General features: G+C 41.2%; 1 long non-coding RNA gene across 1 annotated transcript; it reads right to left on the reverse strand.

Moving 5' to 3' along the window:
- Window positions 1-21,179: 21,179 nt before the first annotated feature.
- LOC148146131 (uncharacterized) lies at window positions 21,180-58,247 on the reverse strand. Its single transcript, XR_015760784.1, has 3 exons — window positions 58,123-58,247; window positions 22,919-23,096; window positions 21,180-21,244 (listed from the first exon to the last, which is right to left on the reverse strand). It is a non-coding gene; the product is annotated as an uncharacterized LOC148146131 (long non-coding RNA).
- Between the last annotated feature and the right edge of the window lie 9,780 nt (window positions 58,248-68,027).

Genomic DNA, 68,027 nt, shown 5'->3' on the forward strand with positions numbered 1-68,027 from the left:
CTTGGCCCATATCCCTCCAAACCCTTCCTATTCATATACCCACCCAGATGCCTTTTAAATGTTGCAATTGTACCAGCCTCCACCACTTCCTCTGGCAGCCCATTCCATACACGCACCACCCTCTGCGTGAAAAAGTTGCCCCTTAGATCACTTATATGTTTCTCCTCTCACCTTAAACCTATGCCCTCTAGTTCTGGACTCCCCCACCCCAGGGAAAAGACTTTGCCTATTTATCCTATCCATATCCCTCATGATTTTATAAACCCCTATGAGGTCACTCCTCAGCCTTCGAAGCTCCAGGGAAAACAGCCCCAGCCTGTTCAGCCTCTCCCTGTAGCTCAAATCCTCCAACCTTGGCAATATCCTTGTAAATCTTTTCTGACCACTTTCAAGTTGCACAACATCCTTCCGATAGGAAGGAGACCAGAATTGTACGCAATATTCCAAAAGTGGCCTCACCAATGTCATGTACAGCCACAACATGACCTCCCAACTCCTGTACTCAATGCTCTAACCAATAAAGGAAAGCATACCAAATGCCATCTTCACTATCCTATCGACCTGCAACTCTACTTTCAAGGAGCTATGAACCAGCACTCCAAGGTCTCTTTGTTCAGCAATACTCCCTTGGACCTTACCATTAAGTGCATAAGTCCTGCTAAGATTTGCTTTCCCAAAATGTAGCACTTCACACTTATCTAAATTATCTCCTTTACCTCTCCTCAGTCCATTGGCCCATCTGATCAAGATCCTATTGTAACCCTCTTCACTGTCCACAATTTTGGTGTCATCTGCAAATTTACTAACTATACCTCCTATGTTCATATCCAAATCATTTATATAAATGACAAAAGTAGTGGATCCAGCACCGATCCTTGTGACACTCCATTGGTCACAGGCCGCCAGTCTGAAAAACAACCCTTCACAATCAGCCTCTGTTTTCTACCTTCAAGCCAGTTCTGTATCCAAATGGCTAGTTCTCCCTGTATTCCATGAGACCTAACTTTGCTCATCAGTGTCCCCTGGGGAACTTTGTTAACGCCTTCCTGAGGTCCATATAGATCATGTCCACCATTCTGCCTTCATCAATCCTCTTTGTTACTTCTTCAAAAAACTCAATCAAGTTCATTAGACATGATTTCCCCCACACACAGCCATGTTGACTATCCCTAATCAGCTCTTGCCTTTCCAAATATGTGTAAATCCTGTCCCTCAGGATTCCCTCCAACAACTTGCCCACCACCGACATCAGGCTCACTAGTCTATAGTTCCCTGGCTCATCCTTACCACCTTTCTTAGATAGTAGTACCACATTAGCTAACCTCCAGTCTTCCAGCACCTCACTTGTGACTATTGATGATACAAATATCTCAGCAGGGGCCCAGCAATCACTTCCCTAGCTTGGAGAGAAAGTCTTATGAGTAAAGGCTGAGGGACTTGGGTCTGTTCTTGTTGGAGAGAAGAAGGCAAAGAGAGTATTTACTAGAGACATACAAGATGATCAGAGAATGAGATAGGGTGGACAGTGAGAGTCTTTGTCCGAGGATGATGGAGTCAGCTTGTACGAGGGGGCATAGCTGCAAATTGAGAGGAGATAGATTTAAGACAGATGTCAGAGGCAAGTTCTCTACTCAGAGTCGTAAGGGTGTGGAATGCTCTGCCTGCCAATGTAGTTCAGAGGCACTTAAACAGTCCTTGGATAAGCATTTGGACGATAATGGGATAGTGTCAGTGGATGGGCTTAGATTAGTTCACTGATTGGCGCAACATCAAGGGCCGAAGGGCCTGTTCTGCACTGTATGTTTGATGTTCCCACAGAGTTCACGCCTGATCAGGTCCTGGGGATTTATCCACCTTTATGTATTTCAAGACATCCAGCACTTCCTCCTCTATAACATGGACATTTTTCAAGATCTATTTCTATAGCTTCCATGTCCTTTTACACAGTAAACACTATTGCAAAATACTCATTTAGTATCTCCCCAAGTCCTGTGGCTCCACACAAAGGCTGCTTTGCTGAACTTTGAGGGGCCCTATTTGCTCCCTTATCACCCTTTTGTCCTTAATGCATTTGTAAAAACCCTTTGGATTCTCCTTAACCCTACTTGTCAAAGCTATCTCATGTCTCCATTTTGCCCTCCTGATTTCCCTCCTAAGTATACACTAAGGATTCACTTGATGTCTCATGTCTATATTCGACACATGCTTCCTTCTTTTTCTTAACCAAACCTTCAACTTCTCCAGTCATCCAACATTCCCTACGCCTACCAGCCTTTCCTTTTACCCTAACAGGAGAATACTGTCTCTGGATTTTCGTTATCTCATTTCTGAAGGCTTCCTGTTTTCCAGCTATCCCTTTACCTTGAACATCTGCCCTCAATCAGTTTTTGAAAGTTCATGCCTAATACCATCAAAATTAGCCTTTCTCCAATTTAGAACTTCAACTGTTAGATCCGGTCTATCGTTTTCCATCACTATCTTAAAACTAATAGAATTATGGTCGCTGGCCCCAAAGTGCTCCCCCACTGACATCTCAGTCACCTGCCCTGCCTCATTTCCCAAGAGTAGGTCAAGTTTTGCACCTTCTCTAGTAGATACATCGACATACTGAATCAGAAATTTTCTTGGACAAATTTAATTTCCCCTCCATCTAACCCCTTAACACTATGGCAGTCCCAGACTACGTTTGGAAAGTTAAAATCTCCTACCATATTATTCTTACAGTAACTGAAATTTCCTTAGAAATTTGTTTGTCAATTTCCTGCTGACTATTAGGATGTCTATAAACAATCCCAATAAGGTGATCATCGCTTTCTTATTTCTCAGTTCCACCTAAATAACTTCCCTGGATGTATTTCCGGGAATATCCTCCCTGAGTACAGCTGTAATGTTATCCCTTATCAAAAATGCTACTCCCCCTCCTCTCTTGCCGCCCTTTCTATTGTTCCTTTAACATTTGTATCCTGGGACATTAAGCTGCCAGTCCTGCCCATCCCTGAGCCATGTTTCTGTAATTGCTATGATATCCCAGTCCCATGTTCCTAACCAAGCCCTGAGTTTATCTGCCTTACCTGTTAGGCTCCTTGCATTGAAGTAAATGCAGTTTAATTTATCTGTCCTACCTTGCTCTCTGCTTTGCTCCTGCCTGTCCTGACTGTTTGAGTCACTTCTTTTCTCAATTGTACCAGTCTCAGATTGATCTCTATCCTCACTTTCTCCCTGGGATGCGCCACCCCCCCCCCCCCCCCCGCCCACCTTAATAGTTTAAATCCCCTCGAGAAGTTCGAGCAAATCTCGCTGCCAGTAAATTAGTCCCTTTCCAATTCATGTGCAATTCGTCCTTCTTGCACAGGTCACTTCTACCCCAGAAGAGATTTCAATGATCCAAATATGTGAATCCTTCTCCCATACACCAGTTCCTCAGTCATGCATTCATCTGTTCTATCCTCCTAATCCTGTCCACACTAGCTCATAACACCAGGAGTAATCCAGATATTACTTTCCTTGAGGATCTCTTTTGAAATTCCTGCCAAACTTTCTATATTCTCCCTTCAGAATCTCTACCTTTTCCCTTTGAATGTCATTGCTATCAATGTGTACAATGAACTCCTGCTGGTCCCTCTCCCCTTTGAAAACATTTTGCACCCTCTCTGAGACATCCTTGATCTTGGCACCAGGGAGGCAACACACCATTCTGATTTTTCGCTGCTGGCCGCAGAAACATCTGTCTGTGCAGCTGACTAGAGAGTCACCTATCACAATCGATCGCTTGGAACCTGACGTACCCTTTGTTACGTTAGAACCTGCCTTAATACCAGAAACATGGCTGTTCATGCTACATTCCCCTGAAAGTCCATCATCCCATACATTTTCCAAAGTAGCATACTTATTTGAAATGGAGATAGCCACAAAAGACTACTACCTGTCTACCTGTCCTACCTTTCTTGGAGTTAACCTATCTACCTGACTGTATCTGCAGCTTTCCTCCTTCCAATCAACAGACCCAGAAAATAACACCGTCTTATTGCTCTACAAAACACTGCTCTTGGTTAACTTAATATGTATGGCTTATATTTTTAAAATTTAATCACGAGACAGATCCCAATAAAAACATATAACCAAGAAAGAACCCACTCTCCTCACTATTGTAGATTTACAGCAAGGCTATACTTAAAACTATTCACTTGTCTGTTTCTGTGTTATGACCTCTCCCAGATTCCTCCAAGAAGAGTTGTGAATTTCACTGTTTGTTCATTTTTCCTCGACACACTCCAATGTCCAGCGATACATGAATTCAAACAGCAAAGGCAGTAATTATGCAGATTCACTGCTGTGTCAGTTGGCAGTGTAGATTTCTTTCTCTCTCTCCCTTACAGACCATGTGCTTACTGCCTTTGTCTGTCTTTCTCCCTTTTAAAAGTGCTGTTATTTTGACTTTTTGTTCCTCCAAAGTTCTAAAACAATACAACAGCATATAAAACAGTAATTGCTGCTCTTGGAATTTGAGGAAATCACCTCAGAAAAGGAAAACCTGTTACAGCTAAAAGTTTTCCCGTTATCCATCTTGGATTACCCAGAATCCTTCATTCATTCTCTCATTCCACTGGTTTGATCACTGCCTGAAATTTTCCATTTACCTGACACACAGGACATGTCTGGCAAAATTCAATCACATTCATATGCAGTCCAGGCCAATAAAAATGTTTTTGTAAATTGTTTTAGCCAGTCCCAATATGGATGATGTTTTCTCTATATTAAACCATAAATTAAAAGAACATCAACTGGATTTCCTTAATAAACAGAAAATAATTGATATATTCATAAAGAAAACTTATTCAATGACAATGTGAAGCTGATTAACTCACTAAGTTTAATATAAAAACATAAATTCTTATCCCATTAAAAATTTCAAGTGTGTACATGCACGTGCACACAGTGAAAAGGGGAAAAATGTGTGTCCGAGCAGAGATTCACTTCAGGGAAAGAAGGAAACATTCTTGGCTAATAATTCTGAGCTATTGAAAGCAATCATAAGGTGAGGAATGCTCAAAAAGCTGCCTTTCTGACTGGCTGGATTCGCAAAGACAGATGTCCCCAAAACAGAAGCAAATGTATGTGGGATCCTCACCAAAGCAGCATGTTCAGAAGATGTAGTATTGAGAATTCTTCTAGGGGCTCTTTAGGAGGAGAAGCACAGTTCAGACTAGACCAGAGATCTAAGTACCACACTGGACAAACCACAGGAATTCAGGAACAGGAGAGCTGGGCTGGAACTTTTTCAATCCTTACCCCAAACTGGTCATCTATTGGATATCCAAATGATGTCCACAGCAGAAGCTGCAAAGTGACAAACATAAAGCCAGACATGAGTCCAGAGTGAACAGTTAACACAAAATGTCTGATTCTAATAAAAAAGTGCTTGTTAAGAAACAGGGGCTCTTTAGGAGGAGAAGCACAGTTCAGACTAGACCAGAGATCTAAGTACCACACTGGACAAACAACAGAAAGTTTTTATTTCAGGAACAGGAGAGCTGGGCTGGAACTTTTTCAATCCTTACCCCAAACTGGTCATCTATTGGATATCCAAATGATGTCCACAGCAGAAGCTGCAAAGTGACAAACATAAAGCCAGACATGAGTCCAGAGTGAACAGTTAACACAAAATGTCTGATTCTAATAAAAAAGTGCTTGTTAAGAAACAGTTGGACCCTGGTGCTGTGAGGCTAACCACTGAGCCACCGTGCCACCCATAAATTGAATCAAAGGATAAAGCAGTCAATCAATGTCATAATGATTATGCTGGCTCTGGCACACATGAATCTGGCTGCCTACATGGAAAGAGGTTGACAAAAGACATGATAAGCTTGGACCAGCACATTCAGTGTCTGCTGGCTATCTGATGCATTCCATCACTGTAGACATGGGTGAAAGGGCAATGAGAGACCTCACCTCACTCTAGCTGTCACTTTCTCTGTTGGAGTTCAGATAGTGTTAGCAGGCACTCAAAAGGAAGACAAGCCCCACATACACAATTTTCCTGTAGGAATATTTCAGAGGGGCCCTAGCCCTTACACCTTTCTCTGAATGTGATCCCAAAGCCTGCAAATGTTCAAGTTGCATCTGGACAGACACTCTGTCTAGACCTGTCTAGATCCTCTCAGTCCATACATTCCTGGGATACCCACTTTCTAGGGCAACATGACTAACTACAATGCCAGCTCCCTCCACACCAGCTGCACAAGACAGAACTGAACTTTTACAGTGGAAGGGAAAGGATGCAGATAGCATGTTGAGGATGCATGGGTGACATTTCATTTCCCATATCTTTACAAAATTGTAAAGAATAACTTGCACCATGTGATAGTTGCGCAGCCTCTGCTGGGTTGTTAAGGATTGGCTAACCATGATCTTTCTCTCACAAACCATCAACTCCTTGGCTGGTGGTACTTCGAGCCCTGGTCCATTCTGAACCATGCTTGTCGTCCGAAAGAATCCTCAATACCAGACCTCCTACGTAAGCTTCCTTGGTAAGGGTCGCAAACATATCTGCTTCTGTTTTGGGAACATCTGTCTTTGAGGGATCAGCAGGTCAGAAAGGCAGCTTTCTGAGCATTCCACACCTTCTTATTGCTTTCATGAACTCAGAATTATTTGCCAAACGTGTTTTTTTTCTTTCCCCAAAACGAATCTCTGGAGGGAAACATACATTTTTCTCCTGCTGCTAGAGTCAGACTAATATCGACACCTACCATCAAGGCTCTACACCTTAATGCAGACAACACTGGGATTAAATCAAATCTGAGGGGGTAAAACCATTAACATTTGAATGATATATGCTGGCCTGACTCATTTAGTATTTTACAAAAATGTAGCACAAGTACATCCCATACATTAATTTACCGTCTTTTTAAAAAATTGTATTTGTCCCTCTGAAATATTCAGAATTATGCTAGCGTCTAGCCTACACATATCTTCTATACTCACACCCATGCACTGAGCTCCGATCTGCATACAGTGATGATCCCACGCATCCTTGGAGGCAAATGTTCATTCTAACTGGCAACTTTTCAAGTGTATGTGAGGTGTGCAAAGGGTAGGTCACCTTTCTGCTCTTCGTCATAGAGCAGTGGGCTTCTAAGAGAAGCTGCAAAAAGCTCTGTTCTCTGCACATTCAATGCTGAAGTGAATACTCAAACATCTCAGGGCAATTTAGCAGTCTATGTGTACTCTTGAAATGCTGAAGGCTAACCGATGGTGGAAGGGCAAAAAGGAAGTTCCTCAGGATTCCTCTCAATCTCCTGCCTATTCTGAGAGACTTCATTGCATAACATTTAGGTGTTAAATGCTGACTGAAGCCTTAAAAATTAGTTATCCTTTGTACATTGCAATATTAGTGCTCTGTTACACTGATCCTTGCATTTCCTGAACAGTAAATAGGATGTGCAATGTGTAGACACATGTAAGGGAGAATGACCCTGAAGTTACAAAGTTCCCTCAAGTTCAGATGGGATTGTAAACTGAGCTGCAAAATCTAGAAGCTGGCAGCCTCTAACCCCAAACTACCCTAAAATGCAGTACAGGCCACAGAACCTCCAAGAAAACACAAATTGAGTGAATGCTAAGAACGAAGCTAATAGCTGTAAGATGCATGTGCATCCCTGATGTCTGGAGCAACCTGGCTAAGAACGTTTACGATCAGTGCTCCTAAGCTCCAAAACGATGATTGAAAAGGTTGATGTCCATCAGCAGGCATGGTGATGTGCTGAGGTTCATATTTTGCTACTGCCAACTTGTACGAAGAAAGTGTGGAGGGGGATAGTGCCAACGGAACATGCAGGAACGTTGCATCAAATACAGAGTTGTCTAGAGGCCCAGAGACATAGCAGCACTGCTAGGTAATTATGTTGACTCTCATATTGACAATACACACATCCAGTATCACTGAGAAGCTAAGAAAAATTGGAAGTCACATTTAAATTAGATGAGTAGGAATAATAATGAGATACAATTGCATGGAAATAAAATAGTTTCTGCTTAATAATGAAGTTCTGAAATTGTCATTTAAATCTGAAAGAGAAAATTGAGCAATTGTTTTGTGACTTTGAGATTTTGATTTTTCATTTTGATTGTATATTTTTCCCAACATTGTTGGCATTGCCCACTCCATTCTCCAATCTGTCCTATGCTTCTGATCACAACAGGAAGTTCAACTTTTAGCTCATACTGGGTAAAATACTGCAACCTACATTCTACGTGTCAGTCAGTCCTAAGATATTGAAACAACATTCATTGTAACATCTGTAACAATGTAAGGAAGCTGCACCTTATGACTTCAGTCAAACTGCTAATAACTCCCAACTTCTTAACATGGAGTGAAATTTCTTCAAAAGTGACAAAAAGCTGCAGCCAAAATCTTAGATTATCACTTTGCCCACAGACTATGACTGAATTGTTTTACTCTTCCAGCATTTTCTGCATGTGTTTTAGATTGCACTGGAAATCTATTTTGCTTTCTGTCCTTTAGTTATTTTAAATAAATTTTCCAAATGTACCTGGGATGATTAGGATTTGTCAAAATCTCTTTGGTTGTACAAGTAATTATGTTGAGTAATTAGCTATTGAGTGCTGTGTGGACTGGTAAACTACAGACAGGCAGGCTAACCTATTCTGACATGACTCCATATGTACATATCTTCGAACAAAAGTCGACATAAGTAGGAAGCCTAAATAGCATTTTCTCCCCCTGTAAATTTGGGACCTGAGCTAATTACAGTATTCTAGCTGAGATCAGAAAGAGGATTCAAGCAGGGAATCTGTCTGGCTGTGTATCACACCAAACCTATTATTACTACTTCCATAATTAACAAAAACATACAACTGTGTTGATCGAAAACAGCTTCATTCCTGCTGGGAATGACAGAATTTCTGTTCAATTGCACAGACTCTTCCTTCTCTTCCAGGAGAATCCGAAATAGTCTCTAATGCCCTGACACATGGCAATCTAACTACTCTGTTAAAATAATAACACACAGAGATGGTAAAATTTTCTGTTTGTCTGTCTGTCAAGTTTGGTGTGAGTGGTGGGTGTTAAATATTGATGACAGTGCCTGGTCTTCATTAGCGAAGAAATGAGATGTATTTCAGGTTTCCATTTCATTTATTATATTAATCAGTGGGGGGAAAAAAAAACCAAACATTCAGTAAGTCAAGACTTTACTAATGATTGCAGTTGAGCTGAAGATCCAAGTAAAATTCAGTTCTCGCTTGTAGCTTCAGTATGGTTCTTTCATGAAACAATATTTCAGTGTCTCCAAGGACTAGATCCAGGAGTCAGGAATATTTAAAGTTTGTTGCTCCATATCCAAGAAGAGTAGACTTGGTGGTCCTCTCTCTTGAAAAAAACATTTAGGTCTAGATCTCACGTGATCAACTTAGAATAATACACACTAAATATATTAACTACAATCCACTGAGTGAGGGACAGAAATAATGACAGCATTAACTTGCACATTCCTTTATTATATTGGGGCTGTGTAACATAGCCTAATTCATTTGAATTATCATGTTTTCCAGCACATTGTTGCATAATGTATGTTTTGCATTATTCAATGCAAAGCATATTTAATTTGTGAAGTAAGTTATTTTCATTTTGCAATATCTCATTTTCATTGTCTGTTTTTCAAAGAAAAATTTGTTAATATAGCTTGTTTCATTTGAACATTTTTATTGATGCAGGAATGCAGTATAATATAAATTAATAATACCTTGCTTTAAGCTCCTTATAAAATAATAATCTGTTTCCTGCTTCTATCCTTTTCTGTTGTCCTTGAGCTCAAAAACATCCACAGAAAATTATCTGGGTACTTTTGATATCAAATCTAATAAAAAGTGAAAGAAAATTGGTTCTGTGCAAAATGAAAAGTGCAAGGCTGGAGTTTATTTCGAAGTTTGCTTGTTACCATAACCTTTGATACCATTCATTTGCATCTTCTTGAGATGTTTATATTTCAGATTTTATGAAAAAATTATAGAGGAAGTGAGAGTAGGAAAGATAATTAAAATTGTATGTAACACCTCTAGATTTGCATGCAAAACCATTTGTGTTCGAAAGAGGATTTATAAAAGAATCACAGTAAATCAGTTGGGATGGAATGATCAACTATGTGAAAAGTGAATGGCATCAAAGCCCAGGCAGAAGTCCAAAGCTCAGACAAGTTTAGAAGTGCCAATGTAGTTCTGATAAACCTGCTGGAAGCTCTTAACTTTGGTTCAATTCTTCAGTGCAAGAGAAAACAGATGTTCGTGCCTATGCCTGGCCAGATGGTTCTGTACATTCTTCAAGTCAGACACATGCAGTGTTTCGGTACGGACAGTGCTGTGGTAGCTGAGAGCCTGGTTTCCTAACAATCAGAAGCACATTTCACAGCACAACCCATGATGGTCTCCTCTCAAAGCACAGCTTCCAAATTTATTAAAATAAAATCCTATCATTGATTAATGGATTACACTAACCAGCTTTATTTCAAGCATCTGTTGGAAATGCAGTGGCCAATATAATTGAACTGTATATCACACTGTTTATGCTTTGTTTCAAATGCCACAAGAGGAGTTTTTGGAGATTGTAATGTAACAGTGTGGTAATCTTGAGACACGGTTTAATCAGCTTATTATCATTTTTGTTTACATCATCAAAATGAATGTTTTGCTGTTTGTGTTAGTGCTGAGAAAGAAATATACAATGGGAGCAATACTACTGGAAAGAAGGCATGAACTCCACCCATTTGCCTGATATTGTACCTCTAGACTTAAAAAATGTGATAGAAATTAATATAAAGAAGAAAAATAATGTGTTGCGTGTTAATTGTCAACCATGAAAAACCTGTGCATATTTAAGCCTGTTATTTCATCTGAACCATTTTCTCACATTATCATTACGTTTAGATGATAGCTGATAAAGAGCAGAAGGACCAGCTTAATCTTGTTGTGGTTTTTTTCAGTTGTGGTATTCTCTCTCTAACCATTTCACTGTTCTTGCCACCTTGAAATGCTCATTAATACATATAGAGTCATAGAATCATAGAAATATACAGCATGGAATCAGATCCGTCGGTCCAACTTGACCATGCCGACAAGATACCCCAACCTAATCCAATCCCACTTGCCAGCACTTGGCCCATATCTCTCAAAACCCTTCTTATTCATACATCCATCCAGATGCCTTTTAAATGTTGCTATTGTACCAGCCTCCACCACATTCTCTGGCAACTCATTCCAAACATGCACTGACCTCTGCGTGAAAAGGTTGCCCCTTAAGTCTCTTTTATATCTTTTCCCTCTTACCCTAAACCTATGCCCTCTAGTTCTGGACTCCCCCAACCCCAAGGTAAAAAAAAACCTTGTCTATTTACCCTATCCATGTCCCTCATGATTTTGTAAACCTCTATGGAGGTCACCCTTCAGCCTCCAATGCTCCAAGTAAAACAGCCCCAGCATATTCAACCTTTGTGGGCAGCAGAGTGGCTCAGTGGTTAGCACTGCTATCTCACAGCACCAGGGATCTGGGTTGGATTTTCGCCTCGGGCGACTATCTGTGTGGAGTTTGCACATTCACCCTGTATCTGTGTAGGTTTCCTCCGGGTGCTCTGCTTTCATCCCACAATCCCAAGATGTGCAGGTCAGGTGAATTGGCCATGCTAAATTGCCCATATTATTAGGTGTGTTAGTCAGGGGTATATATAGGGTGGGGGAATGGGTCTGGGTGGGTTACTCTTCAGAGGGTCAGTGCAGACTTGTTGGGCTGAAAGGCCTGTTTCCATACTGTAGGGAATCTAATCTAATCTCCCTATAGCTCAACTGCTCCAACCCTGGCAACATCCTTGTAAATCTTTTCTGAACCCTTTCAAGTTGCACACAATATTCCAAAAGTGACCTCACCAACGTCCTGTAAAGCCACAATGTGACCTCCCAACTCCTATAGTCAATGCTCTGACCAATAAAGTAAAGTATACCAAAAACCTTCTTCACTATCCTATCTACCTGCAACTCCACTTTCAAGGTGCTATGAACCTGCACTCCAGGATCTCTTTGTTCAGCAACACTCCCTAGGACCTTACCATTAAGTGTATAAGTCCTGCTAAGATTTGCTTTCCCAAAATGCAACACCTCACAGTTTTTAAATTAAACTCCACCTGCCACTCCTCAGCCTATTGGCCCATCTGATCAAAAGATTTTAGTCACCCAGTCTCATCGAAAAATGAATACTTGAAACAAATAAATGTTCAAGACTCCAGGAATAAAGCAAAGAAACAAGGTAGATGATATTGCAAGAATTGATTGACAGGCACTCTGACTTTCTTCTGTGCTATTATGACTCCCCAATACCCAACAATTTATCCTTTTGTTCAGTGCCACACCTGTGAAATGCCTGGAAATATTTTAATACTTTGTCAGCTCCGTATTATTGAAAATTGTTGTGAACTTTGTTATCCTTGCTCATGTTACTACTAGACCGGTCAGATCCCAGACTGAAGTCTGACATGATTGGTCATTTATTTTTTGCTTTTGATGAAGTGATCTTTTATAGAAACAGAAATGTACAAATCTGCAGATTTGCTTTAACAATAAAAGAAAAAGCTATTAATAAAGAAATGAAGATAATGTCAAATAAACTGACCTATTTACAAAGAACTGGTTTAAAGCTTTACAGACACTCCATAAAATACGATACCATTAATCCCTTAGCTGCTCCTTTGCAGTACTCATACCAAAGCAAATTCCCTTCCTTTTTTCCCACCAAAGGGGGCTTAATTTAGATTAGATTCCCTACAGTGTGGAAACAGACCCTTCTGTCCAACAGGTCCACACCGACCCTCCAAAGAGTAACCCAACTAGACCCATTTCCCTCTGACGAATGCACCTAGCACTATGGGCAATTTACCATGGCCAATTCACCTCACCTGCACATCTTTGGACTGTGGGAGGAAACCCATGCAGACACGGGAAGAATGTGCAAACTCCACACACACACAGTCTCCCGAGGCAGGAATCAAACCCAGGTCCCTGCCGCTGTGAGGCAGCAGTGCTAACCACTGAAGCATCGTGCAATCCATAACTGTGGTTATGACTTCATGTGTTGAGAATCCAATAGCTCTACCCTTGAATCTTTGTCCAACTGAGCCTAGGCTTTCTCAGCTTCAAATAACTCCTTAAAAAATTTAAACCAAACACAGCTGGTCTGAAACTTTGTATCTCTACTCTTTACAATATCATAGTATATTTCTTAACTGTTCTCAACTTTTTTTTAGAAGCAACTGTTATATACATCCAGTTTTAGCCTTAGCAACTGGAAGTGCCAACCTGAAACCGAATGGCCTTTTCCCAAGCTATTGGGTGTGCCTTTACAAAAAACAAACTTTGATCTTCTGAACTAAGGCTCATGCACGACCTTTTCCTAATTTTGCTGTAAATAATCTTGCAAAGGACGATCATTAACAAGGAATTGGACAATTCCACTGCATGAGTTACCAATGAAACTAGATGCCACAAGTTGATGCTGGTACATAACAGTATTAAGATCATTTTTATTAAAGGATATATACAATTAGATTACCTACACTGTGGAAACAGGCCCTTCAGCCCAACAAGTCCACACCAACCCTCTGAAGAGCAACCCACCCTGACTCATTTCCCTCTGACTAATGCACCTAACACTATGGGCAATTTAGCATGGCCAATTCACCTGATCTACACATCTTCAGACTGTGGGAAGAAACCAGAGCACCCAGAGGAAACCCACGTGGCGAATGTGCAAACTCCACACAGACAGTCGCCAAGGCTGGAATTGAACCGAGGAACCTGGTGCTGTGAGGCAGCAGTGCTAACCACTGAACCACCAAACCACCATGCTGCCCCATTACTGCAAACCATCAAACCTTTGCCATTGAATCTATGGAGCCCATATCTACAGGTAATAAATTGTTCTCAGAGATAGTCCAGATAAAAGTGGGCGAAATTTGACATGGCAGTCAAAACACGATATGTATCTGTAACAATTGCTTCTACTGCATGCTAACTACATGCTAAATGCTAACATGCATGACAACACTGTTTGAAGCATCATATCCATATCTCAGCTTGCACACGCTTCCATTTAAGCCGCATCATCTAAAGATTGCACTACATTCAAAGATGCTGTTCACTCTTTCTTGCAGCACAGTTTGGTTCACAACTAAAGGTGACAAAGATAACCAAAGGGCAGCAGGCAGAGCTGCATACCCTTCCTTGTATGGACAATACTGTGCAGCCTTCTCTGGCGAGGCCCTCTCTGAAATTGATAAGAAGTTGGCTGAAACCATCAAATATGGTCAACATTTTCTTTCTAACCCACACCCCTTCAATTTATCGAAAGGAATTCATCCTTGTACCTTTCTCAGGTAATCAAAAGCTCGGCTGCATAACACATAGTTGAACAAGACGACAAGGTAGGAAGACCAACACTGGATCTGACGCAGCTACAAACTCAGAAGCTGGTATTGTAAGAACTTGAGGACATTTTGAGCTGAAATCTGTAGGAGTCCATGCTGGACACAGGTGGTCTGCAGCCAGAGCAGGGGAGGGATTGCCAACTTGTCAGAGAGGGAAATTACATTCAAAATCAGTGGCAAAGGGCTCAGGTGAACATTTCAATTGGATTCTCTACAAGAAAAACATTAAAAACTATGCACAATGGATTTTCTTTTCCTTTGAAGGCATGCCATAAAACTTTTATTGAAGTCCTCACGTCGAACACACTGCTGTGTTGTACACTTAAAACTAGGTGTCAGAATAGATACGAGTGTCCAAAGCTGAAATGAAAAAAAAAACATAGCTGAAGAGCTGTGCGCTACCAGTAACAAAACAAAGATCACAATGTAGACACTGCTTAAGAGAAAATAGCTGCAGTTTTTTCTCTCCCCCCGACCAGCAACTGTTCAAGTGACTGGGGATCAGAAAGAATGAGAAATTATTCCATCAACAATGATAGAATTATTCAACAGCTGTAGATTTGTTGAACAAACCAGAACAACAACAAGTTGATATACTTTTATCACTGTTGGCAAGAGACTGTTTCAAAATATAGTTTACCTTAAATCTCTACGAAGAGCACAAGAAACACAGGGCAGAATTTTTTTTACATTTTTAAGTCACAGTTTCAGCCCCAAGTGAATGTCACTTCCAAAAGATATGCATTCAATACAAGGGAACAAAGTGAAAGAAAGCCTTGAGTGATGCATAAGATAATTAACTGCCCTAGCAGAAACCTCTGAATTTGTGGAGTTAAAGGACGGGTTAGTTAGAGATAAGACTGTCTTAGGAAGAAGGATCTAAAAAGTTACTGAGACAAGGAAAACTTTCACCCAGGAGAATGATTGTACTATATAGATGTGCCAAAGCTGTCAATCAACAATTAGAACACATAGATGGCAGAACAGATGAGATCCTGTATTATGCTGACAAGTATTCCAAGCACATAGGGCAAAACAATCACCAACAAAAGGTCAGGATGCAAATACTTCGAATGCAACATGCAAAAGAGAAGGCACGCCCAGCATGGGGAAACCAGAGTTCTCACTGCAAGAAGCAGAATGATTTTGCATATACGCGTATGGCTAAAATGAAGCGCAGCAAGCAGGCACAAAGATCCCCTGGAAAGATAACATCTGAAGAGTCTCATGAATTGCTCTACACCATACAAAAAATGTAAGTGAGGCATCATTTGTGACTGTTAGAATGAGGTCTGCAGAAGGAGAACATCAGGTCAACATAAAATGTCAGATAGCCGCTGGTATGTCACATATTGTGGTGACCATTACAGACCTGTATCAAGTGGTTTAACATGTGATCCAAAAATGAAACCCTCAAAAGTAAACCCTCAATGGTAGAATTATGTAACAGCTATACATTTGTCTCCCTCATCCCACCTTAAAAATGTGCCCTCTCCTCTTGAAATTCCCCATCTTAGGGAAAAGATAACTACCATCAACTCTATCTATGCTTCTCATTATCTTATATAATTCTATCAAGTCACCTCTTAACCTCCTATGGTCCATGAAAAAGGTCCCAGCCTATCCAGCCTTCCTTTATGACTCAAACCTTCCATACCTGGCAACATCTTATGCTGGACTTTTGTTTATTATTCTTTCAACCTTGTGCCAAGTACTGAAGTATCAGCAACTGAGTATCTTATACCTAAGATGGTGCAATTGCAAACTTTTTACTGGACCATTTAACGTGGACGTGACAATAAAGCCAATTCAGAAATTCATTCATACATTTGGTAACTCTTCAAATGCATCCAAAAGATGCAAAATGTAGCAGCACACTGAACCATTGACAGTGCAGCACATCCTAATCGGGTACAAAGATGTGTTCACAGGCCTTCAGGAGAATGTCATCTCAAAATAAACGAGAATGCAAGACCTATTCAGCATCTGCTGAGGAAAGTTCAATCGATCATCAAGGCCAGCCTGACAGACAAGATGGAAGAGCTGGGAAAGAAGGAAGTAATCACGAAAGGGATGACTCCAACAGAATGGATTAGCTGCATGGTTCAGTGAAACAATCTGAAAAGTTGAGAGAGTTCTTTAACCTAAAGAGTCTGAAGGAATTACATGACCCAGTGTTAACCATTTGAAGGACTTTTGCCATAATTTGCAAAGCAAGAATCATCTTCACTGTGGATGTGAAAGATTGGAAAGTGAAACTGGATGAAAACAGTAGCTTTCTAATTACATTCGGGATGCTTTTTGAGAGATATTGATCGTTGTGTGTGCTGATTAGCATTACCACTATGGAAGAAGATTGTCAGTGCAGACAAGGTGAGGTAGTTAGTATTTTCCTGGGTTACAAGCTATGGTGGACGATCTACTAGTTAATGGTGACCTAGTCAAAATGAAAGAAACCATTACTGACCACAATTAAAATCTAATGCAAGTGCTTAACAGAACTCGTTAGGTGAACCTGAAATTGAGCAAGAGGAGCCCAAAATCTAATAGATAGAACATATACTGGGAGGAAGAAAGAAGTCTCCAAGCAGTGTAACGACGTGTTGGATTTGTCAACTATTTGCTTAAATTCTTATCCAATTTACTTTTGTGACGTCAATCATAATGACAACTCAAAGCTAAGGACATGGGGGCACAGATCAAGAAGATGCATTGAGCAAAATCAAGCAACTAGTGACATTCATGCCTGTGCTAAAATACAACGATGAAGTCACCCTGCAGTGTAATGCCAGTGAGAAGGACTTTGGGTAACTTGAATGCAGCAAAGTTAATTGGTTATATTTACCTCCAGGGCACTAACACAGACAGAAGGATGTAATGTTCAGATCAGTTAAAAAAAAAATGCTTGGCCATTGTCTTTGATTTTGAACATTTTGATAAATACCTGCTTGGAAGAGACAAAATAATAGTCGAGTCTGATCACAAACCAGTTCAAAGCATTTCTTCAAGTTGCTGCCATCTGCTCCAAAGCATCTACAAAGACTATTGCTCTGATTAAAGTTACAGACCGGTGTGACATATATACAAGGAAAACAGGTGCATTTTGCAGACATGCTGTGAAGAGCAGCCCTTTCAAAGAAGAGAGTGGAGAATACTACAATTGAGTGTGAAATCTTCCAGATTAAATGTGAAACAGTAACTCATTATGCTTTGGAATGCATAAATCCAAAATACATGCTGAATGTAACTGACAGACATCTTGCCAAACCAAAAAGTGGAAATCTCCAATTGGTGCATGAAGTAGTGATAAAAATGATGGCCAGAAAGCATGAAAGACACACCTGTTGCCACAAAACCATATTGGGCAGATGGAGATGAACTGACAGCCCAAAATGACTCCTAAGGAAATACAAAGGAAATAAAATAATTATCCCTCTACTGGCAAAATAGGAGAAAACAGTGAAGGTCCATGTCAGTCAGTGCAGTGCCTGTAATGAGTACCAAGCTGAACAACTTACAGAGTCATTCATGATACATGACATCCCTGACAGTGAATAGATGAAGCTGGGAATTGACATCTTCAGACTCACGGGAACAGATTAACTTATCATGGTTGAATGCTATTCTGGCTGCTGGGAGGGGGTAATTGACTTCAATGACTACTGCTGAGAATGTCCAGTGCCTAAAAGCACACCACTACATTATTGCATTCTTAACATTGTTGTGACCAACAATGGCCTTCAGTTCATGACTAGAGAATTCAGTCACTTCAAGAAAGATTGAGAAATTCAACAGCACACATCAGCTCCAAAACATGAAATGATCTCAACAAATGTAGCCCAAGTGGCAACCTGGGACCTGAATGGGTCAACAGTTACCTTGATCATATATGGTGGAATTGAACGGCTAGAAATGTTGCTACAAGCATGAACACATATTCCCACCTGCAGAAACTTCAATTATAGGGGACTGATCAGGAAGAGATGAATGCAATACCTGCACAGATCACTCATCATCTACCAGAGATCTACAGCAATTCAAAACATTTTTAAAAATATGTTCCTGGGATGTGGGCATCCCTGCCTGGGCCAATATTTATAGCCCATCCCCAGTTGCTCGAGAAGGTGATGATGAGCTACCTTCTTGAAATTCTGCAGTCCATGTGCTGTAGGTAGATGCCGTTAGGGAGGGAGCTCCAAGACTTTAACACAGCTGCACTGAAAGAACTACAATAAACTTCCAAGTCAGGATGTTGTGTAGCTTGAAGGGAATCTTGCAGGTAATGATGTTTCCATGTAGCTGCTACCCTTCACCTTCCATGTGGATGTGGTCATGGGTTTGGAAGGTGCTGTCTCAGGATCTTTGGTGAACTTCTGTGGTGCATCTTGTACATATTATACACTGCTGAACATCAGTAGTGGAGGGAGTAGATGTTTGTGGATGTGGTGTCAATCAAGTGGGCTGCTTTATATGGCTATCAATTTATGCTCAGCGGTAACTGCCAGGATATGGATAGTGGGAGTCTCAGTGATTGGAATGCAGTGGAATGAGGCAACGGTAGGATTCGCTTTTGTCGGAGATGCTCTTTGCCTGAAATGTCTATGCTGGGAAAGTTACTTGTGCTCCTTTCAGCTTAACCCTGGATGTTATCCAGGTCTTGCTGCATTTGGACACAGATTAATTTAATAATCTGAGGAATTATGAATTGAGCAATCAGTGAAAATCGCCACTTTTGTCATTATGATAAAGCAGCTGAAGAAGGTTGTGCCAAGGACACTACTTTGAGGAACGCCTGCAGAGATGTCCTGGAATCATGATGACTAACATCCAACCAGCAAAAAATCTTCTCCAGTTTTCCTTGGGCTCCTTGATTGCACACTCTGTCAAATGTGACCTTGATGTCAAGTTGACAGGCAGGAGGCTTGAAGAACACAGCAAACCAGGCAGCATCAGTAGCCGGAGAAGTCGATATTTCAGGAGTAACCCTTCTTCAGGACTGGGGGTGGGTGTAGGGGGAGCTGCAGATAAATGGGGTGGTGAGGGCAGGGTAGGTGAAGGCAGGTGGAGGTTTTGACCTGGTTGGGCAATGGGAGGAATGAATCCAGTTGGAGGCTGCGAGGAGGGAGGAAGAGAGGCTGGGAGGGAAGGCGAGGAATGGGAAGGGAGGTTATTTGAAATTGGAGAACTCAATGTTGAGTCGTCTGGGCTGTAGGATGTCCAGGCAGAAGATAAGATCTTGTTCCTCCAATTTGTGGTGTGGTCCGTTGTGGCAATGGAGGAGGCCAAGGATGGTCATCTTGGAAAGGGAGTGGGAAGGGTTTTGAAATGGATGGTGACTGGGAGGTTCAGTCAAGGGCAGTCACTTTTACCTCACCTCTGAAATTCAGCTCTTGCGTCTACGTTTGAACCATGGTTGTAATGAGCTAAAGAGTTGAGTAGCTCTGTCAGAACGCAAACTGAATGGGTTATTGCTGAGCATTTAGATTCAAACCAGGGTCCCCAGAACATTACCTGGGTTTCTGGATTAATAGTCAAGTGATAATATCATTAAGCCATTGCCAAACCTAAAGAAATAGATCAACAACAAATAACACAGGAATAACGCTCTCTGGTGAAACACTCTCAGATGAATAACCAACAACAATATACATGTGTACCATTAAAACAGCAGCATGGTTTAAGGACTTTGGCTGCAATGCCTATTCCAAGACTGATGTCAATAACAAACTGCTCAGGCATGAGAACAACAATTATGTATATGGGAAGTGGGTAACTAAAATTGTACATGATAATACATGCCTTATTTTTATGTCAGAAGACGGATGTTTGGAATGAAATGCAATTACATATAAATCTATGTTCTGGTTGTCTGCAGTCATGTGATCTCTACCATGAGATATACATCCTGTCAGCAAAAATCTTAGCTTTCACTTCAATACATCCTCGTATTTATCACACTGCTATGTTGTACAGACAAGCAGCATAATTCTGCTGATATGTAGCATTACAGAAACAGTTTAACAGTGAGGTGATGTGGGAGTGGAGAGGTGAAGGTGAATCAGTTTCCCTCTCTTTCGTCAGCTGCTAAGTTTTAAAATTCATTTTAGCATGCAGCTTCATCATACTTCAATTAAACTATGATTTGCTGAATTAAGATAAAGCAACCAGTTACTTGATTTTCTTCTATGAAAGAAACATTTTATTTTACTTACGAGAATAACAATAAAACAGGAGACAAAACATACATAAACACAGGTTTAAAGTTTTAAAGAGGAGTGTGTGACTAACACAAAACTGAAAATATCAAACAAGATATTTTTAAAAATGCCTTTTTGTCTTTGAGGTGTTTGGTTTTAACCAGAGGTCATGGTTTGAAGCAACACACAAAAAAAGTGACCAACATGTAACCATGGAAAAATTACAGCATAAGACACACCAGTCATTCCACTATGTCCACTCATTTCTCTGCAAGAGTACTCAGTAAGTCCCACTCTCCTGCCCTTTCCAGATAATCCTACAACTTTTTTTCCATTTCAGATAATTTTTGGAAGGCCACAATTGTATCTTCCCACAACATACTGAAGCAATGCATTCCAGATCCTAACCATTCATTGCATAAGGAATATTTTTCTTCTTATTGCTTTTGGCTATTTTGGTAATCACATTAAATTGGTTCTCACCCTTTCAAGCTTGGTAAACATTTCTCCTTCTTCATTATTTGCAGACCTCTCGTGATTGTGAACATTTCTATCAAATCTTATCTGTGGAGATCAGTTACAGGAAAAAAAATCAGCAAAGCTGATGTCTCTCATCCCTGAAATCATTTGCAAAGCTGCCCTCTCACCAATATTATTCTATGTTTCCTAAAATATGGTGTCCATAATTGGACACATTATCCCAGTTGGGGCCGGCACAGTGTTTTATAGGCACTCCTTCCTTGCTGTTGTATCTGCATCTGTTTCTGAAGCTCAGGATCCCATATGCTTTATTTACTGCTTTCGCAGCTTGCCCCGTTGGTTTCAAATGACTCTTGCACAAATACCTGTAGATCTCTCCAATCCTGTCCCCATTTTACAATTGTATTCTTTGTGTTGAGCCATAATGTCTGTAGCAAAATAAATAACTTCACATTTCTCTGTATTAAAATTCATCGACTACATGATTCCCATGTTCCATCAGCCCATTTCCTCCTGAAATCTATCACCATCCTCCTCACAAGTCCCTAAACCTTCAAGTTTTAGGCTATCTGTAAATTTTGACATTGTGTCTTGCACACCCACTTCTGGTCAGTAATATAGATCAAGGAAAGCAGATCTGAACAAGAGTCATAGTGAACGCGAAGTGTTAACCTGGTTTCGATCTCTGCTGATGTTGCCAGACTAGTTAGATTGTCCAACGGTTTATATTACCATCCTTTTGTAATTTATCTACCTAGAGAAGACTTTTGAATCCCTTTTATGTTGTCCACTAATCAATGCCCAAACTCGCTCTTTGCTCTGCACTTTTTTTCCCCATTTCTCTCAAGTTTTTACACTCATCCATGCTTGGACATATATTATTAAACCAATGTCTTTAATATGTTGCATTTCCCCAATTCTTTTTACTCTATCACTTCATTTGAAGAATTATGACTTTGTCCTATCTTTCCCCATGTGGTAATGTAATAGAATATACCTAGTAGTGTATTAGTATTTCTACTCCTTCTTAGCTCAAATCCAAATAGATGAGTCTTTTTTAAGTCATACTCTCTCTTCAGTTCTTTAATATGATTTTTAATCAATACTATTTTCCTCCTTTCTTTCCTGGCAGCTTGTTTCCAGGAATATGAAATACCAGTTCTACCTTTATAAACAAAGTGTCAGTTATCATCGTGTTATATTTCCCTTGAAGCTATCCATGTCTGAATCTCACCAATCTTATTTAATACACTCTATGACACTTACTGTTAATATATTTTAGACTTAGTGCATTCCCCCCCCCCATACTTTATTGTTTCTTATTTTAGTACTATCTGTCTCTTCCTCTTCTTGAAGCACCTAGATTTTGCTTCTGAATCTCTATCAGGTTAGCTACAACCATCTTCAATAATTCTAAGAAAAAAAACTGACACGCAAGGACAAACCTAAGCTTGTTTGAAAAGAAAAAAAATGGCAATGATGGCTCAAGTTAGATCCCAACAGTAGAATTACAGGTTTGTCTGAGACCAGTTGTTTCTCTTGCCCATGTTATTTTTGAAGTATACATACATTTCAAGATATCAGACGAGATGAATTGCAGTTCTGCACGCCTTGCTACATCTCACAGTATCAGCTCCAAATGACAGCTTCAATACAGTGCAATTTGTTCGCCAAAGACAAGTGAAACAATCAGGAGCATTAAATCCTAATCACATGTCTGGAGTCTCAACAGTTTTGAATGAGCAAATAATTATGTACCTGCATCTTCTTTCAGTGCTTGTAATTCTTCAGACTCAGACATTGCCAAATGCTCAAAAATATGGTAGTGGTTCAGGGGACTCTCCTTGTGGTGACACCAGTTTAATGAGGTTAATGTTTACTAATTCTTCACCCATTACAGATGATCACATTAGAATCTCCAGAAGTCCAATTGGAGCTGTGAAGGTAGAAAATAAAATGTACATAATATTTCTGAATGAAAGTATGCTTAGAGAAACCTTTTTTTCTTATTTGCTGTACGTTTTTATTACTGATTCCAAATTTACCACATTCAAACAAACTTTGAGAGAGAAATGACTCTCCCCATATTTACTAAAGTCGTAAGAATAAATAACAGCTTGCATTAATAATGGGCTGAATGCTCTTATAGGCAGCTGAAGTGTGGTGGTGAACAACTTTCATGCTCTCAACTCTGCCACGGCCTAGGAGAAGATTTCTCATCCACCTACACTTTTTAAAATATGTAAATGAGATTGATTACATTTCTCAAGGGATCGCATGGCAAATAGAATCTTCCAGCTTCCATGCCTCTAGAACCATACTGAAAGCGTCGTTGTACACCACTTCAGAAAAGCAGGAACTACCCCTCAAAATGTGATGCTCACCACAGTTTTAAGAAATGGCACAGAAGACAGCAAGATATGTTCCCTGGTTTCAAGACAAAGATCGAGAGGTTGTAGTGGAGGAGTGGTGAAGTTAAGACTTGTCCTTTTCCCTGTGTACTGCCATGAGTGGCTATCCTTCAGAACCAGCCAAGCTGGGCTGAGGCAGAAGCACAGGTCAGTGCTATCTTTTGAGAAGTGAAGGAGATTCAGCAGCTCATGAAGAAGGTTGATGATCTTCTGCTACTCTATCATTTCACTGTTACCTCATACTCTCTGGGCCATTACTCACTCACTCTGCCACAATATAAAAATCTCACCAAGTGTGATAGACTAGAATTCTCAGATTTATTTGCATAATGTCTATTCAAGACTCTCGTCCTCTAGAAACAAACACTTCCCGCTCTTTCACTTCCTTCTCACTCAATGGGTATATCTCACCAACTTTCTTGCACACTATTAAATGGTCATCCATCAAATTGTATCATACTCAACCCCTCCCTTTGTTGTATTGTAGGACAAACGGGTTCACATCCAGCCCAAGAGATCCTAGACACACAGGAATGGAAGGGAGACGTTAGAGGATGGTGGTCCTCAAGCTCCTTTTTTTTGAGGGAAAGATAGCAGAGCTGGCTGGGAACCAATAAAGCAAAGTTAATTATGATGTTCTTCCAAAATATAATTGGTGCTAACTTATCCTTAATCTGTCCAAATTTATATCATTTTTCTCTAACTAATTCCCTCTATTCTCTTCAGCAGGCATGAACAGCAGCCAGTGCACCTCCATAATGAAGCATCCAGGCTGCCTTTACTTACTTTCTTCATCATCTTATGCTCTTATGTTGAAATCAGAAGTAACTATTATGATGAGATATTTGTGTTGCCCACATAAATTGACCACCAAAAGACTCACCACAAAACATTAATTGTCCACACCATAAAAGACAGGGAATTACCTTCCTACATATTGAATATTGTTATCATATCTGAGAAGGATATTCCAATATTTAGATGATGGGAAAAGTTGGAATTTACATAATGTCTTTCACTATCTCAAAACATTCCAAAACAATTTACAGTTAAATACTTTTCAATGTGTAGACATTCATTTTTTTTAAGATAGAGATTACTTACAGTGTGGAAACAGGCCCTTCGGCCCAACAAGTCCACACTGACCCTCCGAAGAGCAACCCACCCAGACCCATTACCCTACCTTAACCCCTTCACCTAACACTACGGGCAATTTAGCATGGCCAGTTCACCTAACCTACACATCTTTGGACTGTGGGAGGAAGCCTACGCAGACACAGGGAGAATGTGCAAACTCCACACAGACAGTTTCCTGAGGCGGGAATTGAAGCCGGGTCTCTGGTGCTGTGAGGCAGCAGTGCTAACCACTGTGCCGCCCATGAAATAACAGTCTTCATTCGGTTCCAGTGAAAAGTCAACTTGCCTGGAACATTAAGCAGCAGGAGAGCTGCTTGAGCCTGTGATTTTCCAAATGGGAGACAATCACGATCATGACAGCACGGACACTGACCACTTCGAGAGAGTCTGCACTCTAACACACCACAGATAATTTTCTAAGAAGCAAACCCACATTTTTTTTTGTTTTGAACTTAAATGCATCAATGTTTAAAACGGCAATTTTTCATGCTGTAGCATTGCAGTTGAGCCGCAGAAATGGCAGCGATGGGATTTGAACCCATGCCTTCTTAGAGAGTGGAACCTGGAGCCAGCGCCTTAAACCGTTCGGCCACGCTACCAGGCTGACAACTAACATGGACACGGCAGGCTTCCATGAATGATGACATGATAATGACAGTAAACCAAATTGCTATGTTGATTGAAGGATAAATACTGGCAAAGACATGATCAATGACTCTATTCTTCTTCAAATCTTTTAGATGCACGTCAGTGTAGGCAGGGTAATGTTTGATGGGGAATGGTTTAGCTCAGTTGGCTGGTTGGCTGGTTTGCAAAACAATGCAATGCCAACAGTGTGGGTTCAATTCCCATCAATGTCGGAGGTTACCATGAAGGACTGTGCTTTTCAATCACTTCCCCATCACTGGAGGTTTGGTGGTCCTCAAGTCAAATCACCATCACCTGTCTCTACCTAATGAGAGTGCAGCGTATGGTCTGGTAAGACTATGATGACTTGACTTGTCTAGGTTAAATGCTTATTCAAAAAGAGCACTCCAACAGTGCAGAATTTCCTCAGCGCTGCTCTGGAGTGGCTGACCAGACTCTGGAGTGGAACTTGATTTCACATCTTTCTGATATAAAGGTGAGTGTGCGCCTGCTGACAGAGCATGACTGGCTATTTGGCAAGACATACTTCTTTTAAAAAAAGGTTTGATAGATCTTTCTCTTCCCGCCAGGTCTCTCTCTCTCTCAATCGTAAATTTTCCTGTCACCCTAACTCTATTTGAATGCTGCAATTAATTTTACAGTGTTAGACTTGTGCATTTGTTCTCCAATCAAAATCAAAACTTAATACACTATCTAGTTTAACTTATTCATTTGCAACTTCTTAATTGATTAGATTACTTATAGTGTGGAAACAGGCCCTTCAGCCCAACAAGTCCACACCAACCCAGTCCCCTACATTTACCCCTTCACCTAACACTGCGGGCAATTTAGCATGGCCAATTCACCTAACCTGCACATTTTTGGACTGTGGGAGGAAACCGGAGCACGCGAAGGGAACCCACGCAGACACGGGGAGGCTGTGCAAACTCCAAACAGTCAGTCGCCTGAGGCGGGAATTGAATCCGGGTCTCTGGCACTGTGAGGCAGCAGTGCTAACCACTGTGCCACCATGCTTTCCCTCCTTCATGTTTTTTTTTGTACAGTCTACAGGCTTTTAAAAGCTGAGCTAGGAAGTATTTATGAAGTGCCTGGTCTTCTCTGCTGCTCTTCTCAACCTTGGTCCTGCACTTTGGACCTTTTATCCAAGTTAGTCAATAAAGAAAACAAATTAAACATATTATGTGTAAATCACAGGGGGCTGCAATTTACGGTTTTTGTGATCTAACACCACTGATTGCACTTTTCTAGAAGCATAAATGCCTGATTTACTAAGTGCAAATACTTTGACATTTGCTTCATAAATAAATGTCAGTGAATCTTAGTTTTATCTTTTAGGGAACAAGCAGATTAAATGTTATTGATTTACCCATCTAGGAAAATGAAGTTCATTTCAACCTGTTCAAGGCCCATCTGACTATAATAAATTATTGTGAGGCAGAGTCAATTTAGAATTATAAATTACTCTTTCATTTCAAATGGATTCATGGAATCAGAGCTGTACTTTTTCAGGAGGGATTTACAAAGAATTACTAACATGCAGAAAAATAATTTATCAATCTAATGTCATTCTTTTGAGGGATTTGTTATTGCCTACACTTTCTTCAAGTAGCAGAATTTCAATTTGATTAGAACTTTTGAGGTAAAATCTGATTCCGTCAATGGACTGTGAGCAACAACTGTGCTTCATATCAAATCAAAAGTGATTCAAATGCCTGGAAATAATTGTGCATTTAAAAAAAAACCCAAAGGCAAGCTTTCAAACTTGCAGATTCTATTGTATTAACATACAAAGGCCTCAGGTAACAAAGAACAAAGAACAGAGGACATTGGAAATCAAAAACACAAACAGAAATTGCTGGAAAACTCACAGCAGGTCTGGCAGTGTCTATGGAGAGATAGCAAAGTTTATATTTTGTGTCCAGTAGACTCTTCCTCAGAACACGTCAAAGCTAGGTCAAATGGAAAGGTTGCATATAAAAGGGGTGGCACAGTGGTTAGCAATGCTGACTCTCAGCGCCAGGGACCCTGACTCGATTCCACCCTCAGGCATCTGTGTGGAGTTAGCACACTCTTCCTGTGTCTGCATGGGTGCCCTCCAGGTGCCTGGTTTCCTCTCACAGTCCAAAGATGTACAGGTTAGTTGGATTGTCTACAGTGATCAGGGATGTGCAGGCTAGGTGGAAGGTGGGGTGGAGGGGTTCAGTATGGGCCGAATGGCTGTTTCCATACTATTCAATGACAACAGTGTTGTATTAAATTGGCCTTTCGAGCAATTATCAGGAGTAGAGGCTTTATGTTCATCAGATATTAAAAAAAATCTAATGTTTTATAATTAGATTTTAACTCTTAGATATGTTCAGTTAACCTGTTCAGACATGTTACGATTATCCTCTGGCATAGGCATGACTTAAACCTCTGCCCTCTGTCCCAGAACTGGGTGACACTACCATTGTGATGCAAGAGCCCCAGGATCAGGGTTTTAAACAAATGCTGAATCACGACTGAATTCCAGGTAAGGAAAATTTGCATTTTACAAATAACTAACCTAATTCTAAAAGATGAAAGAATTATCAGCAATCTAGCTTGTTCAAGAGATTGTTTTAATTGCATGACACTTATCTTTTGCTATAAATTCTGTGTCTTATGACAGTGTCCCACTAGTTATCTGATGAAGGAGCAGTGCTCTGAAAGCTTGCACTTCCAAATAAACCTGTTGAACTATAACCTGGTCTTGTGTGATTTTGAATTATAACCTGGTCTTGTGTGATTTCTAACTTTAAACAGAAATGCAGGATAATTATTTTTCATTTCAGCACAAGTCTTTGATTTCATAATCCATATGAATAATTTGCACGCCTAAATGATGTGATCACTCTGTCTCGAGACTCATTGGTTTCTTTGTATAATTGGTTTTGTGATAACATGTTTCTTCAACGTGTATTGGCTTTAACGCATTTGAAGAATTTAGACCGTTATTTGTAGAATGCAAACTTTCCTTACCTGCATTGGCTATAATGTGATTCCAGCTCAATTAGTGTAAAATGCTGTGACTATTGTGTGATTTTCTTATAATGCAAGATTGCACAAGACGGAACTAGCGCGTTATATCGGAACTGACTGTATATGGGGCCAACATAAATAATTACAATATTTTATTTAGATTTACCACAAATTACCATTTTTTATAAAATTTATTTTATTGTTAAAAATTCCGTTAGCTTCGACCTTAATTCCATGTGGTTTATACTGATGATTTATTTTGATATCTGTAAAATAAAATGCCAACCAAATTTCTGACTCTTCCTGCTTTGCTGTCAGTGGAAATATATCTTTGTGGTTGCTGCTTAACTAACTGGCCCCAGAAACAAATTGACATGAGGAGAAATAAATTATATTCCTTATATTAGGTTAAAATAATTTTATTTTGCATCTTTAGTTTTCAAAGCAAGTTGGCTTTCGCTTTTCTAATTGCAGAACCTAGACCTACAATTTGATAAACCAGCACAGAGTCAATTATTGGCTAGACCCCTGGAATTCAGTAGTGATTCAGCATTTGGGGCTGATCCTGGGGCTATAGCCTGGTATTGTGCGTTTTTTAACTTTGTCCACCCCAGTCCAACACTGGCACCTCCACATCATTTTTGTTTAGGATCATGCAAAAGGATATCATGTTGTCATGGAGGTCGGCTCTAGCAGGACTCCTTTGTTTAATTTATCTGTCTGCATATTTCTTCTCATGCAAAAAGAAAATGGCCAGCTAGCAGTCAATTAGCAACAGGAAGTTGGTTAGAGCAATTGGTTGGTTTGCAATGCAGAGCAATGCCAGTAGTCTGGGTTCAATTCCAGCACCAGCTGAGGTGAACATGAAGGGTTCCCCTTTTCAACATCTCCTCTCAGGTTAAACCACCACTGGCTCTCTCGAATAGTCTGCTAAGGTTATGGTGACTTTTAGATCAGAACGAGCAGAGAAAAAACACGTGCCAGCTAATGTCCTCTGCAGAGAGGCTGTGGGAGGCACAGAGTGCACTTTGGAATCAGACGTGCTCATGGCGTTATAATCCCTAACCAAGGAGGCAGTAAAACCTGCAAGTGAGGAAATCTGGGGATAGCTTGGTCAAGAACTAATGGATGGATCCCCATGAATTCTCATACTTCAAAGAGTAGCTGTAACACCAACAAGAAATGAAAAGCTGTTGAAGAATGATGGCATGCATTTTGAGTTGCTCCCAGGAAGGATGAATGATTTTGTATGGTAAGAGAACTTTTATTGAGGAAGGAATTTGTCATAAAAATATAGAACTAAGTTCATAACACAAGTCTTTATCAACTATAGTGTTCAGTTGCTATTAAGTAGACTTTTTAAAACATGTTTAATACAAGCTTGTTTCTGTTTAAAGACATGGTCACTTGTAATGTGATACCTTCCTTTTAATCACTGGTGATTCCAATTTCTCTTTAAGTGTTAATGGCTAGTACCTCATTCAAAAAGATACAGTGCTTTCTAGGGTTTTACAGCAAGACCCGAGAGCAGAAGCATGGATGTTCCTGCCAGTTCATTGATTTCCATTGGGCAGAGTCTGGACAGATCTCAAAAAAAGCACCCTGCAGAGAAACATTGACTGACAGCAGCTTCTGAATTGACCACAACTATCTGCACATATTCAGATTCCTGAAATTACTGTCAGTTTTAGAGAAATAATGGCAGTGAACTTCTCAGTGTACTATTGGAAAGTCAGAGCATATTTGTATGATTAAAAATTAACTTCTGTTGACCTTTAGAAGTACCTAATTCTATGTAATCCAAACAGATGATGAAGTGCAAAAATATCATTATACAGAGTCTATTTAAAGGCTACATATTTGGGATGTTGTTGAAGGGATCTTGAAGGAATCAAGGAGCTTGAGCCTTTCTACCTACTTAAAGGTTACATTTATTTGTACCTAAATTATAACAAACATGCAGATAAAGAGCAGTCCTGTTCACATTTCAGCTTTGTCAGGTGCAAAACTTTTTAACCTGTGCAGCCGAGTACCAAATTGCTCTTTTTTCTTGGGCAGACTTTTCCAATCTGCATCCACGACCGAAAAAATTTCAGAGTACTCAGTCCCAGTTTGATGGAGTTTTCATTCCACAATGTACTTTAAAGTCTTTAATAGGCTCCAAGTTCTCCATCAGATGGAAACAATTGAAAAAGCAAATGACTAGTTGCACTGACAAAGTTGACATGATAGCATGGTTGAAAAATGTTAATGATTTTCATTTTCCAGAATAAAACTTTGCAATTTCATTGACTCCCTGGGCGATATCAATTAGAACATTTAATATACCAGAAAATTCGACAGATATATTAACATTGCATGTTGGCAGTAGGAGGGGTTTTCCTGAAATTATACTCTTGAACCCACAACATTTTGGCACAGAAATAATAGTGGACCAACTGAGTAACAGCTGATAATGTAACACAATGGGACACACTGATCTAATAACAGTGAATTGGGGTGGTAATCTCTATTGGTCCTGTCCTGATTTGGGAAGTAGCCCAATAATCTATTGTTTTTTTAAAATCACTTGTGAGGTGTGAGGCAGCTGACAGGCCAGCATTCCCTGCCTGTCCTTCACTGCCCTTGAGAAAGTGGAGATGAGATGCCTTCTTGAACTACTGCAGTCTATGTGCTGTAGATAGGACTCCAGGAAGTGGACCCTGCGACAGTGAAGGAATGGCAATACATTTCCAGGTCAGGAGAGTGAGTGGCTTGGAGGAGAACTTGCAGGTGGGGCTATCTTCTGCCCTTGACAGGCGGACATGGTCATGGGTAAATTGCAGTCCAAGCATGTTTGATGAACTTCTGCAATACATCTTGTAGAAAGTACCCACAGCTGCTACTGAGCATCGGTGATGGAGGGAGTGGATGCCTGTGGATGTGGTGTCAATCAAGAAGGCTCTAAGTGAATAGAAATGCAGAGCTATTCAATGATTGGTGGCATTATCAGGATAGAGTGTCAGGCATTTGGTGTCATTTATGATAGTTTAGAACAAGATTCATTGTGAATGAATGGATGGATAGATGGTCGACATTTGCATCTTCTACTTTCCTACTGTACTGCTCTTGTGCATGCCATGGCTTGAGGCAGTTGATACAGAGAGTCTACTCACATCCATGTCAATGGTATTATTGCCAAAGGCACTAGACATTACTTTGAATGCTCTCGGTTAGAACATAGAACAATACAGCACAGAACAGGCCTTTCGGCCCACGATGTTGTGCCGAATATTTGTCCTAGCTCAAGCACCTATCCATGTACCTATCAAATTGCCGCTTAAAGGTCACCAATGATTCTGACTCTGCCACTCCCACAGGCAGTGCATTCCATGCCCCCACCACTCTCTGGGTAAAGAACCTACCCCAGACATCCTTCCTATACCTTCCACTCTTCACCTTAAATTTATGTCCCCTTGTAACACTCTGTTGTACCCGGGGTAAAAGTCTCTGACTGTCTACTCTATCTATTCCCCTGATCACCTTATAAACTTCTGTCAAGTCACCCCTCATCCTTCGCCGTTCCAATGAGAAAAGGCCTAGCACTCTCAACCTATCCTCGTACGACCTATTCTCCATTCCAGGCAACATCCTGGTAAATCTTCTCTGCACCTCTCCAAAGCTTCCACATCTTTCCTAAAGTGAGGCGACCAGAACTGCACACAGTACTCCAAATGTGACCTTACAGCTGTACAGCTGCAACATCACCTCACGACTCTTGAATTCAATCCCTCTGCTAATGAACGCTAATACACCATAGGCCTTCTTACAAGCTCTATCCACCTGAGTGGCAACTTTCAAAGAGCTATGAACATAGACCCCAAGATCCCTCTGCTCCTCCACCTTACTAAGAACCCTACCGTTAACCCAGTATTCCGCATTCTTATTTGTCCTTCCAAATTGGACAACCTCACACTTGGCAGGGTTGAACTCCATCTGCCACTCCTCAGCCCAGCTCTGCATCATATCTGAGTCCCTTTGCAGCCGACAACAGCCCTCCTCACTATCCACAACTCCACCAATCTTCGTATCGTCTGGAAATTTACTGACCCACCCTTCGACTCCCTCTTCCAAGTCATTAATAAAAATTACAAACAGCAGAGGACCCAGAACTGATCCCTGCGGAACTCCACTTGTAACTGGGCTTCAGGCTGAATATTTACCATCTACCAGCACTCTCTGACTTTGACCGGTTAGCCAGTTCTCTATCCAACTGGCCAAATTTCCCACTATCCCATGCTTCCTGACTTTCCGCATAAGCCTACTATGGGGAACCTTATCAAATGCCTTACTAAAATTCCATGTACACTACATCCACTGCTCTGCCCTCATCCACATGCTTGGTCACCTCCTCAAAGAATTCAATAAGACTTGTAAGGCAAGACCTACCCCTCACAAATCCGTGCTGGCTGTCCCTAATCAAGCAGTGTCTTTCCAGATACTCATAAATCCTATCCCTCAGTACCCTTTCCATTACTTTTCCCACCACCGAAGTAAGACTAACTGGCCTGTAATTCCCAGGGTTATCACTATTCCCCTTTTTGAACAGGGGCACAAAATTCGCCACTCTCCAGTCCCCTGGTACCACCCCCATTGACAGTGAAGATGAAAAGATCATTGCCAACGGCTCTGCAATTTCCTCTCTTGCTTCCCACATAATCCTTGGATATATCTCGTCAGGCCCGGGAGACTTGTCTATCCTCAAGTTTTTCAAAATGCCCAACACATCTTCCTTCCTAACAAGTATCTCCTCTCGCTTACCAGTCCGTTTCATACTCTCCTCTTCAACAATACGGTCCCTCTCATTTGTAAATACTGAAGAAAAGTACTCATTCAAGACCTCTCCTATCTCTCCCGACTCAATACACAGTCTCCTACTACTGTCCTTGATTGGACCTACCCTCGTTCTCGTCATTCTCATGTTTCTCACGTACGCATAAAAGGCCTTGGGGTTATCCTTGATCCTACCCACCAAAGATTTTTCATGCCATCTCTTAGCTCTCCTAATCCCTTTCTTCAGCTCCCTCATGGCTATCATGTATCCCTCCAACATTCCATCTGAACCTTGTTTCCTCAACCTTATGTAAGTCTTCTTCTTCCTCTTTACAAGACATTCAACCTCCCTTGTCAACCAAGGTTCCCTCACACGACCATCTCTTTCCTGCCTTACAGGTACATACATATCAAGGACACGTCGTATCTGTTCCTTGAAAAAGTTCAACATTTCAATGACATCCTTCCCTGACAGCCTATACTCCCAACTTATGCTCCTCAGATCCTGTCTTGCAGCATCGTATTTACCCTTCCCCCAATTGTAAAACCTACCCTGTTGCACGCACCAATCTCTCTCGATAACCAAGGTGAAAATCATAGAATTGTGGTCACCATCACCAAAATGCTCACCCACTAACCATCACTTATCCTGGTTCGTTACCAAGTACCAAATCCAATATGGCCTCCCCTCTGGTCAGACAATCTACATCCCGAGTTAGAAAAGCTTCCTGGACACACTGCACAAACACCTCCCCGTCCAATGCACTTGATCTAAAGAGGTTCCAATCAATATTTGGGAAGTTGAAATCGCCCATGACTACTACCCTGTGGCTTCTGCACCTTTCCAAAATCTGTTTCCCAATCTGTTTCTCCACATCTCTGCTGCTATTGGGGGGCCTACAGTAAACACCCAACAAGGTGACTGCACCTTTCCTATTTCTGACTTCAGCCCATACTACCTCCAAAGGCAGATCCCCCTCGAACTGCCTTTCTGCAGCCATTATACCATTTCTAATTAGCAACGCCACCCCCCCCCCCTCCTTTTTTACCACCCTCCCTAATCTTACTGAAACATCTTTAACCAGGAACCTCCAACAACCATTCCTGTCCCTCTTCTATCCACATTTCCGTGATGGCCACAATATTGTAGTCCCAAGTACCGATCCACGCCTTAAGTTCACCCACCTTATTTCTGATACGCCTTGCGTTGAAGTATACACACTTGAACCCATCTCTGTGTCCGCAAGTAATGTAAGATATGAATTATATTATTAAACACACTTCTATCATTACTTTAAGTACAGCTCTGCATTTCACTCAGAATCTTTTCTCGTGTCAAAGATGAGGTACAATTTTTATTTACAACCTTCACAGCACACAGAATATGCTACACAACTCACTTCCAGCAACCTAACAAACAAGCCACAAATGCTCAGAATATTCTCGCCATTACTTCAACAGTCACTACAGTTAATTGTTGTTTATAAACTGTAGGTAGCTTGGGTATCTGACAAATTAATGTCTGAATTGACTTGAGATGGAAATGTATTGCAATTGGTTCAGAGAGAATCATGGAAATGAAGCTCTCCACTTAACATAAAGCAATGTTCCCCAAGGACACCATCAACAGATCTACTTCCTGAAGAACGATGTGTGATAAAATAGAATTTTTATCAAACTTGATTGAACCCAGACAATTTGTGAGCAGTCAGTGTTCATTTCCCTGAAGATGCTTAATGTGGTATACTTTCCTTTTGATTTTTAAGCATTTGATGTTACTGATGATAGATGCCAATTCTGCATCACATCTTGCTAAGTGAAGACTGTTACCTCACACAAATGAAGCTGATTTGACCTCTGTCCTTGACAATATTTAAACCCCAGTTTCTCCCTGTCCACATTTTTTTCCAGAAGTATAATTATGGACATATTGCTGGAAGCCTGTTCCTCTTATTATTGCCAAGGAAAACTATTAAGGAAAAACAACCTTTGGAACTAGGCTGGGCTCACATAGATGTCAGCAAGCAGATTGTTGCAAGAAGGAAAAGTGACAAAAAATAGAAATAAATTATTCCCAGTTTGGCAACCTTGAACTTTTGCCAATTTACACAGCCAGTGGCTAAATAAAAAGCAAGAAACCATTCTGCTGGTTGCATGATTCCTTGGCTTCCAGAATTATTTTATGCTGAATCAATATGAAAATTAGCTTAGATGGCAATAGTTTGTCTCCCCTGTTATTGACAATTCATTTCACTAGATATATTGCAGGAACTGGGTTGTAGCTGAAGCTAACACTTATTCACCTAACCTGCACATTTTTGGACTGTGGGAGGAAACCCACGCAGACACAGGGAGAATGTGCAAACTTCACACAGACAGTTGCCTGAGGCAGGAAGTGAACCCGGGTCTCTGGCGCTGTGAGGCAGGAGTGCTAACCACTGTGCCACCGAGCCACTCAATGGAACATGATTTAGCTTTTCACAAATGTCACATGGTAATTTGCCAGCTACATTTAAAATTAAAGCTTTACAACTGGTAATTTTTAAATTGGAAGACTTGAAAAGAAAAGGTAGTTAAGCAATATAAATTCACAACGCAGTGATCACACTGTGGAACCATCTGGTTGTCATGCCAATCATGACTATGAGACTTAGGAGCAGAAGTAAATTATTCAGCCCATTGAGTCTACTCTGCTATTCATTCAATCAAGTTCTGGTATCTGTAATAACCCTCACTTCCACTTCCCTGCCTTTTCCACATAATTCTGGATTTGCTTACAAATTCAAAATCTGTTTAATTACAGGTGGGTGTGAAGGCTCGGTCATTAAGTAGATTCAAGATGGAGATACAGAATTTCAAACATTAATTAGCCTCAGAGAATGCATTCCGCTCCATCTCTCTCAAATGGACAACCTCTTACTCAGATGTTATTTCCTCTGGTTTTAGACTCTCCCACAAGGAAAAACAAATTGTCCATGTCTACCCTGTTAAATCCCCCCATGAATTTGTATATGTTTCAATAATATCATCCCTCATTCTTCTAAACACCAATAAGTACAGGCCCAATCTACTCAATGTCTTCTCATTAAAAACAGTCCCTCCATACCTGAGATCAGCTCAATGAACTTTCTCTGAATTGTGCGGCAAAAGTGGGTACTGCAGATGCTGGAAATTAGAGTTAAGACTAGAAAAGCACAGCAGGTCAAGAAGTATCCAAGGATCAGGAAAATTGATGTTTCGGGCAAAAGCCCTTCATCTGGAATTAATTTGAAATGTCGATTTTCCTGCTCATCGGATGCTGCCTGACCTGCTGTGCTTTTCCAGCACTACTCTTTCTCTGAATTGTCTCCACTGCCAGTCTATCTTTCCATCGATGAAAAGAGCCTAAAAGTATTACAATAATCCAGCTATGGTTTGACTCGTGCCTTGTATAGTTTTAGCATTTCTTCCCCGATTTCATACTCCCTTTGAAATAAAGGCAAATATTTACCCTCTCTCTCATCAGTTCTCTCTCCACCGCATCTAGTCGGTTCTAAGTTGTAGTTTTAAATTACTTGGCTCTACAGTCTGCAGCCTCATAGCATAGACATAGTAAATATAGGAAGAATACTCTTACTTTGCGTTGATTTAGTCAACTTGTAACCTAATGTAACCTGATCATTCACTATTATGTGTTAATTCAGGTGCTTTCCCCTCCTGCTGATGACTTAACTTTTACTACTTAATTGGAGTGACCCAAAAGACTAGTTTTAGGAGGAGGAGGGTTGGTGACATTAAATCTATGAAATAAGATCTTAGCAGATTCAATTGCCAGTATCTCTTCTAAGTAATCACAAACTCAATTTGGTGTCAAATATGAGTCCAAGGTATGAAGGCTCAGCCAGTTACCAGAAAGAATGACGAAGTCGGTGGCTAGGATGCGGAAGGTGAGGCAGAAACTGAAGTCAAAAGTGTAAAGTCTTCCATTAATTCATGAGAAAATATTCCTTCCAGATCAACATCACAAAAGCAATCTGACAATTTAGGGATAGGATAGTAACGTGGTTTCCTCTACATTGGAAAGACCAAGCGCAAACTTGTGGAATGGTTGAGGGAACATCTCTGGTCCATATTCACCAACCAACCCCATCTTCCTACAGCTATCCATTTCAATTCCCCCTCCCAGTGACCACATGACATGTCCATTCTGAGCCTGCTCCACCACATAAACAAGGCCACCCACAAACTGGAGGAGGAATGCCTGAACTTCTGCCTCGGGTGCCACAACCATACTGCCTCAACATTAAATTCATCAGTTTCCAAATCTCCCCTCCCCCCATCCAGTCCCAAAGCCAACCAACCAACTTGGCTCCGGCCTCTTGACCTGTCCATCATTTTTCCCATCTATCTCTCCACATTTCCTACCGACCTATCATATTCACCTCCTACCTTTGTCCACCTATCACCATCCTAGCTACCTTTCCCCTGATCCCAACAACCCCCTATTTATTTCTCAGCTCCCTTACCCCTCCCTAGTCCTAAAGAAGGGTTAAGCCAGAAACATCGGATCTCTTGCTCCTCAGATGCTGCCTGACCTGCTGTGCGTTTCCCAGCATCACACTTTATCGACTGATTTCTCCAGCATCTGCAGTCCTCATTATCTCTAAGAAATAGGATAATGGAGAATCAAGCCAAGTGGTGGTGAGGTTGAACAGAATGTTGTCAATGGATAAGGCAGATGATGTCCCAAAGCGGAAACACATATCAGAAATAAGATAGCGGCTGAGGATTAATCCTTGGATAGATATAAGTAGGAACCCATTTTATTTGATTCTCTAACAACAATTGAATAACTACAAAATCAAACCAGGTCAATGCAGTCCAACAAAGCTGGATGACAGTGTAGACTCTGGAGAAAGGTGGCGTGGCCAAATATGTCAAATACAGCAGACATAGTTAAAAAAAGAGGTGAGTTGGACAGTTGGTGACAGGAAAATTGCTGAGTTAGCCCACTGTGCAAGTGCTAGCTGGTGAGGTTGGTGAGACAGACAAACAAGGCAAGTTGGTGCAGAGACTAAGTATGATGGAGTAGTTTGGTTGCTGCTTGTAAGGAATCAAGAATAATACTTTAATGAGCCTTTTACAAGATCTCAAGATTGGTCACAGCATCTGTTAGGTAGTAGGCATTATGGACAATAGTTTTCTCTGTTGTCTCTGGCCTATCATTACACCCAGGTGTAGTGAAAACTCGAAAGCACTTTCCTTCAAATCTTTAACTCTTTGGGCATTGCTGCTGTTGATAATAATTTGTCTGTCATCTATCCAAATAGCCATGTCTTCCAATTACCACTTCGCTTCTGAGGCCGTCTCCAAATTCAGGACTCAAAGATCTGGGTTGTTCTCAAGTTTTTCAACATGGTTTCTCCATGTCCAAGTGAAGCAATGAAAACCTTCACAATCTCAAAAATGGAGGAAATAAAAAAGTTTTGTCCATTCCGCAGCCAATTCCAGCAGTAGTTTTTGGTTATCTAATTTTATAATTACATTCTCGTCTCCTCCACTGTGGGACTATTTCTTTGTGAACTGCAAACGTAGCTGTAAAATATAGTTGTGGGTGGAAGGGCCTTAATAAATGTTGCAGCAAATAGTACAGGATAAAACCATCAGATGGAGAAACCGACAAGAACATGTTTGTCCTTGACAGCTCATTAGTGATGGAGACTTGTATGAATGCTTGGGCTGACACTCGAACTCAGAACACTGGTTTTCGTCCATCAAGCTGGCTTCAATGTGTGACACTGCAAACAGTTGGCAAATTAGAGAAGGCAAATTTGTGCAGTGATTGCTTTGAAATAAACAACATATGACAACACACAGAACTGTAGGTGGGTGCTAGTTATAAAAAGGAGGAGATGGACATCCCACAAGGGTTGGTAATGGCAGATTTTACATTATGCTCAATAACAAGACAGGGAGTCAAACTAAACCTGAACCTGAAGTGAGTGGAGTTTGAGCGAGAGAAGGATTTTAATCAGTGGATTCCTTGTTTGTCTAGCTGTCTCACTATTCTCCAAATGCAAACATGACAGCATTTAACTCAATGTGATTAGCATTCAACCCTTTCAGGTAAAAATAAAATTGGGAAGAAAGAATAAAGAGACATTATTTAAAATCTTGATTTTAGCTGCTCCAATAAAACATATCTTTTTACTCATGCATCATCACATTTCATATTGATTGAAAGGGTAACTGAAGTTCAGCACATTTTTCTTCTCTGCAATTTTATTTTATGATGTATGATTTCTTTTATGTACACTATTGCATTGCAGCGTGCGCATCAATCTCCCTCTGGTAATAAAAGCAGAAATATCTGGAGAAACTCAACAGGTTTTCAGGCATCTATGGAGAAAGAAATTGAGTTAATGCTTGTTTAATCTCCTGATGAAGGGCTTTTGCCCGAAACGTTGATTTTCCTGCTCCTCGGATGCTGCCTGACCTGCTGTGCTTTTCCAGCACCACTCTAATCTAGACTCTGATCTCCAGCATCTGAAGTCCTCACTTTCACCTTAATGTTTGAGCCTGTAGACTCAGGTTCCTAGAGTTAAGAACAACACAACACTAGGTCATACTCCAACAGATTTATTTGGATGCACTAGCTTTCATAGCACTGCTCCTTCATCAGGGAACTTTGGAAGCGGACCATAACACGCAGAATTTATAGCAAATGATTACAGCGTTGTGCAACTGAAGTGATATATTGAACAGCAATCTAGGTTTGTTCAATATATCATTTCAGTTGCATGACAATGTAATCATTTGCTATAAATTCTGTGTCTTATCATCCTCTTCCAAAGCTACCTGATGAAGGAGCAGCTCTCCAAAAGCTAGTGCTTCCAAATAAACCTGTTGGACTATAACCTGGTGTTGTGAGATTTTTAACTTTGTTCACCCCAGTCCAACACCAGCACCTCCACATCACAGGCTCGAAGAGGCAGTGCTCAAAGTGCTCTTGGTCTCAATGTGAAGGAGTTCATTCAGCTGGCATGCTCCACCATCACTCAGGGCATCGAGTTCCTCCACTGAAAGAAATGCCAAGTTCCTGGAATGACGGGTGTGATCACACTCTATAGTGGATGCAGAAATAATGCACTGATGCTATATAGCATTTATCACTCATTGGCACTGATGATTCCAGGATGCATGGTGTAGGTAGGGCAGTACAGTGGGTAGCAATTCTGTATCACAGCGCCAGATTCCCCTGGTTGACTGTCTCCCTGTGTCTGTCTGTCTGGGTTCCTCTGGGTGCTCCAGTTTCCTCTCAGTCCAAAGATGTGCAGATTAGGTGGATTGGCCATGCTAAATTGCCCATAGTGCCCAGAGATGTGCAGGCTAAGTGGGTCAGCTATGGAAAGTGCAGGTTTATAGGAAGAGAAGGATAGTGGGCGTATCTGGATTAGATGATCTTCGGAGGGTCAGTGTGGATTCAATAGCCCAAATGGCCTGCTTTTAGGTAATAGATGTCAGGTGTACACCAGCTGGTGAGTATTACAAGAATGTCATCCAAACTCTAAGGCTATTTCCAGTGTCACCTCTACTGGCATGTCATTTTCCTAGTTGATCTCTTGGCCATTTTGACTGAGAGCCATTTCTGCATCTTGGTGCAATGATGAAGGTGCCCCTGCAATGATGTAGTGCAGGAATGTTCAAAACTCAGTGTATGACTTAAAGAGATTTTTCTTTGAAGCTACAGATATTTAGTTTACCAAAAGAAAATCAGTTCTTGAACTTAGGGGCTGGAGCTTGTTTGTCTTGTTGAATTGTAAAACCTTATCAATGTACTGAAAAACCCATTGATTCTAAAGGTAGGCCTCAAAACTCTGTCTTTAAAGAAATTGCCATGGCTGTAAAAATACTTGCAAGTTAATTATGAAATTCAGACTTAGAAAAATCCATCTCTCCCTCTGACAAAAAAAATCCAATCTTACAATAAATGGTACTAAACATTTATCACATTGCAATATCAAAACAGTTGTCATAGTGGGTGATTTCAGCTTTGCCAATATTGAGTGGGACTCCTTTAGACCAAGAGGTCTGGACAGGGGCAGAATTTTAAGTGCATCCAAAAGGGTTTCTTGAAACAGTACGTGGATAGTCCACCTAAAGGAGGAGCCATACTATACTTTGAGTTGGCAAATGAGCCTGGACAGGTGACTGACTTTTCAGTGGGAGAGCATTTTGGAAACATAGATCACAACTCCTTAAGTTTTAAGGTAGCTATGAATAAAGATGAATAATGAATAAATGAGGACCTTGCAGTACTAAATTGAGAGGGCAAATTATGTCAATATTGGGCAGGGGTTACAGAGTGTTAATTAGGAGGAGCTGTTATCAAACAGGTGCACCTTTGACGTGAGAATTGTTTAAACACCTACTGATCAGAGTTTAGGACTGGCATGTTCCAATCAGGAAGAAGGACAAGAATGGCAAGTTAAGGGATCCTTGGATTACAAGGAAGGTTGTGAATGTAGTCAAAAGGGGGAAAAAAAGCATATATAAGTTTTAGGAAGATAAAATCTGTCAGGGCCCATGAGGAATATAAAGAATGCAGGAAAGGTCTCAAGCAGGAAATTAGCAGAACAAGAAATGGCCATGGAATACCCTTGGCAAGTGAGGTTAAAGAAAATCCCAGGACATTCTATACATATATTACAAACAAGAGGATAACTAAGGAGGTAGGACCACCCTAGGATAAAGGAAATAACTTGAGCTTGGAGCAGAGATTGTGAGCGAGATTGTAAAAGGGACTTTGTATTGGTACTGGAGAAGGATATGGAGGATAGTGAGGTTTAAGTGGAACATGCTAGTATGTTAGGGCATTTTGAGATGAAGAAAGAAGCAATATTGGGTCTCTTGAAAAGCATTAAGGTGGATAAGTCCACAGGCACTGATGGAATCTACCCCAGGTTATTGAGAGGGCAAGAGAGGAGATTGTTGGGTCCCATATCCTTGTTGGCCACTGGAGAGGTCCCAGAGGACTGACAAGTAGACAGTGTTGTTGCTCTGTTCAAGAGAGCAATAGAGCTAATTCAGAAACTATTGCAGTGAGTCTTACATTGGTGGTTGGAAAGGTATTGGAGAGAAACCTTAGGGATAGGATTTACACATTCAGAAAAGCATGGCCTAAATAGGCACAAGTGAGCATGGCTTTGTGCAGGGCAAGTCATGTCTTATGAACTTCATTGAATCTTTTGAGGTGATGAAGATGGTCGATGAGGGTAGAACATGTTGGATGTTGTCTACATGGATTTTAGTCAGGCTTTTGACAAGGTCCCTCGTGCTAGGCTCATCCAGAAGAGTAAGATGCATGGGATCCACAGTGACTTGACCACATGGATTCAGAATCGGCTTGCCCATAGACGGCAGCAGGTAGTGGTAGAAACGTGTTTTCTGGCAGGAGGTCTGTGACTAGTGGTGTTCCGCAGGGATCTGTACTAGGACCTCTGCTATTTGTGATTTATATATAAATGATTTTGATGAAAATGTAAATTAGTGGATTAGTTGGTTTATGGATGATACAAAGATCAGTGGAGTTGGAGATAGTATAGAAGTTTGCCAAATGATACAGCAGGATGCAGATCAGTTGCAGATTTGGGCAGAGAAATGGCAGATGGAGTTCAATCTGGGTAAGTGTGAGGTGCTGCACTTTGGAAGAAGAAATGTGAAGGAAAAGTATGCAGTAAATGGCAGGACCCTGAACTGCATTAATGGGGTTCAAGTCCATAGCTCCCTGAAAATGGCCACTCAAGTAGATAGGATGGTAAAGATGACATATGGCATGCTTGCCTTTGTTGACCGGGGAACTGAGTACAAGAGTTAGCATGTCATGTTGCAGCTTTATAAGACTTTGGTTAGGCCACACATTGAATATTGCATTCAATTCTGGTCACCACATTACATGAAGCATGTGGAGGCTTTGGAGAGCGTGCAGAAGAACTTTAACATGATGCTGCTTGGATCACAGCGTATGAGCTATAAGGAGAGGCTAGAAAAACGAGGGTTGTTTTCTCTGGAGCAGCGGAGGTGGAGGGGAGATTTGATAAAATTCTATAAAATTATGAGGTGCATAGGTAGGATTGATGGTCAGAATCTTTTTCCCAGTGTTGAAATGGCTTATAATAGGGGGCATGTATTTAGGGTGAGGAGGAAAATTCAAAGGCGATGTAAGGGGAAAGTTCTTTTACACAGAGAGTGGAACACGCTGCATGGGTGGTGGTGGAGGCAAATACAATAGATGGAGTCAGGACATGTTTAGATAAGCATATGACAATGCAAGAAATGAAGGGATATAAACAGGCTGAAGGGATTGGTTTAATTTGGTGTCATGTTTGGCACAACATCGTAGGCCGAAGGGTCTGTTCCTATGCTGCACTGCTCTATGTTGTATCTACAATATCTGAAAGTGATGTCACCTTCCTTGTTGTAAGTCAATCCCTTAATTTTTAATAGACTTAGCTAAGATAAAACAGCCACATTCACAGAGGATATAGAAACATGGAAGACCAGAACTGGAGAAGGTTATATAACCACTCGAGCCTGTTTCACCATTCACTATGCTCATGGCTGATCTTTGAGCTCAATACTGTTTTATGCCTTGGTCTCTTTAGCCACAAGAGCCAGATCTTTCTCCTCCATGAAAACACAAAATTGTAGCTCAACCACTTTCTACGATAGCGATTTCTACATGCTATCCACTCTCTCCTGATCTAAGTATGAAAATACCTCTAACTTTAAACAATGATCCTTGGTTCTGGGCACCCCACCACCACTGGGAACATTTTTCCTTCATCTAACCTGTCTATTCTTGTCAGAATCTGATAAATTTCTATGGTATCCCCCATAATTTTTTCCAAACTCCGTTGAATACTATCCTAACTGACTCAATCTTTCCTTATACATCATTCCTCTATCCCAGGAATCAATCTGGTAAACCTTCACTGCATTGCCTCTATAGCAAGAGTAGCCTTCTTTGGATAAGGTGACTGAAATTAGACAGAGTTCTGCAGGTGTGGCCTCACCAATGCCCTGTATCAGTGTAACACTGGGTTGGGGGATTACATAAGCATTGGGTGAATTGGGGTTAAGCGGGGAGGGGTGGGTGTTGTCACAAAATTACTGGGGGCATTATAAAAACACTGGGCGGTGTTAGTAAAATTATTGGAGGTTATTAAAAAGTGCGAGGGAGGTTGTTATAAAAATGATTAGGAGTGAGATAAACAATGGACTGGGGTGGGATTAGCTTAGATTACTTAGTGTGGAAACAGGCCCTTCGGCTCAACAAGTCCACACTGACCCACCGATGCGCAACCCACCCAGACTCACTCCCCTAACACTTCATCCCTTCACCTAACATTACGGGCAATTTAGCATGGCCAATTCACCTAACCTGCACATTTTTTTTGTACTGTGGGAGGAAACCAGAGCACCTGGAGGAAACCCACGCAGACACAGGGAGAATGTGCAAACTCCACACAGTCAGTCGCCTGAGGTGAAAATTGAACCCGGGTCTCTGGCGCTGAGAGGCAGCAGTGCTAACCACTGTGCCACCGTGTGCCCACAAATAGGATAGGATAGGATACGAGAAAGTCTTGCTACAGTTGCAGCAAAAACAGGAGCTCTAGCTGACAGATGGAAGGTGGGCGGGAGAACTTTAGGCTGTGTAGACACTGCTAGGCCCCATTCTTAATGTCAGAAGACCCAGTTCAGAGGCAGCCAGTAGATGAGAGGAGTGGTGGTCGGGCTGCCGTCACCAGAGCTGTGTGAGCAGGAGAGGTCGAGCGAGATATGGGAAGAGAAGGAGAGGTGAGGAGGGGAGGTAAAGGCAGATAGGTAGTTATGTGCTCAGGCAAATGGGAACAGCGACAAAGCCCCAGGTGGACAGAAGTAGTACTTCAGGTTTACCCTCAAAACATTGCTGGCGAAGTGCGGCATTTCTACAAACACCTGGGAATCACTGGCCCAAGACCATCCAAAGTGGAGGAGGAACATCAGAGAAGGCATTAAACACCTTGAGACTTGCCATCAGGAAAAAAATGGAAGCCAGGGGCAAACAGAGAAAGGAGGGTACTGCCCCTCCAATGTCCCACACCCCCTTTCCTGCGACCATCTCCTGTCCCAGGTGTAACAGAGCCTGCGGTAGCTGTATCAGTCTATACATTTACCTTTGGACTCACCCTGAGTGGTGGTGATGGTGATATAACTGGAACCTGTATTTAATTTTGTCACTATGAGGACCAACATACAGTTTGCAGTACTTCCTTACTGCCTGCCACACTTGTGTGCTTACTTTCAGCGGCTGATGTACAAGGACATCCAGGTCTCATTGATCATTCCCCTCTCTCATCTTCCAGCCATTCAAATAATAATCTGCCTTCCTATTTTTACTACCAATGTGAATGACCTCACTTTTATCCATATAACACTTTATCTGTCATGCATTGCCCTCTCGCTGCATGTTCTCCCATTAGAGTGCGATGTCTGGTGGTGGTTTAATATCACCATGCTTGAGGTAAGTGCTTAGGTTAAGAAGGGGACCTTCATAGCATGATCTCAGCTGGTATGAGAATTGAATGTATTGATGTCACTCTGCAGTGGAACACAGCTATTCAGCCAACTGAGCAAATACCCCTCTGTTGACGGACACTCACTGTGAGGTCTTTGAGCCCCAACTGTGACCAAACTATAGCATGAGTTAAAATAAATCCCCCTTGAGCCCTTACCTAGCCCTGCCATCCAAGAACTCTCCTGAACATTTTTCTCAGCTACAGTCTCTTTCATTCATATTATCTCATTTATCAGGAAATTCTGGAAAGTAGAAATAATACCTCTGCATTTATGTTGGTGTATACGATATTACAATACACACAGAAGCAGAATAAGAATTGATCAACATCTTCAATAGTTCTCAAACCTCTTAGGTCAGAAATCGCAAAGCAAAGCATGAGTTTCCTTGCCACCACAGGATTTAATTTGTCTGAAGATAACAGGCATAAATTAACAAAAGTTTATTTTGAATCACTTCTACATTAAAAAAAATTGCTAGGACTCCCAAATATACCTTCTGCAAACTGGTGAACTCACAGCGACTGCATTTCACATAAATAGACACAAAGTCAGAAAATTTTAATCAGTTTCCCCTTTTCCTGCATCTTAGTTTTTAATCTCAGATTTAAATGTCACGATTGACAGAGTGCTCATTACAATAGTCTCCACTATATTTTCCCCGTATTGTCGCTCCTGAACCTGTGCAATTTTAAACTGGAAATTACACACTTGTTTGCAAGGAATCCAATACCTCAGTGTTTTCTAGAATTCCTGGATCGCAGACACGTTTTTGTTGAAAGGTTTAAATCTGCACTCTGTCTTTTAGCAGCTTCATCTCAAACTTGCAGTTTCATTCTCCTTTGTAATTATCTTCTAACATCCACTTCATTTGAGTTTCCTATTCTCCATTCCTCCTCCCCAACCCCCTTGTTGCTTCCTCCTCCAGCCTTGTCCACAACCCTACTCCCATGGCAAATACCCTGAAAAGCCTACAGCAAAAAAATCCTCTCCCTTGTCAAAAGGCCTTGCTAAATATAGATATGACTCTCCTGGTAATACCCTCACTGTTGGCATGTATTCTTTTAATTGATACTGGCTCCTCCAATCTCAGGCTGATCTGCCCCCCACAATTCTTGTTGATAAGGAATGTCTCAGGATCAAACATAAAAAGAACTGGTCTGTGATTAAAATAGCAGCTCCTCACCTCATCTGGCCACTCAATTTATGGTGAGAAACTTCCCTTTAATTTTGGTTTTCCTAGATATTTCTTTCAAGGATAAGTTTGCCTGCCTTCCCCTATTTATTAGGAATGGACCCCACCACCGCATGTCTGGCATTGCATGAATGCTCCCTCTATCAAACTGGACTCCTAACAAATTGCACAGCATGCTCATAATTGGCTTTGGTTGTGTTTCCACCCCTTTCACTTGCACTTCTCCTCATCCATCATGTAGCGCACACAACTCACAAAAAAATTCCAAACCGTTTGTTTAAGTTTTTTCTTTATTCATTCACGGGAACCTCTGGCTAGGCTAGCATTTATTGCCCAGAGGGCAGTTAAGAGTCAACCACATTGCTGTGGGTCTGCAGTCACATGTAGGCCTGACCAAGGATGCAGTTTCCTTTCCTGAAGGACAATTCGTGAACCAGATGGGTTTTTCCGACAATCAGCAATGGTTTATGGTCATCACTAGATACTTCATTCCAGATTTTTTTTGTTGAATTCAAATTCCACTAACTGCCATGACTGGATTTGAAACCTTGTCCCCAAAACATGTACTGAGTTTCTGGATTAACAGTATAATGATAATACCATAAGAGCACAAATTAGGCCATTCAGCCCATCAAGTCTGCGCCGCCCTTAAATCATGGCTGATTGATTCTCAACTCCATTTTCCCACTTTCTCCCCGTAACCCTTTGATCCCCTTGGCAATCTAGAACTTATCTATCACTGTTTTAAATCTACTCAATGAACTGGCCTCCACAGCCTTCTGTGGAAATAATTTCCACAGATTCACCACTCTCTGGCTGAAGAAGTTCCTCCTTATCTCCCTTTTGAAAGGTTTTCCTTTTACTTTAAGGCTGAACCCTCAGATCCTCGTCTCTTCTGCCAATGGAAACATCTTACTAACATCCACTCTGTCCAGGTCGTCGAGTATTCCGTAAGTTTCAATCAGATCTCTCCTCGTCCTTCAAAACTCCATTGAGAATTGTCCCAGAGTCATCAAAGTTTCCTCATATATTAAGATCTTCATTAGATTAGATTACTTACAGTGTGGAAACAGGCCCTTTGGCCCAACAAGTCCACACCGACCCGCCGAAGCGTAACCCACCCAGACCCATTCTCCTACATTTACCCCTTCACCTAACACTACGGGCAATTTAGCATGGCCAATTCACCTAACCTGCACATTTTTGGACTGTGGGAGGAAACCGGAGCACCTGGAGGAAACCCACGCAGACACGGGGAGAATGTGCAAACTCCACATAGAGAGTCGCCTGAGGCGGGAATTGAACCCGGGTCTCTGGCGCTGTGAGGCAGCAGTGCTAACCATTGGGCCACCGTGCCGCCCACGGGGCCAACATGCCCTTCCTGAGGCACGGGGCCCAAAATTGCTCACAATATTCTACATGTGATCTGACCAGAGCCTTGGAAAACTTCAGAAGTACATCCCTGCTTTTGTATCCTAACCATCTCACAATGAATGCCAATATTGTATTTGCCTTCCTAACTAATGACTCAACCTGCAAGTTTAACTTAAGAGAAACCTGGACTAGGAGTCTCACATCCCTTTGCAGTTCAGATTTCTGATTTTTCCACCCATTTAGAAAATAGTCTATGCCTCTATTCTTCCGACCAAAGTGCATGACCTCACACTTTCCCATGTTGTATTTCATCTGCTACTTCTTTGCCCACTCTCCTCACCTGTTTAATTTTTTCTGGAGCCTGCCCCCTCCTCAATATTACCTGCCCCTCCACCCATCTTTGTATAATTTGGAAACTTAGCCAGAAGACCCTCAGTTCCTTCATCTGGATCATTAATGTATAAAGTGAAAAGTTGTGATCCCAACACTGACTGTTGCAGAAAACCACTGGTCACTGGCTTCTTTCCTGAGAAGGCCCTTTTTATTGCCGCACTCTGCCTTCTGCAAGATAGTCAATCTTCTATCCATGCTAGCACTTTGCCTGTAACACCACGGGCCCTTATCTTACTGAGCAGCCTCCTGTGCAGCACATTGTTAAAGGCCTTTTGGAAGTCCAGATAGATAACATCCATTGGCTGACCTTGGTCTAAACTGCATGTTACCTCCTCAAACTATTCTAACAGATTTGTCAGGCATGACTTCCCCTTGATGAAACCATGCTGACTTTGCCCTAATTTACTATACACTTCCAAGTATTCAGAAATCTCATCCTTCACAATTACTCCAAAATCTTACCAACAACTAAGACAGGGCATTCCATGCCTTTACCACTCTGAGTAAAGAACTCGCCTCTGACATCTGTCTTAAATCTATCACCCCTCAATTTGCAGCTATGCCCCCTCATAAAACCGACGTCATCATCCCAGGAAAAAGACTCTCACTGTCGGCCCTATAATTCTCTGACCATCTTGTATGTCTCTATTAAATCCTCTCTTAGCCTTCTTCTCTACAATGAGAAAAGACCCAAGTTCCTCAGCCTTTCCCCATAAGACCTTCCATCCAGACCAGGCAACATCCTGGTAAATCTCCTCTGCACCTTTTCCAACCATCCACATCCTTCTTGTAACGGGATGCCCAGAACTGTACACAATATTCCAAGCATTTTGTATAGTTACAGCATGACATCACAGCTCCGGAACTCAATCCCTCTACCAATAAAACCTAACACAACACATGCCTTCTTATCAACCTGAGTGGTAACTTTCAGGGATCTATGCACATGGACCCCAAGATCCCTCTGCACATCCACACTACCAAGAAACTTTTCATTGACAGTATTCTGCCTTCCTGTTATTCTTCCTAAAGTGAATCACCTCACATTTATCTGCACTGAACTCCATTTGTCACATCTCTGCCCAATTCTGCAGCTTATCCAAGTCCCCCCTGCAACATTCTCCCAAACTGTCCACGATTCCTCCAACTTTAGTGTCATCTGTAAACTCGCTAACCCATCCACCTATGCCTGCTTCCAAGTCATTTATAAAAAGGACAAACAGCAGTGGCCCCAAAAAAATCCTTGTGGCTCACCACTAGTAACCAGACTCCAGGCTGAATATTTTCTATCAACCACCACTCGCTGCCTTCTTACAAAAAGCCAGTTTCTAATCCAAACTGCTAAATCACCCTAGATTCCTTGCCTTCGCATTTTCTCCAAAAGCCTACCATGTGGAACCTTATCAAAGGCTTTACTGAAATCCATGTACACGTCAACTGCCCTACCCTCATCCACATGTTTGGTTACCTTCTTAAAAAACTCTGAGGTTTGTGAGACATGACCTGCCCTTGACAAAACCATGTTGACTATCTCCAATCAAATTGTCACTTGCTAGATGATTATAAATCCTATCTCTTATACTCCTTTCCACTTTTTTTCCTACAACAGATGTAAGGCCCACTGGTCTATAATTACCTGGATCATTTCAACTGCCCTTCTTGAACAAAGGCACAACATTTGCAATCCTCCAGTCCTTTGGTACTAAACCTGTAGACAATGACGACTCAAAGATCAAGGCCAAAGGCTCTGCCATCTCCTCCCTAGCTTCCTAGAGAGTCCTTGGATAAATCCCATCTGGCCCAGGGAACTTGTCTACTTTCACACCTTCTAGAATTGATAACACCCCTCCTTACTAACCTCAATCCTTTCTGGTCTAATGGCCCGTATCTCAGTCTTTGCCTCTACAATATTCTCCTTTTCCTGAGTGAAAACAGATAAGAAATATTCATTCAGCACCTCTCCGATCTCTACAGGGTGCACACACAACTTCCCACTTCTGTCTTTGACTGACTCTATTCCTACCCTAATCATCCTTTTATTCCTCACATACCTGTAGAAAGCTTTATGGTTATCCTTTATTCTACCTGCTGAAGACTGCTTATGTCCCCTCCTTGCTCTTCTTAACAATATTTAAATCCTTCCTAGCTAATCTGTAACTCTCCATCGCCTCTACTGAACCATCTCATCTCAACATCACGTAAGTCTCCCTCTTCTGCTTAACAAGAAATAGAATTTCTTTCGTAAACCATGGTTCCCTTACCTTATCACTTCCTTCCTGCCGGACAGGGACATACCTATCAAGGACATGCAATATCTGTTTGTTAATTTATCCAATTTCACACCTTTCAGTTTTCCTTGCGCCTTCTCCTTAGTGATGGCCGTTGTGCACATCCCTGCCGTCCCACTCTCTGGAATGTTTGGAATATTACACATGTCTTCCACCATGAAGACTGATGCAAATTACTTATTCAGTTCCTCAGCCATTTCTTGTCCCTCATTACTACTTCCCCAGCATCATTTTCCAGCAGCCCAATGTTCACGTTTGTCTCTTTTACCATTTATATATCTAAAGAAACTCTTGCAATCTTTCCTAATATTACCGGCTAGCTTACCATCATATTTAATCTTCTGCCTCCTTGCTTCTTTCTTTGTTGTCGTCTGTTGGTCTTCGTAGGCTTCCCAATCCTCTGGTTTCCCACCACCTTTTGCCACTTTCTTTTTTGCTTTTGTGCTGTCCCTGACTTCCCTGGTCAGCCATGGTTGCCTCATCCTTCATTTAGTATGCTTCTTTGTCCTCAGGATGAATTTTTGCTGTGTTTCTCGAATTACTCCGAGAAACTCCTGCCATTGCTGTTCCACTGTCTTTCCTGCTGGGCTCCTTTCCCAGTCAATTCTACCCAGCTCCTCCCTCATGCCTCTGTATCATCACCTCCCCAAAGTTCAATCATAAACACAACAACTCACTGCATTAATTCTATTCCTCCTTTCAATCAGATCTCTGGCCAGTTACTTTACACCCATACTTTTGATAACGTCCCTCCCATCAGTAGAAATAATTCACCACCTCCCCTCCATTTATTACATTGCAATCCATTAGATTTTAACACTTCCGTTCAATCTCCCAATTCAAATTTTCTATTCCAGGGAGAAAAACCTGAATTTCTCTAGTCTCATTGATAGCTGAAGTCCTCAAACGTGGTAAAATTCTGGCATATACCGTATGTACCCATGAGACTTTGAATTACATTTTCTAAAGTGTTGCATCCAGCTTGCACATAACACCACGCTCTGGAAGCTAGCCAATGTTTGCAGAGGTTTACCACAATTCAAAATCAGATCTATCTTTTCTTATACATTCCATTCTGCTAAAATGGTTTATTCAAATGTATTAGAGTCATGAATTATTTATTTACATACCTTGTAATTAAATCTTTCACTGCAAATATTACACCTGACTAGCTAATTGCTGATTTGCGCAATTTGATTTCTCCCTGCAGTTCAATATTTTCAATTACTTAAAAGCTTAAAAAAAACCCACCTGGGTGTAATTACAAGATGGTAATCTGTTCAAAGGATCCAGAAGAGGGAGATCACAAACCAAAGCGCTGAAAATTCAGGCAGTTGTTAGCCTTCATTTGAGCACTCAGACCAGACAGTACGTTTGAAATTATACAGTTATTCTTATGTTGCCCAGGGTCAAATAATTAGTTCAATTTTGTGCAGTCAACTGTATACATGTCTGATCTGTATAGAGGTGTGTGTTTCTGCATTTTAAATTGGGATGGAGGACTGGTAGATCAGCAAGAAGCTGATTTTGCTTCTGACCTCAGATAAATAGTTTAAAAACTTAAAACCAACTTCCTTTTTAAAGATAATCAGAGCTGGAAAGGAAGGAGACTTTCTTGAGCTAGCTAACCATAAAAACCGAGGTTCAATAGTAGGAGCCTGGGAGTTGAAAGGTTGGAAGAGATGCTGTATGGTGCTGTTTTAGGTTAAGTCTATGAAAGAAACATTTAGAATTTGGGTTATTCAAAGATAAATGTGTATAAAGAAATGGACATCCCAAGATGTAGGGAGTTCATGTGTCGTATAAATGGAACTGCCTGCCAACCCTGGTCCAGAATCATCAAACCTTCCACTGGAAAACATCAATCTCAGTTTCAAATGTTCCATTCACATCACAAGTTTTATTTTGAAGTGAGAGAAATATTTGCAGGAAAATTTCTCAAATTTTCCCAACATTTTTTTGGAGAAATGTTTCTCTACATGACCACTTAACAGTTTCTGTTCAATTTCAAGGCAATCCTCCTTTGTTGGACTTCTGGCCCAGGTTATCGGCCATGTTTTATCTCCTTTCCAATCCTCAGTCCATTAATTAGAGATCCTGTTTGATGGGATGATAATCTATAGAAACAGGAAGGTAGTGAGGAAGAACATTTGTAGGGATGGGTGTGTGTGTGTACACACAGACACAGACAGTCACACACACACACACACCCCTACAAACGTTCTTCCTCACTACCTTCCTGTTTCTATAGATTATCATCCCATCAAACAGGATCTCTAATTAATGGACTATATATGAGCATGGGTAGATCTTCGGGATTCTTCTCATTCATGCACTCCTCCTCATGACCGATTCAGACCAGGATTAAAGAAGACCAGTGTTCTGCCTCATGGTCAGTATAACTTTGAGATATACTCATGAAAATATCACCATTATAGCATGTGAACTTAAATGTTTTATACTCCCAGTTATCTGCTCACTTGATGCATGATTGGTGTGGAAGCATGTTGTTTTTAAATATGCGGTTACCTTTAATATTAGACCAGACACCTAGGCATCTGCGAAATGTTATAGGACAAAGAACGAAGAAACTTTACAGCCCGGGAACAGGCCCTTTCGGCCGTCCAAGCCTGAACCAATCCAAATCCACTGTCTAAACTTATTGCTCAATTCCTTTGCGTCGATTTCTCTCTGCTCCCCACCTACTCATGCATCTATCCAGACACACCTTAAATGAATCTACCATGCCTGCCTCCTCTGGCAACACATTCCAGGCACCTCCCACCCTCTGTGTAAAGTACTTTCCACATGCATCCCCCTTGAACTTTTCACCTCTCACCTTGAACACGTGACGTCTTGTTATTGAATCCTTCACCCTGGGAAAAAGCTTATCTCTATCCACCAAGTCTATATCCTTCATGATTTTGTTGACCTCAATCAGAACCCCCTCAATCTCTTTTTTTCTAATGAAAACAATCCTAACTGACTCAACCTCTCTTCATAGCTAGCACCTTCCATACCAGGCGACATCCTCGTAAACCTTCTCTGCACTCTCTCCAAAGCATCCACATCCTTTTGATAATGTGGCAACCAGAACTGTACACAGTATTCTAAATACAGCTGAACCAAATCTTGTACAATTTTAACATGACCTGCCAGCTTTTGTACCCAATACCCTGTCCGAAGGCAAGCATACCATATGCCTTCTTGACCATTCTATCCATCAGTGCAGCCACTTTTAGGGTACAATGGACCTGAACTCCCAGGTCTCTCTGCTCATCATCTTTTCACAAGGCTCTTCCGTTTACAGTATTGTTCACTCTAGAATTAGACTTCCCTCGCACTTGCCTGGATTGAACTCCATCTGCCACTTCTCTGCCCAAATCTCCAGTTTATCTATATTCTCCTGTATTCTTTGACAGTCCCCTATATTTTCTGCTACTCCACCAATCTTCATGTTATCTGCAAATAGACTGATCAGACCAACAATTCCCTCTTCCAGATCATATATGTATGTCACAAACAACAGTGGCCCCAGCACTGATCTCTGTGGAATATCACTGGTCACCTTTCTCCATTTTGAGAAACTCCCTTCAACTACTACTCTTGGTCACCTGTTGCTCAACCAGTACTTTATCCACCTAGCTAGAACATCCTGCACACCATGTGATTTCATTTTCTCTATTAGTTTACCATGGAGAATCATATCAAATGCCTTAATAAAGTCCATGTATATGACATCTACAGCTCTTCCTTCAGCTATCAACTTGGTCAGTTCCTCAAAGAACTCTATTAAGTTGGTAAGGCACGATCTCCCTTGCACAAAACCATGTTGCCTATCACTGATAAGCCCATTTTTTCCAAATATAAATAGATTTTATCCCTCAGTACTTTCTCCAGCAACTTTCCCACCACTGACGTCAGGCTCACTGGTCCGTAATTACCTGGAATATCCCTATCCTTCTTGTCCAGGGAGATAAGATGAGCAACCCTCCAGTCATCCAGCACTTCAACTGTGTTTAAAGATGTTACAAAGATATCTGTCAGGGCCCCAGCTATTTCCTCTCTCGCCTCCCTCAGCAACCTGGGATAGATCCCATCCAGTCCTAGGGATTTGTCCACCTTAATATCCTTTAGCATACCCAACACATCTTCCCACCTTATGTCAACGTGATCCAGAGTAAACAAACTTCTATCACTAATCTCAACATTCATCATGTCCCTCTCCTCAGTGAACACTGATGCAAAATAAATCATTGACAATCTCACCCATTTTCTCAGGTTCGAAACACAACCTACTTTCCTTATCCTTTAGTGAAACCATCCTTTCTCTACTTACCCGCTTACTTCTTATATATAAATTAAAGGCCATGGGATTCTCCTTAATTCTGCTCACTACAATTATTTTATGACCGCTTTTAGCCCGCTTGATTCCTTGTTTAAAATTGGTCCTACTCTCTTGTAATTCCTCCAAGGCCCATTCTATTCTTAGCTGCCTTGACCTTAGCTAGTCACACGATTTCTTCCATTATCCATGGTTCACGAATCTTGCCTCTTTTGTGTATTTAAATTTGTTGCGTTAAATAATGTCTGTTGGATTCTTCAGCAACACAATATCCGTGCCAGGTTTCTTTTGTTAAAATCAATAAGATTAGCATTGCCACATCAGGTAGAATACCCTATTGGAGGCATTTTGAGTAAAATATTCTTATTACTTCTTGGTTTGTTCTGCAGCAGATTCAGTTGTGTAAAAGAGAGAATTTTAAGGACATTTTCTTGATAAGTGATGCACATGATAATTTAATAGATAGAAAATCCAAAATATATGATGGATAAGAATGTCTTATCTTTAATAAACACTGTTCTTGCAGCTGGAATAAGGATAGCCTATCTCATAATCACAATAAATGTATTCTTCAATATCTTTCTGAAAAGACTAGATATGACAGACTTTAAATAATTGATGTTCTTTTCACAATAAAGAAAGATAATTCCCAGAAAGCAAAATGCTGTCGGCAGCTAAAACAGATACTGTTGGAGCACAGTGGCACTGCAACACTTCTGCATATGTTTACATTCAGAGGCAAGATTTTGTCAACTCACTGGAGGAAGGAATGGAGGAATGAACTAGGCCGAGACATGGCTGCCAACTTCCAATGCCATCTGCAGGCCATGTGTGGGGAGGCTGGGATAAGGAATGGAGATATAACCAACACAAAGCAATTGGCAGCCAATTGAGACTCATTAAGGTTGTCTCCTGTGGACTGAATTTTTTCAGGTCAGCTTGCAGTAGTAATATAAACATGATCAATAGAAGGAGTGGTCGATCAGTGACTGACTGGGGCTAGTGCGCCTGAGGCACAGTTCTCTCATCCAACTGTCAATATGGGAAATGGTTAACCACTCCAACAGACTACCCTGTGGTGATATCCCAATTTTGCAATGGTCCAATGATAATGTGAAGAAGCACTTAATCTCAAACAGCAGAGTAAAATTTCTCCTCTCAAAATGCAGTTGACATCAGTGAGTGGGATTCCCCCTCCACTGCTGATCTGTCAGTTTGGGCCACTGTCATTAAAGAGATTTTAAAATGCTCAGAAGATGCCTCCATCTTGAAATATGAATGTTATCTCTGGCTGCCTGAGTGGGCAGCTTTCTCATTGCTGAACGGTGTTCCTTTTTGTTTCCTGGCATGCCATTCTTAAATGGATGCCAAGCATGTTTTTTTTGTCATTAATTGTCCAATTAACCCATTGGGAGAAAACACTGTGTAGAGTCAGGACCCAGAAACGATCCAAATATTCGGATCCAAACCCTAAACATTATGCCCTATGTTTCCTTTATAACATAGTCTCACTATTTGCAGACTCACGTACTCATACAAATACATCATTGGTTTGCTGCAGTTGTCAAATACTGAATTAATTTCTTCATTAAAGTATAGCCTCATAATTTGCATCTAATTGACAAACTTAAAGAAAAAAGCATAAAATACCAATATTGTACAGTGTAAATTGCGAGTAAAGATGCATAAAGTCCCTTTGTCTACTTTTCATTTTCCAATCCATGGGATTTTACCATCCAAATAGTCATTCATATGGATTTTGGGGGTTAAACGCTTGTTCTTTACAATCTCAAATGCTAGAATTTATATTAACTTCTCAATGATGCCAGTTGGAAGAATTGGAATGCTGTCAGCATCAATCCCTCCTGGGTGAAATGTAGGATTTTTAAGATGGAGCTTTCTACCACCTAGCTTCAGTTCATGACTAAACCCAACATTTCTGAGGATCAGCCCGACTGTACTTGCAATTGCTACATAAACAACCATAATGGGCTTCTGAATGAGTTTGCCAATTTAGTTCAAATTTGTGCATAAGTTGTACTTTTATACTGTGAATGGGCCCACTGAGATATTGGTTGACACTGTCCAAATTTCTCCCACTCAATGATTATAGTTGGCAAATTAACAAGCGTCCATATCAGTTGGCTGAATAATATTCAAAGTTAGTTTTTGGAGCTCAATAGAGGTGAACTCTTCCACTGCTTTCTTTTCCTGCAGCACTCAAACTTAAACCACTGATTCCCATAACCAAAGAAATATTGAGCCAAGTTTTGTTAGAAAATTAACGTCATATTGAATGAAAGCTATTAATGCAAAGGATCAGCCAGCAAATTCTATGTGTTAAGGGAAAAGAGTTGCAAATATCCAGAACTTGATGGCCAATTGATATCACACTGTTATTGGTTTCTCAGTGACTGGACCTATATCCTACCAACCCATTGACTTTTCTAAAAAAACCAATTTTCATATTTGCACATTACTTTCAATAAATGCACCATAAAGTAAGAACAGTTAGACCCATACACATACCCAATTATCAGTCTGTCGGCCAGAAACAGCACCATTCACTCATTTGTCACATTCCTCCATGTAGTACTTACTTCTAATGATTTGTAAAGGTGTTAAATTTTAACAAAGAAATTTGAATTTCCCTTTCATCTATTTATCTCTCTCCATTCTAAACTCTATATTTCAGTATCTCTCACTAAATAGTTTACGACTGTAGTTTACCTTCTTTTCCATTGCTTTATATTTTAACTCACCTCTTAAAGTTCACTGACTAAGGAAATAAACTGTTGGTCCCATCACCTCCTGAGGTTCCAGATGCCCCATTGCCCTTGCCATGCTTTGTTTAGCACAAAACCTCCAATTCTAGTTTAAGACCTTGAAAGACATTGTATCATGTATCATCTCAGCAACTGCACAGCAGTTATTATGCTTAGACACACTCACTGGGATAGCATTCTTCCTTTATCAACTTCAGTAACAGCTTCTGCCTTGTTCGTACCGATCCAAAGACGTGAGCAGAAAACTATGCTGACACTTCAGTGTACAACTGAAGGAATATTGCATTCCAGGGAGTGTCACTTGTTGTTTAGGCTCTAGTTGATTGAGGTATAGTGTTTCCACCAGCAGTAATAAAACAGCAGTGAAAGTTATCAAAATTAGTATTGACAGCCCCCACAGGGCATTGTAAAAAAAAACCCAAGTGTCAAAGGAAACTTCCAGATTCAAAATCCTCCTTTCTACTCTTCCAAATAAAACAATAAACAAGTTAGACAGCCCCTGGTGGAGTATTGTAGCAAAAATAAAAATTAAACAGTCAACAGAAACATGCAACACTGTAACAGAAACATAAAATTAAATAAAATATTGTTATCAGAGAAGGAAGAGGATGAAGATGAAGAGGAGGACAAGGACGAGGACAAGGAGGACGAGGACAAGGAACAGATTTCCTGGTCTTGATCTCAATTCTGTTTGTTAGAATTTGGTGCTTGCAGTTGGCTGATGAAATTATCTATATTACTATTGGTGACCACATTTCAAAAACACCATAGTGGCTCCGGAATATTAAGAGGATGTAAAAATCACTCTATAAATACAATTTATTCTTCCTTTGTAAAATACAGTGAGACCCTTTGCTGTATTTAGATTTATTCAGTTTTATACAAATTTTAGTTTATTGATCTCTATCTGTACAGTATTAAAATGTTGCTAAGGTATAAAAAAAAAGGCTATTTTGTTACAAGGCTGAGTCAGAGATTGAATCAAAATAGCCTTACTACCCAGTATTCACAACACAGTAAAATTAAAGCTTTCAAAATCTCTCAAAATTGACCCCAATTGTTCTTAACCAGACTTTTTGAATGACCAATTCCAGACTCAGTGAATAATCAATTATTATTGATTATTGTATGGTAAACAAAAACTTAGCAATTTATTGACAATACAGTAATTTTAGCAGAGCAAAGTTAAGCAACAACATAATCTAATCAATACCTATGATTTTTACCTAACAGACTTTGTTTTCAGCACCATTCATGCAAAAGATCGACTGATAAACACAGTTATGAATAAATAAGATAAGACTACAAAACTGGAAAATTATTTAAGTAGTTTTCATGTTGTGATGTTCTACAGACATTTTTGATGGCTTCTTGATGGATTTTTATGAAGACTTGATCAGAGCCACTTTTTTAGTCAACTCAGAGGAAGTCAGTGATACGTCAAAATTAGTTTCTATTCTCTGAAGTTACGTTGCTGATAATGGGAGGTTAGGAAGAGGCTTTTCAAGTCTTCAACAGGCAAACTCCTTCCTTTTGAAACAGTGTCAAAAAACAGTTAAAACTCTGGCGCCTCCATCAGTGTGATCTTTACCTTCCCTTCCAGACTTGTCGCCACCAATTCCCAAGGACTCACTTTAAGTGGCCAGACATCTGCTATCCGGTAAACATCCTGCTTTCCCATGGTGTCAAAGAGTCAATGGAATTCTTTTGATCAACAACCAACTAGCAATTAATTTCTCAGACTGGTCTCACAACCATAGAACCACTTGTTTTTTTTTCTGTTGTGTTTTGTGTTTAACACAAGCTGCTGCTCAGAGTCCAAAGGCTATCTTCAGCTCACAGTTCCCAGTTCCAAAGCAGTGAAATATTAGCAAAGGATCAAATAGCTGGAAAACATCATGAATTCACTCTTCCAATGATTCATAACATTCATCTTTTATGGATTGTGATGGGTGCAGAAAACTCATTACTCTGAGTAAGTAGGATTCATTTGACCCTCATGTTTGTAATGTCTTGACCACCATGCTACCAAACAGTCTTAATGTCTGTAATTTGCTCAATCTTGCAAGATTTGGTAATCTGCTGAAATGAGGGGTCACACAGAGATTGTCGACTGAAGTGAGTTGTCCAAGGATATGAGGAATCCATTGCTCTCAGGATGCAACTCAATCAACCATTGACATCTTGAGAACAGTTCATGAAGAAAATTGGTAAGAAAGGAGAACAAAGATCAAGCTGAAGTAGAATTCAATCTTAAAGTTTTGAGAAACTCATCAGTTGGTTTGAAGGAACTTATTTTTCATTGTCATAACAACTGTTTATATAACTCTAAGCACAACCAGTTGTGCACTAAACAGATTGCCAAATTTAATTTATCTTCAAATGCCCATAATTTCTACTGCCTTACATGTATCATAATGCTTTTTTTAAAATGATGTTGAAGCAAAGTGATGCAATTAGTTATGTGATTTAGATTAGATTCCTTACAGTATGGAAACAGGCTCTTCAGCCCAATAAGTCCATGCTGACCTTTCAAAGAGTAACCCACACAGACCCATTCCCCTATCCTACATTTACCCCTGACTAATGCAGCTAACACTGTGGGCAATTTAGCATGGTCAATTCACCTGACCTGCACATCTTTGGATTGTAGAAGGAAACACCTACAGACAAGGGAGAATGTGCAAACTCCACACTGACAGTTATAGAGTCAGAAAATCATAGAGATGTACAGCATGGAAACAGACCCTTCAGTCCAACCCATCCATGCTGACCAGATATCCCAACCCAATCTAGTCCCACCTGCCATCACCCTGCCCATATCCCTCCAAACCCTTCCTATTCATATACCCATTCAAATGCCTCTTAAATGTTGCAAATTGTACCAGCCTCCACCACATCCTCTGACTGCTCATTCCAAACATATACCACCCTCTGCATGAAAATGTTGCTCCTTCGGTCTCTTTCATATATTTTTCCCCCCTCACCCTAAACCTATGCCCTCTAGTCTGGACTCCCCAACCCCAGGGAAAAGACTTTGCCTATTTACCTGATCCATGCCCCTCATAATTTTGTAAACCTCTATAAGGTCACCCCTCAGCCTCCGACGCTCCAGGGAAAACTACCCCAGCCTGTTCAGCCTCTCCGTATAGCTCAAATCCTCCAACCCTGGCAACATCGTTGTAAATCTTTTCTGAACCTTTTCAAGTTTCACAAAATCTTTCTGACAGGAAGGAGACCAGAATTGCACGCAATATTCCAACAGTGGCCTAACCAATATCCTGTACAGCCGCAACATGACCTCCTAACTGGAATCGAACCTGGGTCCCTGGTGCTGTGAGGCAACAGTGCTAACCACTGAGCCACCGTGCCACCCCCAAACAGCTGTTATCTGTAACAACTCTTTGAATTTTGAATTATTTCTGTTTTAACTGTTGAACAAAATGCATTTTTGTAGTTTAAAATGATGGATAATTCTGTAAAAACAGTTTGTCACATTCTATTGTTTCCACACCTTTTATTTCAATTTGAAACCAAGGAAAATTGTGGGTGGCACAGTGGTTAGCACTGCTGCCTCACAGCGCCAGAGACCCGGGTTCAATTCCCGCCTCAGGCGATGCTCTGTGTGGAGTTTGCACATTCTCCCTGTGTCTGCGTGGGTTTCCTCCGGGTGCTCTGGTTTCCTCCCACAGTCCAAAAATGTGCAGGTAAGGTAAATTGGCCATGCTAAATTACCCATCGTGTTAGGTGAAGGGGTAAATGTAGGGGAATGGGTCTGGGTGGGCTGCACTTCGGCGGGGTTGGTGTGGACTTGTTGGGCTGAAAGGCCTGTTTCCACACTGTAAGTAATCTAATCTAAAAAAAAAAATTCAGAGGGATGTGTAGCTCTTGGCAAACTTCCACTCACATCAGTTAGGGTGACCTGGTATATAAAAGAATTTATCTTAAACGACTCCAGCCTGGAGTTGTCTCTTCACACGCCAGACAAAGTAACTTACTTCAATTCATACTCTCATACACAAAAATCGGCACATTTTCTGAGCACAAGAGGGCAGGTTTTGAGATGGGGTGGTTAGTTGAGCTGGTGGTGGTGAAAAAGAGTCGGGGGCAGAGGAGGGGGGTGGGTGGGGCAACATGGAATTATAAGAACATAGTGCATTCAATTGATCCCCCATGTGTTCCCAGGGCGAGGGATGAAGGGGTCAGTCTGCAACTCAGATTTTCACCATTGGTTTCAGGACCTTAATGTCTTGTTGAAATGGGTTTCAGAAGCTTGCAGTCGCTGTAGGAGTCGTGGTGAACCAGCAACACTTTACCATGAATTAGCATGGTGCTGGAAAAGCACAGCAGGTCAGGCAGCATCCGAGGAGCAGGAAAATCGACGTTTCGGGCAAAAGCCCTTCATCAGGAATAGAGGCAGGAAGCCTCCAGGGTGGAGAGATAAATGGGAGGGGGGCTGGGGAGAAGGGATCAAAGAGTACAATAGGTGAATGGGGATGGGGATAGAGGTGATAGGTCAGAGGGGAGGGTGGAGCAGACATGTGGGAAGGGAGATTGGCAGGTAGGCCAGGTCATGAGGATAGTACGGAGCTGGAAGGTTGGAACTGGGGTAAGGTGGGGGGAGGGGAAATGAGGAAGCTGGTGAAGTCCACATTGATGCCCTGGGGTTGAAGTCTTCCGAGGCGGAAGATGAGGCGTTCTTCCTCCAGGCATCGGGTGGTGAGGGAGCAGCGATGGAGGAGGCCCAGGACCTCCATGTCCTCGGCAGAGTGGGAGGGGGAGTTGAAATGCTGGGCTACAGGATGGTGGGGTTGATTGGTGTGGGTGTCCTGAGATATTGCCTGAAGTGCTCTGTGAGGAGGCATCCAGTCTCCCCAATGTAGAGGAGACCGCATCGGGAGCAACGAATACAATAAATGATATTGGTGGATGTGCAGGTGAAACTTTGATGGATGTGGAAGGCTCCTTTGGGACCTTGGATGGTGGTGATGGAGAAGGTATGTGCGCATGTTTTACAATTCCTGTGGTGGCAGGGGAGGGTGCCAGGATGGGAGGGTGATTGTTATGGGACGTGAACCTGACCAGGTAGCCACGGATGGAACGATCTTTGTGGAAAGGATTGGGGAGCAACATATATCTCTGGTGGCGGGGTCCGCTTGGAGATGGCAGAAATGGCGGCAGATGATGTGGTTTATGCGGAGGTTGGTAGGGTGGAAAGTGAGGACCAGGGAGGTTCTGTCCTTGTTACGGTTGGAGGGGTGGAGTTTGAGGGCAGAGATGCGGGATGTGGATGAGATGTTATGGAGGGCATCTTCAACCACATGAGAAGGGAAATTGCAATCTCTAATGAAGGAAGCCAACTGGTGTGTTTTGTGGTGGGACTCGTCCTCCTGGGAGCAGATACGGTGGAGACAGAGGAATTGGGGAAACGGGATGGCATTTTTGCAGGAGGTAGGGTGGGAAGAGGTGTAGTCCAGGTAGCTGTGGGAGTCAATCAGTTTAGACAGCTCTAGAGTGCCACTGAAAAATTGCCACTAGAATCATAGATAGACAACAGGAGGCTGGAGGAACACAGCAAACCAGACAGCATCAGGAGGTGGAGAAGTCAACGTTGCAGGTGTAACCCTTCGTCAGGACTGGGGGTAGGGGTAAGTCTTGGGTGGGAAGAGGAGTGGAGTGGTGAAGTAGTGAGAGGTGACATAGTGACTGGAGATTTTTACACATGTATCGCTACCTCACCACTCTGCCCCTCTCCCCACTCAAAACCCTCCCCTATTCTTCTTTATCTGCAGCTTCCCTTACCCCCACCCCTATTCCTGAAGAAGGGTTCCACCCGACGTGTTGATTTCTACCTCCTGATGCTGCCTGGTTTGCTGCGTTTTTCCAGCCTCCTGCTTGTCTACTCTGGATTCCATCATCTGCTGTTTTTGATTGTCTCAAAGTAGAGTCAGAGAGATGTCCAGCATGGAAACAGATCCTTCAGTCCAACTCCTCCATGTCAACCAGAGATCCTAAATTAATCTAGCCCCATTTGTCTGTATTTGGCTCATATCCCTCTAAACCCTTCCTATTCACATACCCAACAAGGGCCTTTTAAACATTGTAATTGTACCCGCCCACTACTTCCTCTGGCAACTCATTCCATACATACACCACTTTCTGTATGAAAAAGTTACCTGTCAGGTTTATTTCCCCTTTCACCTTATACCCAAGACATCTAGTTTTTGACCCCCCTCCCCCACTCTTGGAAAAAGATCTTGGGTACTCACCCTACCCAAGGCCCTAATAATTTCATAAATCATTAAGATCACCCCGCAGCCTATTCAGCCATTCCCTATAGCTCAAACCGTCCAACTCCAGCAACATCCTTGTAAAATTTTTTCTGCACCATTTCAGGTTTAACAACATCCTTTTCATAGCAGGGAGACAAGAATCAAACACAGTATTCCAAAAGTGGCTAAATCAATGCTCTGAACAGCCTCAACATGACCTCTCAACTCTTATACTCAATGCGCTGACCAATGCACCACCCTATGTACGTGTGACTCCACCTTCAAGGAACTACGAACCTGTACCTAAAGGTGTCTTTCTTTGGCATCACTCCCCAGGCCCCTACCATTAAGTGTAAAAGCTGTGTCCTGATTTGCCTTAACGAAATGCAACTAAAATAAACTCTAAATCTAAATTTAACTCCATCTGCCACTCCTTGGCCCATCTTATCAAGGTCCCTGAACTTTGAAATGAACTTCTTTATTGTACACTACACCATCACTTTTAGTATCATCTGAAGACTTACTAACCATTCCTTGTGGCACAACGCTGGTCACAGGCCTCTACCACCATGCCAATTTTGTATCCAAATAGCTCACTCTCCCTGGATTTACTTTAATCTACTTTTACTGATCACTCTACCATGTGGAACCTTGTCAAATGCCTTGCTGAAGTCCATATAGACAACATCCACTGCTCTGCCATCAATCTTCTTTGCTATCTCTTCAAAAATCTAAATCAAGTTAGTGAGATACCATGTACAAGTCACATTGACTAATCAGTCCCTAATCAGTCCTTGCCTTTCCAAATAAATGTAAATCCTGCCGCCTCCAACAATCTAACCATCACGGTTATCAGGTTCACCGGTCTACTGTTCCCTAGCTTTTCCTTACCACCTTTCTTAAATAATGGCATCACACTAACCACCCTCCAGTCTTTCGGCACATCACGCGTGGTTATCAATGACACAAACATGTCAGCAAGGTGCCCATAAATCACTTCCCTAGCTTCCCACAGAACAGGGGTGAACTTTTGATGGACACACCAAAATTGGATGGCACAGCATTAAGTTTTCCTCTTCCCACTGGAGATCCAAACTTCAGTTTCTACTATCTAGCCATCCTAAGACACAAGTTGGCCTCTAACATTGTCCGAATACCACCAATTTGAGTTAAATATAAAGATCATGAAATCAACTTTACAATATGAGAGGACCTCAAAATGATCCCCTTGTATCCCACAATTCCTTCTTAAATCTACAAAATTCAGAAACCAAAGCTCAGCTTCAAGTAAAGTGCCATTTCTTGCGCTGGAGAGCTCAAGAGGGAAAAAAAAAACACACACTCCTGTTATGAAGATAATGAGGATTGTTTTGGTAGTGCATGCTGACTGTAGGCTAGCTAGTCTGCTGCCAGAGCAATTTGGGAAGATATCATCTATCAATGAAATTTACAGCCATTTGATACTAGTTGTGTTAAATGGCAACTCAATATGTACAAATGTCACTATTTTCTTAGTATGCTGTGTATTGCTTTCATTAGTACTCAATAATATTGCAAATATTTTCCCTATATGTTGAGCTTCAGGATAGACAAATGAACAAAATCAATGCCAGACTGTACAATTATCCATGACTTTATAATTAAGAGTTGCACATGCATGGTCCATGTGAAAAACTGGGTATTGAATATTTTACTTATATGGACTTATGTGGACAAAATCTGTCTCTAAATCCATTAGTCAGATATTTAGCTATGTGTCTTAAATCCCAGTATTTCATTTCTATGTTATGCTTCTCAAACATACTAAATCTCTCCCAGTTCTTCTTCTGTTATTGTTTTAATGTGTCTTTTGGAATTGTGTCCTATATCTTTTCTGGTTTGTTCAAAGGCTAATCCTTTGGAAAGAGTTGTGATTGGAAAATGACCGTGAACCCACTGAAAAGTTCACATATTATGTTTAATAAAAATTGAAATAATGATTGATTATTCTGAACATTAATAGTTGGGGCTGTCAGAAAACAAAGATAGCTAGATTATTAAAAGATTATATTAGCTGCAAGTATATAAAACTTTATGAACTATATTTTGCTCTGTTTCATAAATAAATTGTGTGAATAATGTAGTTTGTATTTCAAATTTGGACAGGGTAAGTATCAGAGTAAAATACAAACCTACTACTTCATCACTGGGATTGTATATGAATAATTGTTTCCCCAAATACAGAGATTAGATTAGATTACTTTACAGTGTGGAAACAGGCCCTTCGGCCCAACAAGTCCACACCGACCCGCCGAAGCGCAACCCACCCAGACCCATTCCCCTACATTTACCCCTGCACCTAACACTATGGGCAATTTAGCACGGCCAATTCACCTGACCTGCACATTTTTTGGACTGTGGGAGGAAACCGGAGTACCCGGAGGAAACCCACGCAGACACGGGGAGAATGTGCAAACTCCAGACAGTCAGTCGCCTGAGGCGGGAATTGAACCCGGGTCTCTGGCGCTGTGAGGCAGCAGTGCTAACCACTGTGCCACCGTGCCACCCAGATAATCACACCTAGCTGTCCTACAGCAACCTTTATATCAAAGACATGATGTGGAGGTGCCGGTATTGGACTGGGATGGACAAAATTAAAAATTGTAATTAAAAAGTGTTATTTTAAGCTATATCAAAGACAAACAGCCAAAGCATAAAGTAGAGAAACCTACACAAAGGCAAACAGAATGGGTCAGGGTGAAGGCTGAACTCACTCATTCCTAATTATGGTACTAATTATGTGATTTGCAGTAATAAAGACACACTGACTTAAGGATTGGAAACCTAAACAGGAATTTTAGAACTGGGAAGATTGCTAAATGTCATCAGGCATTGAGGATGAAAGCAGGAAATGTAAGTTTTCATGTGTGCTGAATGAAGGCAAATCCCATATTTGTCCATTCCCCTTTCTTTTAACCACCATTTTAACCTATTCTTACATGGCTGCTCCTTCAATTACAAGCTGTGGCAATGCACTGAACCTCCTACAGATAGAATGGAATACAAGAGAAATGTTCTTCCTCCTCTTTGTACCAAACCTCTTTAAATTTAATCTCATGTCTACATCTTCTATTTCAAACTCTCAAAGCATCCCCAGAAATAACCTGTTTCTCCCATCAGTCTCAGGAAGGGTCACTGAATCCAAAGTATTACATCTGGTTTCTCTCCACAGACACTGTCAGCTCTATAAAGCCCTAGTTAGACTAGTCATGGCATGTTGTATTCAGTTCTGGTGGCCTCATAATAGGAAAGATGTGGAAGCTTTAGAATAGGTGCAGAGGAGATTTACCAGGATGCTGCCTGGACTGGAGGGCACATCTTATGAAGAAAGGTTGAGGGAGCTAGGGCTTTTCTCATTGGAGCAAAGAATGATGAGAGGTGACTTGATAGAGTACAAGATGAGGAGAGGCATTGATAGAGTGGATAAACAGAGACTTTGTCCCAGGGCAGAAATGGCAATCACAATGGGCATAATTTTAAGGTGATTGGAGGAAGGTTTAGGGGAGATATCAGAGGTGGGTTCTTTACTCAGAGTGATGGGTGCATAGAATGCACTGCAAGCAGTGATAG

This window comes from Chiloscyllium plagiosum, unplaced genomic scaffold, assembly GCF_037043375.1.
Source record: "Chiloscyllium plagiosum isolate Xiang-an unplaced genomic scaffold, Cpla_swu_hap1 HiC_scaffold_21, whole genome shotgun sequence".
In the NCBI taxonomy this organism is placed as follows: Eukaryota; Metazoa; Chordata; class Chondrichthyes; order Orectolobiformes; family Hemiscylliidae; genus Chiloscyllium; species Chiloscyllium plagiosum.